The 72,089-nt window shown below is 41.3% G+C and overlaps 1 protein-coding gene and 1 long non-coding RNA gene across 3 annotated transcripts in view; one reads left to right on the forward strand and one right to left on the reverse strand.

Annotated features, from left to right (window-relative positions):
- Positions 1-27,430: 27,430 nt before the first annotated feature.
- Positions 27,431-55,442, reverse strand: ugt8 (UDP glycosyltransferase 8). 2 transcript variants are annotated; one of them, XM_033624568.2, is made up of 6 exons: positions 55,229-55,442; positions 47,180-48,012; positions 41,488-41,630; positions 34,148-34,224; positions 31,933-32,152; positions 27,431-31,675 (listed from the first exon to the last, which is right to left on the reverse strand). In XM_033624568.2, exons 2-6 carry the CDS (start codon positions 48,008-48,010, stop codon positions 31,294-31,296), a joined length of 1,653 nt encoding a protein of 550 aa, XP_033480459.1. In that variant the 5' UTR covers positions 48,011-48,012; positions 55,229-55,442; the 3' UTR covers positions 27,431-31,293. The 2 variants fall into 2 exon arrangements, with proteins under 2 accessions (XP_033480459.1, XP_078022405.1); XM_078166279.1 differs by lacking the exon at positions 55,229-55,442 and adding an exon at positions 52,917-53,269.
- Positions 55,443-67,773: 12,331 nt separating this feature from the next.
- Positions 67,774-72,089, forward strand: part of LOC144462477 (uncharacterized) — an 8,786-nt gene continuing 4,470 nt past the window's right edge. The window contains exon 1 of the long non-coding RNA XR_013490768.1: positions 67,774-68,019. This is a non-coding gene — a long non-coding RNA (uncharacterized LOC144462477). The remainder of the gene's footprint in view (positions 68,020-72,089) is intronic.

A 72,089-nucleotide genomic window follows, 5' to 3' on the forward strand; every position in this document is an offset into this window, starting at 1 on the left:
CAGGTGGCAACCCTGTGGCTTGTCCTCCACATTTCTTCCGTCCTCCTGCGTGCTGATGTGGGACGTATCCCGCCTCTCACTGGCTGATGCTCTTTGTCAGTCGTGTCAGACTTCTCCAGTTTTCTAGCATGCCAGATATCCAGTCCCAGTGGCAGACGAGAGGGCGACTTGCTCGTAGGCTTGTTCACACATGAGGACTTGTGGTGGCAGACTATCTGCCGACTCACCTCTGACCCAAGGTGGCTCTCAAGATCCTCTGCAACGCCGAAATCGTGGTGAAAATCGTGTAATGTGAACTAGGCTTTAGCTACACTACGAGTGCCCTGGTATTCACACAGAGGCACACATCTGAATTTTGGGGAGCTTTGCAATTACCAATTTAATTGGGTGTAACGGAAAAGTAATATACAGCAACGAGTAGTGATAAGTAATATTATCACATCTGAAAAGTGTAACATTTGATGAGTAATATATATTTTAGTGTAGTGAGCCCAAAACTGTGACGAAAATCCACTGTGACTCTCACCCTTATGTTTTTGCCTCAAAGGCAGGGAAAATGTCTTTCCAACGTTTTAATGAAACAAGTCAATTTGTTTACCTATATATAGCTTTGACAGAATGACCTCTTATTTGAAAGAATAAATAAACCTGCCTCTGCAGCCAAGCAAACAACTTTTCAAGCTGATTTGCCCAGTCAGTTTGTTTACTCCAGGGCTCTATGTTCTCCTCCAAATGTCTGCAGAGGATGTGTCAAGTTGGCCCCAGGCAGGCTGCCAGCTTACCTGCAGAAAGTGTCTTCTTTTCCATAGAAATAGAAATAAATAGCCACGGTGTCCACGGAAATGTATTGGTTCCTGTGATGGATATCTCCCTCTCTCTACTCTGTTGACCTTCCTACTTAACCTTCCCTTCCTCTGCCGTTTAGCATCCCAGCAAGAGAACCGTCCCGCGCTCAGCCATGCATGCGCGGCAACATTACTAACATACACTCGCAGGGTGCACACACCTGCATGCACAAACAGACACGCAAAAGACACAAACAAACGAAGCCATGCATAACAGATGTGTTATGACAGGTCTGATTTGACTTCACTTTTTAGGACACGAGGCACTATATGGCACTGAAAGAAAAGAAACAGATATACAAATGTATTTAATAAGTTACGCAACCTCGTCTAACAACCTCGCAGCTGAGGGGAGGCAAAGAGGAACCACAGCCACTGAATATTTCACAATGAAAAAGTGTGAAAGTCCAGACAGATAAAGATAAGCAGGTAAGATTGGCATGACAGAGGAATCTTGTATTTTAGAAATAGGAGAGGCAAAATAGAGACAGAAAATGAGAGACGGAGAGAGCGTGCAGCATTTGGTGAAACAAAAGTCCACTTTTCAGCCCGACGACAGGTAATCGATGAGAAGAACAGGAGAAAATATGATAACATGACAGAACACAAAGAGAGCACATGCTGCGGCTGGACACAGAGGTAATGACACACAAAAACACCAGCAGCACCAATGCACACACACACGCACACACAGGCAAACACACACACAGATTTTTAAAGGTCATCAGCAAGTCTGACTACCCAGAAGACAGCTGACAATCAATAGAAGAAAGAAAAAGATGGAACAATAAGCAAGGAGGCTGTTATTTGGGTACTTGGAGTATTTTGTTCCCTTAGAGATGAAAACACTTGGTTGTTGTTTCAGCTGACCTTCAAATGGCATCAGCAGTCCAAATAACATCGGAGGACATTTCATTACTTTTTTGCTCTGTGCTGACATCAAAGTATTGTCAAAATGAGACTGAAAATATATAAATAATAAGTACAATAAGTACAAACCCCTAATTTCTTGCTCTGGGTTTGACATTTTTTTCCACACGTTGTCAGAAATTGTATTTGGCTTGACCTCTCTCTGTCTTTTGTCTGATGCAAGATTTTATCCTGACTCATGCAGCGGCTAGGAGTTCTGAGAGACAGACCTGGAAACGTTATGGAATTTAAAAATCCGCAATTTCCTGGCTTGGAGTTTTGGAAAAATAAATAAACGCAGAAAGTTCGGCAAAAGTCATTGAAATTTGCTTCACAAATACCTGTATAATCGACAGTCCCTCCAGGGTCTTGACATGTTACAATTGCAACAAATTCAGCCAATCCCTATGCATTCTGTGTGACACTGGAAAGTTGTCCAATCACTGCAACTCTACCGCAAATTTGACTCTGCAAAAGTGGTAAAATCTCATTTCATTGCACAAGTATGTGCAGCATAATGATTAACTCAACCCTTTTTTGCCCCCTTCTTTCTCATTCCCTGCTACTGCTCTGTGCCTGGGACAAAGCATACACACACACACACACACACACACACACACACACACAGTGACAGGGCTAACTGTTAGCATCACACAGCTAATGTTACCCAACAGTTATTACCAGGCTTAATGTCAGACATGAGCCATTTCGGTGTCAGTCTCAGATTAACAGCTCAGCGTCGGATGTTAACCACTGCTGCAGGGCTTCGGCTCAAGGAGTAAAACATGAGAAGAGATGAGATCACATTGTGCTGTGTTAGCTCGTGCTTCCTGGGCAGAGGTAGCAGTGGGAGAGCATGTCACATAGACGGTCCTTCAGTGCAGCTTCAAACCCTGTGGACGCCCCTAGCATCACAAATAGATTCAAATTCTGTGGGAAACACTCAATGCTCATAATAATAAGCTTTTTTTTTTGCAATTTTCACTTGCCCCCACAATTTTGCTGCGGAAAAAAACCCAAAACAAATACCAACCAAAATACGGGCAGCGCTACTCTGCTAACGTTAGGGATCCACAGCAGGGTCTGGACAGCACCCCACCAACACACCAGTCCTTATTCACCTCAAAACACACTCCTCTCTTTCTCTCACTCTTTCTGCTCTGACAGATTGGCATGTAGAAAAACAGTCACCTGGTTGACCATCCAGGATTTTGCCAAGTTTCGCTGAATCAAAGGATGATACAGTTCCTGAATGTCCAAGTGGAAACTGTTGCGGCAAGAGATCATTTAGTTTATTAACCTGTACATTGGCTATTAGGATGCTAGTTCAGATGGGGCCCATCTTCTTCATCTTGTCCTCAATCATAAGTGCTATATCGTAGGCAACTGGACTCGCTTGCGTTTCTTGAAGACGTTTCGCCTCTCATCCAAGAAGCTTCTTCAGTTCTAAATGACTGGTACGAAGTTGCAGGCTATAAACCCTTAATGTTGTGACCTTAACAACTCTGAAACTAAGAGCTCACGTGACCCCTACGACTCTGCAAGGGTTCCCACCCACACAGGCTTTATAGCCTGCAACTTCGTACCAGTCATTTAGAACTAAAGAAGCTTCTTGGATGAGAGGCGAAACGTCTTTAAGAAACGCAAGCAAGTCCAGTTGCCTACAATATAGCACTTATGATTACCGTGACCTGGATGACTGAGAATCTTCACCAACAACTTGTAATCAATGTTTACTGGTGTTTACATTTTAAAACCTTGACCTGGCTGGATATCAGCTAGCTAGCTTGAAGTTGGCAGGAGGAGAGTTTACAGACTGGTAAACTGATTTCCTCATCCCAATAAGTGACTCGCAGCCACATGCCGCCATTGTCAAAAGCCAACCACAGAAATCACCACCAACACTTGCAAAACAGACGCAAGAGTCTGCATTTAGGACAAATTTAGCAGAGCTAAGAGAGAGGCGACTGGAAACATCAAGGCCTGCGTCATGCAATCAGTCACATCACTTGACATGTTGTTCTCTCTGCGGGTAATGTCAGACTCTGACTTGAGATGCAGCTTCGACATAGTGGAGATGTAAATTTGCATAATTTCAGGAAAATGCAGATTTGTCTTATGTCTGGCTTCATTCGGACAAGTATAAAGGCCAAAATATATTTGTGGCATGGCTGCCTCAGCAGAGCACGTCCATTATAATGAACTGAAGCGGCTACACTGACCACAGTAGCCGTGCTTGCCCACGTGAGCAACACACTGCTGGACATTGATTTTGCACAACTGGTCAATTTATTTTTCTCTGCATGCAGCTCTCCAACAGGTAAGAATTACATTTAATTGTGTAAAGAATAATTACAATCTGCTTATAAATGATAAAAATTAATACTTCATTGTTCCAGGGGCAACGCGAAGCAGCAGAGCAACCGTGTGCAACCGTGCTTTTTACATTACATATTAAAATAAATAAATCAAATCAATGCATCCTGTTGTTAAAATGATCCAGTTAATTAATTCAGCACTAGGTAATACTGTCTATATGCTTCCAAACACCAACTGCAACATAACCAACTGCATTTTCACCTGGCAAATCTCAGCACACACACACAGTGAAGCTGGCAACAACCACATGCTACATAGACAGAGTCTGTGCACCACGCCCGTGCCCCATGTATTTTGGCTGTTAGGCATGGCTTGAGACAGACTGTGCATGGAAAATGCAGCGCTAGCTAGCCATGCTAAAGGAGCTAGAGTTAAGAACCCCACTGCCAGTTGTGGTACTTTCATCTGACCCACCATCAAACAAGAGACCATTTCGGGTGCTGTGTCCAGACACAAAGCACTAACTTTGGAAGTACTATGGGCGCTAATGGTGGCTAATTCTCACAGATGTTGTTCCTACAAGTCATCTGAGGACATAAGCCAGTTTTTTCAGGGTTTCCTGAACAGCCAGACTCCCAGATTTGCATATGATGAACGCAAGTGCAAGTACAGCATATGTGCTTTTGGACTGGCTCCTTATTCTCAGACACTGACTGGTAAATTTCGACATGGGTATTCATTCTTAATTTTCATGATGTGTTATACACAGACGTTCTGGAGAATGCATGGGAACAAAATTTGTCTCAAAGGCATGGAGAAGTCATTGAAATTTATTGGTGAAAATCTGTAGCCCCAGTAATCTGTCTCTCTCCTCACCCCACTGTCAGACCGAGGAATATTTATATGAGGGCTTTTGCACGTGTGTGTCTGTCTCCACGTTAAAGAGACATTCATATCAAGTCTGTGGCAGTACTCCGTGAAATGAGAGCTCTCATCCATTTTGAGTGATACTTAATGAAAGTAAAATGGGTTTACACAAGTGTGTGTTTCCTTGTGAGAGCGTGTCAGTACGGGATTATGCGTAGCAAGGATCAGTCGGAGTTTGTTATTGTCACTAAACCATTCACGTTATATTGTTCCCGCCGAATTAATGTGATCTGCAGTTTGTAGCCTTTGATGTGGTAATTTTGTTCGGCTGAATACACCTGAAACGCTTCCAAGATACAAAGAGGCCAGGAGGTATCCTGGGGAGTCGTGCAAGGACATGTTTCAAGGAAGCAGGGGAGAAATATTAGTATGTAGCTGATATTTCACCCTGAGCGGCGAGGATAATATAGGTATCTCTGAGGGATTAAAGCCTTCTGCTGCAGCTGGTGGCAAACTCTTTTCTACCTCCGGGCGTGTAGAAGAAGCCTGTACAGGTGCTGTTAAAGTCTTGTTTGTTTGGGAAATAAATGTGGAGTACGCCAGCGAGCATAGTCTCAGCTAATTATGCTCACACAATGTATACACACACACACACACACACACACACACACAGAGTGTAATAAATGAGTGTGCTTAACCTCTGTGTCTCCAGAAACACACCCTCACCCTCCTTATCGGGGGCAGGTGACACAAACGATGGTGGCTCTAGTAGTCAAGCAGAAAATCACGCAGTTATTGGGGTATTTACTACAACACACACACACACACATAGGGAGAAAGAAACCAGGCATTCTCGAGGGACAGTCACGTCTCTCTGCTTGATAATCTATCTCCATTAGGCACAAGTGATAGGTTCTGATTAATAGGGGCACAGGCAATAAACACACATACACAAACACTCAGAAATACTGACATAAACTCTTATTAGCCCAGCACCACCATCAACAACACAATCACAATGATTTATTATTACTGTGTCGGTCACAAATAAAAATACAATTTATACAATTAAGGTATGCACTTATTCTATTTTTTTGTCCATGTAATGTTTCGGTTGAGTGAAAAGCAAAGTGAATAAATTAGAAAACATTCTTGATGGCAGCCCAGATGTTCTTTCATTCCTTAATTCGTCCATTTCTTAAAAGCTCCATCCAGACAAGTTTTGAAATATGTAAAAAGTACTCTGCTATGATTAATGTTTTGTTTAACATGGTTTTCCCACATTGGGATTGTTTTTTCTTCCCCCATTTGTGATGCCCTCAACATCTGCTGCGATGTGTGTTCAGATTGGTGCGGTTTACATCTGGAAACTGCACACTCTATTATGTTTGATATCAAAACTTTAACAATGGTAACGCAAACTGCTCAGCACTGGAAGTTTCTGGTTTCCCCCCTTGAGTAGAAAATGTGAAAACTCAGACATTTTAGGGGACATTAACATAAAGCGAGATTTAGGCTATACATCTGCATCAATTCGACAATGTACTTTCAGCATAACATAGAGATCCTACACCGTACCCTACACTGCACCTGATGTGCACCTACCCAGAAATGTAACTCCACTTTGCAGCGACGCAGACCTCCTGTCTATTTTTGTAAGCTGAAAACATTTCCCTCAGTGGAAACAAAGCTTTTATTTACTTTAATTTCACAGATAGAAACAAAAAAATGTGAATAAAGCCCCTTAAAAATTCATTTTAAGTCTTGTGTGTGATTTATCCTGGCTTCATGTGAGTAGAGGAAATCTCAGCTATTCACTAGGCTAATTTATACAATATACAATGTCATAGGCTTGTGCTAATAATGTTAGCATGTTGTATTTGTTTGGAAAACGTGTTTAGTTCAGTTCTTTTGTTGGTGAACCTTGTGAGTTGTAATGGAACAACATTTTGTAATGTTACCTTTGTTAAATGTTGCTGTTGTCCCTGGCTTCATATGAGTAGAGGAAAAGTCCGCTAGCCACTAGGCTAATTTATACAATGTAAAATGCCATAGGCTTGTGCTAAAAATGTTAGCATGTGATATTTGTGGGGAAAATGTGTCCGGCAAAAGACAAGTGCTTTCTCTGTGAATGCTGCGAGTTATAGTGAAGCTGATTTGTGTTCTTGAATTTGAAATTGTCTATATTAAGCCATGTTTAATGTGTGTTAATGTGTGTTTTGAATCAACTAAACTGTACAGCACTTCACAGGAACCCAGATGCCAACTAGTGTTTTGGAGGTGCAACTGCAGAGTGACACAGACACACTATATTGCACAAGTATAAATGCTCACAACAGCACAGGCCACGTGCATAGGCTATGGCATAGGCTCTGCACAGAGCTGATGCAGAAGTATAAATTCTGCATAAGAAAAACACATTTTCAAGTTGAGGGATGAATCAATAATTTCAGGATTTCTAAATCTTAAATATGTAACATGTATACATATTTTGTTACAAACATTTTGTATTCAGTAATGCATTTGTCTACAAATATAACTCCTCTTATGAAGCATTCATAACTAATGTATACAGTTAATAATAAATGACTGATAAGACTGAACAATGTAGTAATCAAATCATTCACCCATTTATACATGTGTTCAAAACTCATGAAAACTTAAGTCACTGTCAAACTGCTTGTGGCAATGTTGTAGTGAGCTTTTAATGTTTATGAGATGAAATAGCACAGTTTAAACAACATGTTTAGAGCTGGTGACACTTGGTGCAGGTGAAGTCATAACTGTAGAAAATTATCTAAATTTTCATATTTGGCATCTGGTATACTGTAACATACAGGGCTATGTGTCACTCGTTCCCTATCCCCTGTGTAATAAACACTCTGAAATCTCAAGTTATTGCTCACTAAAAAGTAAGTCACTGGCACTCAAAGTATAAATAATCAGCATTATGTGTCATCACTCACAGGTGTTGTGTCAGAAACTTCTAATCAACACATCTATGAAAAGCCAAGCATTGGCATGTGATGTCAAGCGTTAACGTGATGCACAGACAAATGGTCCAACTATCCAGAGGTTGCAAGCACGAAACGCACCCACCATATGTGTGTGTGACAGGTCAGCCGCTAACTGACCTCAAATCTCACCTGGAACGCCAGACTCTTTTCCACCAGAGCCATCCCCTTTTCTTAAAATCTTTTGTTTGTGTATTCAAGGAAAGTGCAAAATGTAGTTTTCTTGTAAACAAACAAATTCTTCTTGTTGCTTGCCTTTGCTGGCGCATTTCCACATACCATGCATTACCGCTACCAACTGTCAATCAGCAGAATAGCATGAAGTTACAAGAATGCGTCCTTGTGTGTGTGTGCATGATACAAACAAAATGGGGACACACCAGATTTCGTCTTTAAATCCTACACTGTGATATTTAAGCAATCTTATAAGTTTAGTATGGCTACACTGTGTGACATGGATCTAATAAACTTGGGAACGCCGTCAGACTGTACAATGACGGCGCCCACTGAATCACAGGCTACAACGTACAATGCAACAGCTTCCCATACCGAGCGCGCAAGGATGCTGCACGAGTTATTGCTTCTCCAACTGTGAAGCAACACAGAGGGTCACATTATTAAATAACCTAAGGTTTTGTAAGCACTATATACTAGGGTGACCATATTTTGATTTCCAAAAAAGAGGACACTCGGCCGGCCACGACATAGCCTACTTAAATGATACTCACAGTTTACTCAAAGATGACTTATCATTTTAATATATTTAAAATTTATATGTATGGATAGAAAATTCAGTTATATTACAAAATAATATCTCTCAAAGACAGAAATTCAGATAGGCCCCAATAGGGGACACATACCTCTCTCTACCTCTCTCCTCTCTGGAAGTCTCGGACCTCCAGCCGCCCGCCTCCACCTTGATCAAACACTAAAAATAAAATAAAAGCGGGAGACACGTTTTTCCTATTTTATCTTATTTTGTTTTATTTCTCCCTCTCCTCTGGCTAGAAGCGTCGGACCTCCCGCCTCCCGCCTCAAACACGGAGGTCTCCCTCTCCGCAGCTGAGCACCCACGGTGCACGCCCGGCCTGTTAAATAGCCTGTAACCACTGTGTGGGTCGGGTTCGGACAGAAATATGCTGCCTGTGCCGCACTCTAACACACACAAACACACGGAAAACCGGACATTATCATCAGTTTATAAAAACCCCCCGGACGCCCCGGACGGGACGTGAAAAGTGGACATGTCCGGGCAAAAGAGGACGTTTGGTCAGCCTACTATATACTGAAGTGTGTCTGTGAGGTTGCTCACCTGGCAGCTGCAACTCTGCCACTATTTCATTCCATACTACGGCCTTTACAAGATCATGGTAAGAGCCAGAGGAGACATCAAACAGGCAAGGCTTCAGCTGCCACAGCTCGACAAGGTTTTCCACTTTGCTTGAGTCCCACACATTTCTTTTACGTGTTTTGCCTCCATGGCGAGCTGCTATCCATCTGTTTGTTCGGGTTTAGCACTAGTCATTTCATGCTGCAATTCTATTGGTCGGTTAGTAGATGGAAAATTCCTGATGCTGTCAGAATTTTGTCCCAGGCTGTCTTTGATCGCAAGACTGTGACAAAGGCCGTTCTTGAACCTGTCACTGTGCAACATAGGACCACCATTACGACCAAAGATATCGTCACGTCTCTTTGACACTGGTCATCTTTGATCTGGGACAGCCCAAAATTGCACAGTGTATTGGGTTTTATATGAAAATGTTTATTACTTTGTTAGTCATTTTTATTGTCATAGTTTATTTTTAATCCACAACAACTCATCATATTTTAGTTGATGAAAAGTCATTGCTTTAAGTCACAATTTCCTCTCTGAACTAATTCAATTAGGGTGGCACGGTGGTGTGGTGGTTAGCACTGTTGCCTCACAGCAAGAGGGTTCCTGGTTCGATCCCGGGTGTGGGAGCCCTTCTGTGCGGAGTTTGCATGTTCTCCCCGTGTCAGCGTGGGTTCTCTCCGGACACTCCGGCTTCCTCCCACAGTCCAAAGACATGCAGATTGGGGACTAGGTTAATTGATGACTCTAAATTGACCGTAGGTGTGAATGTGAGCGTGTGGTTGTCTGTCTCTATGTGTCAGCCCTGCAATAGTCTGGTGACCTGTCCAGGGTGTACCTGCCTCTCGCCCGATGTTAGCTGGGATAGGCTCCAGCCCCCCCCGCGACCCTCAAGAGGATGAAGCGGTTAGAAGATGAATGAATGAATGAACTAATTCAATTAGGCTAATACTGATGTCAGATATTGGTGATAGGTTGTATCAACTGTTGATATTTTATTTTAACAAAAAAAAAAATTACACCTACAAATTTCTTTCTGACAGGATTAAATCATAATTTACAAGCTCACTCTTACTGATCGTCACTTGAAAAACTCAAACTCTGAAACTTTGAGGCCATGAGTATTTAATTTGAGGCAACTAGACAACCTATTTGTACCCACATTCACACCCTGCTTCACACTCTCTGAAAGCCAAACACCTTTTTAATGAAGACTGTGGTGAACACAAATGTCACATATACGTGTCGTAGATAGTGTTAATTTTGACAGCTAATTTAGTTTTAGCCTTGAGATGAAAATGCTTATTAGTTTTAGTCACATTTTAGTAATGCTTATCCTTCATAGTTTTAGTCTAATTTTAGTCCAAAAAAATCCAAAATGTTTTAGTCGACAAAAATTCATGACATTTTAGTCAACTTTTAGTCATTATGTTTTTATGGGGGGGTTTTGTTTGTTTTCTTAACCCTTAAACTAATCCAGTTAGGCTAATTCATGTTTTAGAAATTAGAATCACGCTGACAGGTTGTATACAATATGCATTAAGACATTTTTTTCTACAAATACAAATAATTTCTGAAAACTTACAAATTTGCATTTCACCTGCAGTTTCTTACAGGTTTAAGGGGTTATCTTTTGAAAAGCTCAATATCTCTCTATATATTGTCTCAAACACTAAGCTGAGACAGCTAGGATTTATACCCAGGTTCATTGTAAACTCTGACTTATCGATCTCACTGAAAAATAACTTAATTAAAGCCCAAATTCATTCTTCACCTGCAACATGATAGTCTGGAGCTTTAAACTCATGTCTTACGGAGCTGGTGATTAAAACTAAACTTTCATCTCTGTCATAGAAAACTGATCTGAGTTCAGACTGTTAACTTCCAGCACAGCTACACTCACAGATAACTGAGCCTCCTACCTGCCTGTCAAACAGCATCAACCCATGAACCTTCTACAGACTGTTCAGACTGAGTGGAGTCCTGCGGGGATCAGATGTGAAGTCTGGCGGCCGGTGGCTGCTTGCTCCGCTGCCGTTCAGCAGCTACCAGCCACTGCGGCAACTAAGAAACTCCATAAATCCATTAAGCACCGCCACCATCCACAGTCAGACACACACAACTGCTTATTTACTGCTACTGCTATTTACTACCAATAGCTGACGCTGCTCCAGTGTTATGCTGCATTCACATGGAATCAGGCAGACAGCAGGCAGCAGACGGGAGACATCTTCTGGACGGAACAGGAGAAATAAACAAGCAGTGCGACGGAACGGCACCACGGCAAAATGAGACACACGTGACTCGTGACATGTGATTGTTGCTATGGCGATGTTTTTGGGCTACAGAGAGCTAACGTTAGCCAGATAGCTCACTAAGCTAATAAAGCAATTCATAACGTTACGTTTCATATTACGTACCTGGTATTCCACCCATTCCTCCCATATGTACGCCTTCTTGGAAGCATCACGGTAGGGTTCTAAAGTTTGGTCATATAATTCTGGGTGCTGCTGCACCAAAAGCACTAGCTTTTCGTTGTGGAGTTCAGCCATGTTTTCTTTTCTGTTTTGGAACTACGTCACATCCAGTTGAGTATTCCGTGGCCAGTGAATGGTAAAAGTTAAAATAATTTATCTTTGGACAGCATTGTCGTCTACCATTGCCATGGACGGAATCTCTGCCGGCCTCGCCCAAGTTTTATGGTCCTTCTCTCGTCCACTAACATGACATCTGGTTTGCCATCTGCCGTTTGCCTGATTCCATGTGAATGCAGCATTAGTGTTTTTGCTGGCTAGCAAAACATCCTGGCGCAGGGTCGTCGGTGGCTTAGTGGTAGAGCAGGCACCCCATGTACAAGGCTGTTGCCGCAGCGGCCCGGGTTCGACTCCAGCCTGTGGCCCTTTGCTGCATGTCACTCCCTCTCTCTCTCCCTCTTTCACACTTGACTGTCCTATCAAATAAAGGCTAAAAATGCCCTTAAAAATATCTTAAAAAAAAAATATATATATATATGTATATATATCCTGGCGCAGACTATTTACTGGGGTTTGCCAGCCGGTCACTTATGCAGCATTTGAAGATAATTACAAGCACAATTTCGTCACATCTTGTCTCGACAACGAAAATGAAGCATAGATTTTGTCTAGGCTTTTATTACCAAGATCCATTTTTAGCTCGTCATTGTCTCGTTTTAGTCGTGGAAAAAAGGTCTTGGACACTAAATTTTCATCAGTTTTCATCAATGAACTTAACACTGATCACAGACAGACAGTAGACAGGAAAATATAGATAGTTTAAGGTCATGCCCTCAGTGCATCAGATAATTGAGCTTACAGTGTCAACCACTTAGACACTTAATGTGATGCACTGTGCTGCTACATCCTACAATGGGCCAATTAGACAGGAAATCTATAACAGCATTAGGACCTTTATTGTCTATACTATCATCTATCCATCCATCTATCTATCTATCTATCTATCTATCTATCTATCTATCTATCTATCTATCTACATGATGCCTGTTCTCACTGTCTCCTTCCACCTCTCTCTCCCATCACTTTCTTGGCTTTGTACTCACCAACAGATCCAGCTAAGCCCTTCGCAGTCCACCTTTCATTATATAACCAGAAATAGATTTGAGTCAAGAGTTTTTCACACAGAGAGCCCGCAATACAAGCTTCTCCACTCTCTGTGACACAGGCTCCAGACGCAGCAATTTCATTTCTGCCCATGTCCACTTCCATTCAATCCATATCTGTTCTCCCAGTTGACATGAGTGCACGGTCATGTATGTGTCATGCGTGCACACACACATATATAGACACAGATACATGGACACACATGGACAAGCACATGCAGTTCACCTACATGAGACAACATTGTATTATTTCCCCCGTGACTTTGAATGGCAGGGTTGAGTAGGAACATTGAACCAGATGCTCTTTAATCCTGTAATGAGAAAACCAGCCAACCACACATGCAGGCGGTCTCTCACACACGCACACACACACGGATCCAATAATCTGTTAGACACAACGCTGGTCTTTTAATCCCGATCCCTCTCTCCCTCATAATGATGACACTAAGACTCCCTCTCCTCTATTGCAACTAATCATTTATCTGTTTATCTCACTACGCACACTGAGAAACACAGATTGCCTTTGTGTTGCCGTCTGTTTCATTCTCTCAGGCCTGAGAGGAGGACCGACAAGCTGGTGAGCAGAGAGACAGACAGATGTGCAGACAGACAGATGCACGCTGATCTGGGGTCAGATTGCGCCAGTCAGACAGTCCGTCGTATTTAGCAGTCGGGATTAAGTTTGTTAGTAAATGGGGCATGTTTTACATTATACATACCTTCTGAAAATGAAAAATGTTATTATGTGCATGTTATGTGCATGCATATTTATGGGTGTGGTTATTTGTGTGTGTGTGCGCGGGATTGTGTGCATGCAAACTGCAACCAAACAAACAGACTCCTGTAACCAGGCAACTGATTCACTCCTAAATCTTTTAAAACCTCAGATACTATTGCCATTGTTTTAGAAAGTGCACACAGGCACAAACACACATGTGGCTGCGCACAAACACACAAAATCCCAATGTGGAAAGTGTGGTATACTTAGAATATAAACGCACCATTTCTAACCTGCAAAAAATCTGAAACATACTCTCTCCCAGACGTGCTGGCATCCAGAAATAGACGACAGCGAGAGCACATCACACGCTTTGTTTAGGCCTAACGATTGAGACGGGTGAGATGTTGGACGGATAGATAGATACTGCATGTATGCTAAGTGAAAGGGTGAGGGGAGGGAGACGGAGAGAGAGGTGGGTGAGAAAGGGAGGTAATCACAGTTCCACCCAAACAGATCTTTCTCTAGCATGGCTGGGCTAAAAATCGATAGCACTTCTCCTTCTCCCCCGCTCTGTCACCAGCGCTGCCCAGAACAAACTTCAACACACACACACACACACACAAATTGTTGACAGAGGGAGATAAAGCACGCACACACGTAGACGAATGCGCACGTGCATACGCAGCAGATGATGCACAGATCACTTTAACACGCTCACACACGGAGTCACGCCCGTGGGCCATCTAACTGCCACCAGATATGAGGGTTTGATCAATACAGTAATATCAGTGTTTACACCAGCCACAGTCTCTCCTCTGCTCCTGCCTTTCTTTTATTTTCACCATCTTTTTCCAAACAAGCAAAAAAAAAAACATACACCCACATTTATCATAAATGTGCGAAGCTGTCACAGACACGTAGTTAGCCTGTTTGCATGGGAACACTTCACACACACGCAGACGCAGCGGAGAGAGTCAGTGTGAATAGGAATGACTTGGTTTCTGCTCCGCCACTTGCATACAATCATGCACATTAACACACATATTTTATTATACATTTACCAAGCCTTTGTGCATCTCTGTCTTTGCATTTATACATACCCCGGTGTGTGTGTGTGTGTGTCAGGATAATGGCTTGTTTGTTTATTTGCCGTTTGACACCGGTCCGCCCTCTCCTATTGATTAGTGCTCCTGCCTCTCTCTTTAGATCTCCTCCCAGTTGGCTGGTTATGAAAACACTATTGTTGGAGAGACAAGTACTTTGCCTAAAGGCTTCAAATGCTCTGCGCTGTGATTTCACAGGTGGTTATAGCGAGGCATATCCAATATCCATGGGTGGAATCGACCACCAAACACCAGTTGTGGTTTCACTGAACCAGTACTTAAAGGTTCAGTGTGCAGGGTGTAGGGGGATATATTGGCAGAAATGGAATACAATATGTGTGTTTTCTTTAGTTTATAATCACTTGAAAACAAGAATGAGATGTTTATGTCTACAAAGGGAGCAAGTACTCATCTCACAGATCACTATGTTGCACCGCTGTGTTTAGTACAGTAGCCCAGAACGGTAAAACCAAACACTGGCTCACGATAGGGCCATTTGCGCTTTCGCATTTACACATAGGCCACTGTACTTAGTAGCCCTTCCAAGATGAGAGCGTCAGAAAAACACCAATTTTTTTGACGTGAATATGCTTTTTTCAGTGTATTTACCTGCTTAAATCAAAGGTCATTTATAACCTCTGCGGATAATTAAGCTCCTGGTAGAAACCTCCTGAAAATCTGAATGTTAAAGCCCCGTTTCCACCAAGCAGTATGGTACAGTTCAGTTCGGTGCGCTTTTTTCCGTTTCCACTGTGAAAAGTTGTGGATGGTACCAATGGAACCGTTCCGCACTGTCCCCATTTTTGGTCTCCCCTCTGTTGGGGTACCTAGCACACAGATCTGGTACTAAAAGGTGGAACTGTGAACACTGCAGTCTGTTGATTGGTCAATAGAGGATGGTCTCTCTGCTCAGGGCTGTGCTGTGGCTGGTTTTGAAGCTTGTGTAACCACTGTTCATACCGTGGAGAGTTTTACATATAGTAAACTGTAACTATAAAATGAATAGATGATTTGCTGCCTCTTGAAGCAGCTGTAATCTGAGAAAAAAATAATTCAATTCACTGGGCTGGTGGAACTTGGTATGTTACTCAATGTATGAGCTGACGACGTAAATCCATCAGCACATCTTAAATTTCATTGTGATAACTGTGACCATTACTTTTGCTTTTATTGTCTCTCTTGGATGTTGTACACTTTTAGTAATGAGTGGATCTTCAAGCTTTTATGTATATCATGTGAATTGCACATATTATAATCCTCACTTGGAGGGGAAAAAAAGCATGGTGGAGCACCGCTCCTGTGGGCTCCGGCAACACTAAACCCCTGCGCTTGCCTGAGAAGGACTAAATGCACAAATCTGCTATTTTTAAATATCCCATGGAGAGAGACTCTCACTGCAGCCTGTTGTATTTTGTACTGAAAATATCAGCATGCAACCTCTTCTGTGGACGATAAACAAGGTGCAGACTGATAAAGGAGGAAATACAGAGAGTGCTAGATGGAGCAGTGAGTGACAACAACCCCGCCCACATGAAAGAGTACTGTTTGCAGTGGAAATGCTAGGGTCTAGGTACCATGTCTGAAGGGTGAAGAGTGGAAAGGTGATCACACATTGGCAGGTGCTAGGTTAGCAGCCCATCTCTGACGTGCCAAGCACTGTATTTGTATGTAAACTGTCCTGAACAATGAACACTGAAAGAATTCTAACCAGAAGTCACTAAATACCCCTTCATTTTACACACTGCAGCTTTAAGGCCTCTCTGTCACTCACATTAGCTAACACTTTGTTGTTTTTCTACCGCTCTGTTTTTCCTCATTTCCATTCCTCTCCTGCACACATTCCAATGTACATCCTGACAGCCATTCAGACAGATCTGGTGTTAAGTCTGATGTCTGTAGGCTGGTTGAGTAGGTGACATATTGCGACTTGTCTCATGAGTCTAAAACAAAGTACCCCCGGTGCTGCCAATAAATCTATGGAAACCATTAGCTGGTGGCTTGGGACTCAACCTCATCATTTGGAGACACACACACACGTACACTCTCACTCACACACTATCCAGCCCTGCACAATCCAAATTCTGCAGACTTCCATTGTGCTTGTGCATGATGTTATTCAAAGCCCCCTGCTTTCAGCGATAGATTATGGCTAATCTCTTTACAGCCTTAAATCTGTTTCATCTATACCTGCCATCTAAACCCAGGTATTCACCCTGTGGCCCACAATGCAACTGAAACACTAAGCTTTGCGAAAGGATTGTTGTGATCAGAGAGATATTTATCCGCCCTGTGTGTTATATGCCCAATTTATTCGGGTGAAAATTTAAATGTATACAAATCACAGCTGCTGGAAAAAAACAAGTCTTCCCTATCTTATCTATCCTAAATATTTCCCCACTCCTATCAAAGGAATAAACACCTCTCCTCCATTTTCTCCCTCCCCCCCCCACTCCATAGTCTCTCCTCACCACTCACTCCTATCTCCATCCCTCTATCTTTCCATTTCCTCACCGTGCTTACCTCTCTATCCCCTCAGCCTCCCTCCATCCCTTGAGGAGGGAGATACTATCTGTTCACCCCTCCCTTCCCCCCCTCTGCACCCCTGTCCTCTTGACCCACGAGAAGGACGAAGCAGCCCAAGCCAGCAAACTTAGCCGCGGCCTAAACGCTTAAGAAGAATCTCCTTTTGTTCTTTGTCCTTCCTTGAAACATGCCTGCGCTGGACAATTTTTCCTGTCGCCCAAACTCTTTGTGCACCTCTAGGGCCTCATTTTTGCGAGTCATTAGCATGTATTACTGTCTCCTTTGCCTCTAGCTTCAAGTCAAACTCATCTCCAGAACTCCATATCTATCTATCACAGCTCCATAAAAAAAAAAAAAACCTCAGCGTCGTCAAGCGCTCTGCAGAGGGTCATGTTAAGATAAATTGAAAAAAAGGGTGAAAAATCAATCCAATGCCCCACTAATTTGCGAGGGAGGAATGAGAACGAAGTTGAGAGAGGACAATCGCGAAGCCCGAGAACTCAGCCAGCAGTGAAACCCGATGTGATGGTTTACTAACTGCCACAAAACGAGGAGACGAGAGGAGACTGTGAATATTCAAGCTGATGAGAGACAACCTGGGGGCTTATGAATCTTTCAGGGAACAAGTTAGGAAAGGAGACGAGGAGGCGATTAGAGGAGCGTTTTAATTGAACTTCGCAAAGGTACATTTAGTTAATGCAAACAGAAATTCATCAATCCTTTACAGTCATCGCGACGAGCATTAATTCGACTGTTTACGTGCCATGTCTCTGTTCTAATACTCTGTCTGCCGGATCCAAGAGCATACTAAGATTTGCACAAACTACTCGCTCCTCGGTGCCAAATTAAATTCATCTGGAGGCAGCACAAACACAAACAGATTTAAAAGCATGCAGGTTGTTTTGGCAAAAGAGTGCTGTGCATAGGAGCTAGGCTGCAACTCTGTCAGCTGACTATCTAACAATCTGTGGGCAATGTAGTTGTTTAAAGAATAAACACATCACTGGCGGGATGGCCTCGGTACAAGTCCCTCTCATTCATACATGCATATCTCGAGGAACAGATGAGTATTTGTCGCAGACTCACAAAGCCACAGGGTGAGACACGTTCCTGCGCACAGAGAAACACTTTTCCCCAAAGAGAGAAAAAGAAAAAGCATCCCCGTGAAAAGTGGTGATGCCACCGCAATCCATCGAACGGAACAGCAGAACCACTGTACCTCACCTCTGACTACAGTAGGTCAACTGCATCTTTATTCCAGAAATCAGCCCTATTAATAATTCATACAACGCCATCAATATTTTAGTCATAAGCAGTCATATTTCTGTCCTGCCTGTAAGACTAAATCATTAATGGCCAACGGAACTCTTAAAAACAACACAGCAGAGAGTTGATGCGTCTGTGTGTCCGTCCACACACGTGAGCAGCTGACCCCGAACATGTCAGCGCCCTCGTCACTTATACCCCCCGCCCCTCGCCTACATCCTCAAATCACTTCTGCAACAGTGATTTAACACTCTGGGCGGTGCAGTCTATGCTGCTGATTAAAAGGAAATTAGTCTTTATTTTTAAACCGCATCATCAGTTGAGACTTATCTCCAGGCCCTCACTGGGAAGTACCATGATTTCATGCTGAAATTGCTTTTTTTTTTTTTTTTTTTTTTTTTTTTTTGTGCAGCTATCAAGTTTTCAAAGCAATTTACTGGAAGTGTAATGGCTTTCACATTGTTGTGTAGTTCATAAAGAATGTCAGGCCTGACTTAAAGGCTGCAGTGACCAGGCAGCTTCGGAGCAATAAACAACCACTACTATATTCCAGCCGCCACCAGGATGAGAAGTCAGAGAGAATTGTTCTCCTCGCATTCCGGCCGACACTTTTCTGCTAAAGCAATTAACTCGCATAAAGATTTAAAATGACTGCAGAGTTTAACAAAGACCAACAAAGAAAAAGGACGAAGATGCATATAATTTAAAATAACTCTCTCTTTTAGAGGTGAATGGGGCAGGACTGCCAAGACATGAAAGCCATACCAGCGTCACTAACACGAGGGCTTGCAAAATTTCTTCACAGCTCCCTGGTTTCATTGTCATCAGTATTCACTGACCAGAATGGATGAGAGTAATAGCTGGTAAAATGGTCTGACTGTCACAGAGCAAATTACTTTCATTTTAACGCAGCGCCATCAAGCAGTGAAAGCCACTGACATGTAAATAGGAGACCAAAAAAAAAAAAAAAGAGAGAGAAAGGCACTTACACAGAAGTCATTGACATGTAAATACCAACGGAGGGAGATGAGAGATGAAGGAGAGAGGAGCGAGAGTGAAAACAGACAGAGAGAGAGAGGGAGACAGAGTCAAAGCGACAGAAGGCTGTTGAGTTTTGAAGTGCTGTAATGGTCCTCATTCTCATTCAGGTGTAATTTAAATGAATAGGTGGGCAATTTGATTGATAGAATCTTGGATGAGGCTTTCGGCTCTGAATATAACCCATGAAGAATGGAAATAACACTCTGCTCTTTATGAGTATCCCTCTCCCCTCGCACTATCTCTCCTCTCCAGCCAAGTGCAGCGCCACCCATGTGAGACAGAGTTGTACATGAGTCACATAATATCCTCTCTTTGCACCGAAATGGCTTCCTCAGCGCGTCAAGCTCTGTGCTCCATTGGCTGTCTCTGTTGCATCTCAGGCCTATGCTGTATGAGTGATGACAGGGAGCAACTGGCTTCCATTGGGATCTAATCAAATGTGAGGGCCCATGCGGCTGCAGCCTGATAGAGAGGCGCTTTAACAGAGCTGCTCAAGGGAGACTCATCCATCAACCTGCAACCAACCAAAGAGCACCGGGCTACCGCTGGCAATGATGGAGAGCTCGCTGACTGACTCAATGGAGGTGTGTGCGAGCGTCTCTCTGCACATGCGCGCGCATGCATGAATACGTCGGTGCAACAGATATACAGTACGAGGGAAGATAACCATGTTATCCCCTGCTTTAACCCAGACTTTAAAATGAGTTATGTTTGACGGTACGGATATCTGATATCTGACAAGGCTGCTAACACAGTTACTTGACATCAGATGAGGCCTTCAGGAACTCGGCAGCAGCAAAAAAAGCATGGCTCATGAAATTCAGTGTCAGTATCACTGTCTTATCGCAAACTGAAAGTTATCAGACATCACTTAAACAGAGATACATGTCCATTCTTGTGCCTGCTCAGATTCACCATGCTCTTAGGATCATGGGTGGATTATGAGACAATGGGCCCCTGGGCACAAATATGCAAAGGGCCCCACCATCTCTCCTACACAGGAGGAAGACACACGGATTTTGTGGTGGTTGTGGGTCTCTTTGTGGTTGTTTTGCGTCCTTTTGACATCCTTTTATCTCTGTTTTTGTTGACTGGTTCTCTTTGTAATCATTTTGTATGTCCTTTGTGTAATGTGTGCTGTTTTTTGTAGATGTCTGGGTCTCTTGGAGGCAATTTTGTGTCTTTTTTTCTTTGGTCATTTTGTGTCTTCTGTGGTTGTGTCATGTCTCTTCGTAGTTGTTTTGTGGCTCTCTGTGGTTGTTTAGCCTGTTTTTAAGTTTAAGTTTTATGTGTGCAGTTTCTTTGCATCCTTTTGTGGTCTTTTGTGTGTCTTTGTGGTCATTTTGTGTGTCCTTTAGTTGTGTATGTGTGGTTTTTTTTAGATGTCTGAGTGTCTTTAACGCAATTTTGTGTGTTAATAACATCATTTTGTGCTTTTTTGAGGTAATTTTGAGTGCTTTTTGGTCATTTTGTGTCGCTTTGTATATCAGAAAGAAAGGACTCAGTCACAGGACTCAAAAACACAAGGACTTTAACGAAGGACAGTGCACAGAAAAACAGCCCAAAAATAACAACTAAGTTCCCAAAAGCTTGGGGCTTATGTAGAATGCAAAAAGTGCAAGATAACTGATTAAAAAACTAGGAACAAACAGCAAGAACATGTGTTCCAAACTACTGAGACGAACTGGCACAGACAAAAGGCAGCAGGTGGACTAAATACACAAGGGAGGAGGGGTAATGAGGGACATGTGAAAGCAATCAGGGCGGGGCAGGTAATCACTCAGGAGGGAAACACACAGGGGCAGGAAGTAAAGTGCCTGAATGGAGTGACAAGGGTAAGTGTCAAAATAAAACAGGAAATACTAACAAAACTGAAAACAAGGAAACATGACCTTGATGGGGACCTCAGGATGTAACATTGTAATAACTTGTGTGTCTATTGTGGTAGCTGTATGTGTCTTTGTAGTTGTTTTGTGTCTCTTTGTAATTGTATTTTGTCTTTTGTGGTTGTTAAGTCTGCAGGTTTTATGTCTGTGCAATTTCTTTGCATCCTTTTATGGGTTTTTTTGTGTCTTTTTGTGGTCGTTTTGAGTCCCCTGTGCTTGTTTTGTATCTTTTTGAGGTGATTATGTGTCTCTCTTTTGCTGTTTTGTGTCTTTTTGTAGTTGTTTTGGTCTCTATGAGGTAATTTTGTGTCTTTTTTGGTCATTTTGTGTCTCTTTGTAGTCATTTTGTGTCCATTTGTGGTTTGACTTTTTGGGCTTTTTCAGGTAATTTTGTGTCACAATGAGGTCATTTGTGTCTTTTATGGTTGTGTTGCATCCTTTTGCAGTCTCTTCTGTCTCTTTGTGGATATTCTGTTCCTGGTCGCTACATGTTAATTTGGCATTTTAAGTTTTGCGAGTGAAGGCCAGGGGTCCCTGTGGCACTCTGGGCCCCTGAGCCTGTGCCCTGTAGGCCCGTTCGGTAATCCATCCAAGCTCAGGACGCCACCCATCATTGATTTTTTCATTCCGTGTCTTAATAGGTGAATCAGCAAAATGACATCAGCAAAAGATGTATTTGACTAGTGAAGCCTGGAAAACTCCAGATACAGCGAGTTTACCTTGTTTGAACTTAGTTTTTAACTTAAAGAAAACATTTTCAGCGGAGCGAGGAAAATGAAAGAGACTGCGTGAACAATAGATTCTGAGAACAGATCATGACAAGATTATCTCTTTCCTTAGCTTTTGGGGGGAACAGACAGAAATATGAAAAGCGAGAAAACCCAGAGCAAAAGAGACAAGAGAGAAATGAAATGAATGAACATCTGATAAGGATCAAATGATTTACTGAGTTCAAAATAAGGGATAGGGGAGAGGGTGTGTGTGTGTGTGTGTCTTCCTGTTCCTTTATCAGTGCAGACAGCAGGCCTATGAGGTCAGTACCTAATCACAGTAGAGGTTAGATTTCTATCTTACTATCTTCCAAGCCCCCCCTCCTTCTCTATCTTTCCATCTCACTACTGGCCTCTCTCTCGGCTACTGTCTGAGAGCCGCCGTGGGGCAAAGGATTCAGATAATATTAGTGATATGTTTCAAGGTGTTAACGCACAAATACACACAGTGTGGAGAGCGGAGACTGTTTGGATGTTGTTGGCCAAAGTAAGTAAGCATGGGAGGTTTAGCAAGGGCAGCAGTGGGCGTTATGTTTCTAATCAAGCATGGCATTGACTTTATGTTTATTTAGTGGTTATTTATTGTTTACTTAGTCACATTACCTCTCCGCTGTGTCCCTGCAGCGACACAGCTATAATTCACTCCCATAATTAAATATCTGGCTGAAAACTCAAAAGCCTGATTTTCTGCAATTGAATTCCCAATTCCTCACAGATACGCTGCATCAGCTTACAGACTCACTGAGGCCCTGGGTTGGACGATGTTTGGAGGCAGAGTGAATATTGAGAGTGAGAGAGAGAGAGAGAGAGAGAGAGAGAGAGAGAGGGAGAGAGGGTGGAAGAGGAAGTGGGAAGAAATTGCAGGAGGAGAGGAGAGGGGAAAGAAAAAAAGAGATGAGAGGAGGAATAGGAATTCAGAGTAGATACAGAGAAGAGCAGAAAGTAAATTAGACGGAGAGAATTAGATCAGGGAGAAGCTGAAAGATGTAGATTTTTGTGCCAGGACAACATTTGGCCATCTCTCTCCTTCTGGATGTTGTCCAGGCACTTAGAGATGGGTGACACACACTGGCATCTGTCTCTTTGTGTGTCAGTGCATCATGTGTACGACTGTGTGTGTGTTTGTGTGTGTGTGTGCGTGTGTGGGAGTTTTTACGTGTGGTCACTGGAGTTTAGAGATTACCGTGAGAGGTGAGGCCAATCTGACAGATGCTGACATACAAACCGCATGACACTGATTTATTTTTGATTCCGGCTTAATACCCTTTCCTAACCCCTTAACTTACACACATACGCAGTTATAAGTCAGTATGATTGATATAAAAGCTGTCATTCTCTCTCCCTCGCTGTCAGGCTTCTCTTATCTCCATGGTGACACAGTGACAGGGCTCCATCTATCCCAAACACCCTGACACACACACACTCACACCTACGTGCAAATGGGCGCAAACACACACACACACACACACACACACACACACGTGCATATAAACACACATGTCGAGGCCCCGCATGCACAAATATAGCACATGCCAGTTATATTTGCTTGTTGCAATTATTCATTACCTCCATTCGTGTCTTTTTTGGGCCTTCGTCTTATCTTGGAGGCCGCCGAAGGGACTCCGCTCCTCTGCACGGATCATTTAACTTTCATTCGAAATCTTACTCATACACACACTCACACACACACATGACACTTGAAGGGCCTCTGATGTTTGAGCTGAATTCTAGCAAGGCTTCCACCGGGGCACATCTGTCATGCAGAGTGTGGGACCAGAGATTTTGAGGGAGATTTAATAGGAGTTACAGCTGGATATATACTGGGCCAGAATGACAACAGCAGCCCACCTCCACACTAGAAACTACAGGAAGTCTCTCACACTCACACACTCACACACACACTAGATATTGCAAGATCTTTGCATCAGAGCTCAGAGCTCCTTAAAGTTGAAACTTTAGTCAACAGGTCCGTCAGCTGTTGGTGGAGAAAAATAGGATAGAAAGACAGACTGAAAAAAAAAGGGGGAAGCTTGAGGTGACCACAGCAGTTCAGTATGGATTACTACTACCCTCTACTGGACACAAGAGTAACCTGCAGCCTCATTTCGGCCCACTTTCCCTTTCTTCTTCGCACTCATACACCCATCTCATGGTACTAGTTACACTGACCATTTTCTTTTTATCAAGCAGAAGCTGCCCTTCAGTTGTATCGATCCTCACCCTTCAGAACATGAAACACTCCACTGATCCTGCTCTCTACCTCTCACTGGACTATAAAAAAAGGGCAAAGAAAGTCAATGAAAGACAAAGCATGAAAGAGGACCAAAGAAAAGCCTTTTGCAGAGTCTTTTCACAGGCCTTTTTTAAAGAGAAGATGAGTCCTGTCATTAAATGCGCCGAGACTGTATACTTGTTCCCGTGGTCCTTATCTTGAGGGGTGACGAGGTAATGCGCAGCTCTGTGCTGTCGGAAGAAAAGCAAATATTTTTAGCTTGAAGAGCAAAGTACATGCTGCACACACTGCGGCACCTCGCTCTGCCGTAATAAGACCAGCCAAATCCCAAAATACATGTTAGGTTTTGGGCTATTTTTGTTCAAGGGAACAAGGCTGTTTTTCACATGGTTTCACAGTAACACAAAAGTGAAAATGTGAAAAAGAATGCGAGGACAATCGAACAAACAGGTCAGTCTCACTTGAGAGGAAGACAAGACTCTTGTTCACTCTGCAACAGCATGACTGAACTGCCATTGGAATTAACTGATCTTCCTCTGTACACATAAGGTCAAGCAGTGGTGGGCGGGCTTTTCCTAGGGCACTGTCCAGCACTGCAGTCAAGGTCAGTTTAGCTCTGGGTTGACGCAGAGGTAGGAAAGTCTTTCAACTCTCTGCAAAAGAATACGAGGTGCCTTTGGGCAGATCTGTAGGTAGAGCTCTTGGTATATATGTGCTGAGATGACAGAGATGAATAAACACTGAAAGAAGGCCATCGCTCATTTAAGCTCATACAAGCTAAGTCAACAATTTCCAAACTGGCACACACCCTCAGGTGTCTCGCTCACACACACACACAACCACGCACAAGCTAGGTCCAACATCCGTGGTGAGGCGCACACTTGCAATCCCTGCTATATCCCTCCAGTCTTACACTCACATGAAGACTGTGGATGTCAGTGTGCAGAAGATTAGCGCGCACCCTGATGTCAAACTATCGGCAAATCCATCACTTAGATCTCGTGCAAAGAGGGAGGGACTCTTACTCCATACAGTAAGTCCACTTAGTCCGACACAAAGTGGTTAATTGCTCCTGATGATTGTCCGTTGAGGTGGAGGGGAAAGGTAGATAATAGGCACTTACAAGTTCTGAGGAAGGAAGGGGAGGGGGGTGGCTGAGGATGAATGGAGGATGCCATGAATGATGCCCACTGTGCTTTCTGTGATATCAGATTCCTCATCAGCAGAGGCCTGCCCTCCGTCTCTTCCCCCCTTCCTGTCTCAGTTAACAGAACAGTGCCCGATTTGGCCACCAGCGACAACATAAGAAAACAACTTCAAGTACGTAAATTAAACATACCTGCAGATGCTTTTGACTCTGTGTGTGTGTGTGTGTGTGTGTGTGTGTGTGTGTGAGAGAGAGAGCGAGAGAGGTCTGCGGGCCCCTGCAGGCGGTGTGAATAATTAAGAGGGCCAGTGAGCGAGGCAGGGTACCAGGCTGGGTGTTTTGTTACCCCAGCCTCACTCAGCACGAGCATACAGCATTAGATAACCCTATCTATCCGCCCCGGCTTGTGTGCATGCGTCTGTGCAGTTGGCTACTTTAGATGATTCTACCATTTGATACCTACAAAACCTCTTTGCTGCCTGGTAACAATTCCCGACAGAAAGCCTATACATCCCCTATCAAACTGAGACTGGCAGCATCAGCTGCTGTAATCAACATCCACCCTGTCAGCTCTCAAAAACATGAACAGTATGCGTTTGTCTGGTCGATATTACAGAGGCGTAATGCATTCACTGGAGGAAATATTCTGTTTTTCTGAATTAACAATAAAAATGTCATTAATTCAGAAAAATAACTTTATTTATATAGTAAGTTTCATATAAAAATGCAGTCCAAAGTGCCTCACACAGCAAAAGTGAAACAACATGGATGAAAAAAAGAATAAAAACAATAGTTTTACACTGGAAAATTTAAATAATAAAATATTAAAAATTAATCAATTAAAGTTTATTGAATAAAATAACCGCCACTGATAACAAAAAACAATGATTAAAATAAAAATTTATGGGCAAGAAGGGTAAAAAAAAAAATTTCATGAAAACATTTCTCAGAATTCTAAAAAAAAAAAAAAAAAAAATCTTGTTACCGTTAAACTTCAATTAACAGCCTAGTCCCAATTAAACAGCCAGTCCCTTTTACTCGCCTGGTGTAGCTACACATTTTGACAAATGAAGGCCCGTCTCAATAAGATGCCTGGTCAGTTCATTTTTACTGAAGTTCTTTGGATGTATATAACCGGACTGTTGAGTAATTAGTCAGCTGTTTGGTTTACACACACAAATATAAGTGTTGAAACTTTTGTCAGTATAGATGCTACACATCGTTAGCTCGGTTCATTTAATTTTACCAAAACGATGAGCACCAGAGAAGACTGAAAGTCACTCAGATTTGCCTGCATGATGAAAAACAAGTGGTGACTCTCTCCCTCTGGAGCTGGCATAAAGTCAGAATATTCGTCTATTTCTTGAGAACCCGGTGAGTATTTATATACCTTTAGTCCGTAAGGGTCCACAGTGTGTAAAAATTAATAGTATTGTTTTAACAGGATATAGCGCTGTTGTGTGTGTGCCGGGATTTAAAGGCCTGTCCCTTATATAAGCCTGTTGCGTTTAGTGATTTAAGCAAATAATAACCCAGGCTACTAATTGAAGTTTTATGGTAATTCAGAAAAAACTGGGCTTTTTTTTTTCCTCAAGTGAATGCATCATGCCACCACACAATATTACTGCTTAGTAGTTCTAATAACATGCAACAACCAATAACCAACAAGAAGAAGCAAAATATAATTAGACATAATTTACTAATGACAGTAAAACTTTTTCTCCACTTTCCTATCACTGTTTCATCGGTCTTCTTTAAGACAATTCAATAAACCAGAGCCACTTTATGAGGAAAAAAAAAAAAGTTTCAATCATCTCTGCAAACAAAATATGTCATTTTTATTCAGCATTAGTATTTTGTTTACATTGTTCTATTTACAACATGGACACACATGACAGGAAAATTGAGGACTTTGTCATTTTAAAATCAAGGTAAAATAAAGGTTAAAAAAAAGCGAGTGAGTGGAAACGTCTAATATTTAAGGAGGGAGAGGAGGAGGACGGAAACGACAAGAATTCAACGACAGCAGGAAGTCAAGAGTGAGACAAAGAGGCGGACAAATGGAACAAGCGAGTGCACTACTGAAGACGGAACAAAGGAAAAACTTCAAGCTGATGAAATGCAAACGTCACGAGAACACGTCAGACTGCGGAGCAAGTACAGAAACATTAGAGAGTAGTAAAGGATGGGCATGGGTAGACATTTAACTATGTGGAGCTCTAACATTAATACTGAAAATAATCATTAAAAAAATGATGTATCTTCACAAATATATATATTTTTTTCTCTCCAGACTCTGTTCATAGCTTCTGTAGCACCTGCAGGCCCGTCTCCCATTACCAACAGCTGAATTTGTAATAGATGATAATAATGATGATGATTCAAGTATAATAGTCTGTTTTAGCGGGGCTGGGTCGGGCTGTGCAGGTATAAGTGTAGCTCACAGAGAAAGGAAGATCATGAAGCTTATTTCCTTTATCATACAGGATTTGTGAACATACATGGTTGGATGTTAAGTCCTCGACAACTTCTGACAGGTTAAGTGATAGCATTTCTGTTTCCTTTACATTGCTGTATTGTCCATGTGAGGCTTTAGTAAGTTGGTAAACAATCTCTTTGCTAGAAATGCCAATTGCAGTTGCAGCTTTACAAAGTAGACGTCTGGGCTGTGCTGCCGGAACAACGGAGGAAAATACAGTAAGTGTGGCCTGAGGCTTTGATGACCCATCCAGCTGGAAGTCTCATGTTCATGAGATTTTTATGTCCCATGTCCACGGAGCACCTGCCCTTCTGAAATGTCCATTAGCAAGATACCGAATCCCCACAAACTCCGAAGATACTCTTCCAGCTCGCCCTGTACTTTGATCTCCTCGACGGGGGTTCAAGAAAAGAGAATTTCACTGCGGGGATCAGTGTCACTTTGACACAGCGTTATCCATTGTAAAAGCAGAGAGGTTCACCTTTGTTGTCGGAACTAAGTCACTCTTTCACCCTCCTTACACCCTTCCTCCATCTGCATTAAGAATTAACAGACACGGTGGCGGAGAAACAAGAGTAACATAAAGCGGAGTGGATTGACACATAAGAGGATAAAAAAAAAAGCTACAGAAGGCAGCTTCGATCTTACGGAAAGAAAAGAACGTAAAGAATCCATTGCATGGGCGTACACTTAGTGTGATGGCTTCACACAATGGCAGAAAGGCCAGTGGTTGTTTTTACATGACTCTCAGTAGATTAAAACGTACGTCATAGTTTCATCCATACACTCAAGTCTAAAGCTGTACAGTGATCACAAGCATTGGAACAGCACACATACACATGTATTCAAGCATACTGCATACACAAATATTTGCATTATAAAAGGTCACATCCAGAATGTGAATCATTCACACTCAGAGTTAATACAATTATATAAGGTCTACCTAGTTTATACATGAACCTCAGTGTCAGAGGATTTTAACAGATTTTAACTTGCAGGAGAGAAGCGTTGGACAGATCTCGACCTGAACTGTCATTTAAAACTAGCATTTGCAACACTAGCTATGTCAGAAATCGGGACTCCTTAAAAACACAGGGTTTCGCCTGGAGGAGGTGCCTTGTGTACTGCGTCACATAGTGTTTTTTGCCCAATGCACGTTCTCATCGGCTTGCAATGGGTCGTCTCGTCACTTTTCGGACTATGAACAAAACTGTAACCTAAAAGGTAGTTTATTAATCTAATATCTGCCTTAAAACTCAAGCTTAGCTGTAATTACAAACAGAGATGATTTTTTTAGTCTTCTGTGATCATTAATTTACAAACATACTCTTCAGTTTTTGCTCCTTGTATTGCTAGCATGGCGGCAACCACGGCTAACATTAGACTTCCCTGCAGACTTTCAAGACTTTTACCCGACTGCTGATGAATTCGCAAACTGACTATCGTGATGTTATACTGGAAAATATGTACAACTAAATGGGCCCTTCTGTGCGGAGTTTGCATGTTCTCCCCGTGTCAGCGTGGGTTTTCTCTGGGTACTCCGGCTTCCTCCTACAGCCCAAAGACATGCAGGTTAACTGGTGGCTCTAAATCGGCCGTAGGTGTGAACAGCGTGAATGGTTGTCTGTCTCTATGTGTCAGCCCTGTGATAGTCTGGCGACCTGTCCAGGGTGTACCCCGCCTCTCGCCAAGTGTCAGCTGGGATAGGCTCCATCGTTGTGAAACATGCACAGAGCACACATGAGAGAAGTTTGTCTAGGGGGTTTTCCTCCAAAAAGCCCTTACTGGCAAGAATCTATCCATTGTAACCCCAACTACAACCAAGAAACCCCTTTCTGGAAGAAAGCCCACTAAGCAAACGTCTCCCGAAGGCTCACATATCTCGCCGAAGTCCCGCAAAACCACATCCATCCAGGTGAAACCTCGTGTTTTTAGGGAGTTCCATCAGAAATCATCAATCAAATGAATCATAGAGGAATGATGTACAAGTGTAGCACTAAACATGGCAATAAAGTGATGAATCCTAATTAATAAATAGATGAGGGATGCAGAATTAAGATATTAGACTGACGGAGCAAGTATTCGTAAATCGATAAAGCTCTGACTCATCCCTCATCACCTGACTGGATGAGTTCAAGGACACTAGTGATCTGGCTCTGCCTATCCATAGTATCCTCGGTAGCCACTGCCATGAAATCTCTTGATGATGACATGATCACCCCTTTTCACACTGATAAGCCAAACAGTTGAGTTACTCTCCACCTGAACAAACTGTCAGCCGAGAGACAATGGGTACGCCACACAGCTAAGTGCAGTCACAGGACTACCATGTGAAAAGGGAAAAATGTTGAAAATATTTTCAACACACTTGAAAACAAGACCACCATGAATACTGTGGATAATACAACTGCAGAGAGCACAGAGTTGTGCCGACTTGTAATAGCTGCAGCTGTCAGTCTTTGTTTTGTTTGCTTCACCAATATGTCAGACAATATGCCGTGCGAAGAGGAGGGAGTGTACATCTACCACCACACGACCCCACCACTGATTCATGAAATAAATTAAAAATAAGATAGGTTAAAAAGGTCCATCATTAAAATACATTTACACAGTAATAAATATATTTGTTGTCTATTTACAGTTTACCAGACACTTGTAGAAGCAGAGTTTGCAGTTAAAAACATTAAATCCTAACTATTTCAAAAGTTATTCGTTTGTTTTCTTGTTTTGTTCTGAGGATGAGGGGTTGGCGCTCAGAATTTCCCCTCTTCATCATCCTTCCACGGGTAAGGAAGGCAGGAAGACGACAGAGAACATGCAGGAGAGATGATGCACGTGATGAAACAATGTCCTCCCAACGTGTCTTTCCTGTGTTTCATCCTCAATAACTTTCCAATTTGGTGTTGTATTGCTGTAGCTGCTTTTTGTTAGAGTTTTTTCGTTAAATTCGCCTCAGTGCACACATACACATACACCCACACACACACACACAGATTTTGAGCACCCGATGCCATGCTCCGTCCCCACACGATGCATCGTGTATCCTCCTACAGCCTCTCGCTCGCTCTGAGTAGCAGTTGCCTCTCGACACAGACCTAAGAACAGCTTTCTCCTCGAAGCTTTTATAAAACCACTTAACCAAACCTAGAGCTGAGTCCTTGGGGCAACTTCTTCCTCGTCCCTCTTGGCCATTCGAAACATTAATTCATCTTCTTTTCAGGTTTCAAGGAGCCATTGCGTTTGTGTTTCCCGTTGGCCACACTCTCGCTATGGCAATGTCCATTGGCCATGTTACCATCATCCCTAGTGTCGCCAACTCCTCTGCTCTGCTCCCCGGACTTTCCCCTCAGCAATCGTACCAACCGTCGCAGGACAAAGATGGTCAGAGCTACGGCAGCCCCTACAGTGAAAATCACATCCAGCAGGAAGTACTGGTAGGGGGACACCTCGTATACGGCGGAGCGCAGGTGGTTGGCACCTTGATGACGTAGGATGTAGCTGATCCAGTAGACGGCCCTGGTCACAGGATGGCCCGGCTGGTCTTTGTGAATGTTGGAGAGGATATGTGCTTGCTGGCGATACCTAGGTAGGGAGAGACAGAGGTTGGAAACAAGAATATAAGGAGGCAAATATGCACACAGCAGACTTTATGGGTTATCTCTTAGCCTATAAAAGGGCACGAACTCATGAGGGTACAACCATAAGAAAGAGAAATAAAGATGGTGAACATTCACAGAGTGTTGGTTCCATATATGGTCACCAGATGGCACTGATGAACAATTACGCTCATATACAAAGCACTACTGTGTGACTGTGCACCCTCAGCTTAGAATTCTAACCTGCTGTCTTTGATGACACTGGTCAGCGCTGTGTAGAGGTCTTCTTCGGTCATGTACTTCCAGTGCAGCATGATGCCCATGCCTTTGGCCGCCACACGAGTCATGGTGTCATAGTGATCTCCAAAGAGAGGAACACCTACCACCGGCACCCCGTGATACATGGCCTCGTAGATGCTGTTCAGGCCACCGTGGCTCAGGAAGGCCCTTGTGTTGGCGTGGCCTGGATGACAGGAGGGATGACGGATGTTATTTTGCATGTTGGGTGTTATGTTCATTAGTCATTTTTGACAGGGTGCTTATTTTGCTGGGCTGGTTTTTCTCGATTATTTACAGTTTATACAGTAGAGCCCACAAACTGCTGCACATTCAGCAGTATTTCGTGGCTGCTCCCCACTTCATGAGGGCAGGGGGATGGTTTACAGTTGGAGGAAGACAAAACATCTGTGGCAGTGTGTAGGTATGTATCACCTTAACAGTATAATTAACAAAATACCTTAGTCAGTGTTTTTATGAAGAGGGAAATTTCAGTGTAAGGGCTTTACTTTCTCTATAACCATTTTAAAAAAGGTTTAATTCTCGTAAAACACAGCTTAAATTTCAAGTTCTAAGTCTGTTTTTGGCACTCAAAATGGCAAAAAATAAAATCTCAGCAGCATCATTCCTATTCAAACAGAACAGCAAAGTTAAAGGGGTAGTGTTGGGATGTTTTTTAAGTGGGTTTGTATGAGGTACTCACTAATACACAGTAGATTACCTACATTAGCTTTAGGTCGGCACACCCCCAGTTTGGAGAAACACGGAGTACCACTGACATTGAAACTAAGCAATGCGCTGCTTAGGAAAGGGTCAGCAACATTACTAACTATCTAAAAAAGGCCTACCTGCAAAAGGCCAATATCAGTTTCAGTGCATGCTGTATTTAGAATATTTTAACCTCTTTACCTTGCCATCAGACAGTAATTTGCAATAGGAAAATTAAGCTATTTATTGCCCTTTTCAATGCCAGACTCCATTGAGAAAAAGATAAATTTAACACAGCTAAACACATAAGGTGCTGGTCTACTGTTGTGTAGTTTGTTTGTGTTATTGTGTGACTTTGTCATTTATAAGGGTCCGTTTGGATTCTCCAAAGTCACACAATAACACACACAAACAAACTGTTTGAGGCAGTGGTAGACCAGGAGCTTGTGTGTTCAGTGAGCTAAAATGACTGTTTTTCTCAATGGAGTCTGGTGGCTTTGACAAGAGCACAGATAGGGAACCAAAGTGTCAACGGCTTCCCTGACAAAAGGGCTGTCTGCGGCAAAGTAAAGCAGTAAAAATATTCTCAATATAATGAACATTTAAACTGATACTATTCTTTTTAGAAAGAACTATTTTAGGTGGCGTTAAGCTGGTGCCCCCATCCACAGCAGTACATTGCTTAGCTTCTGTGTCAGTACTCCTGTCTGCTTCTCCAAACTCAGGGCATGCCGGCCACCATTGACTGAAGGAAATACACTGACTATGGATAAGTACCTCATACAACCGCACTTCAAAAGATCCAAACTATCCCTTTAATCACAGAAACATGAAGACTTCAGTTACAACAGATACAAACAGTTGGAGTCATACATTAGTTGAAACTAGCCCACTAATACCATTATATTTAGAAGAAGATGGTGATGCTGTTTTTATTAAACTGAATAAAAAGTGAACTGGTATTTTGGCCATCAACATTTAATGCCAGTGGGTCCACTTAGGTGCAACAGAGTAAAAGGAAAGTTTCGTTTTATTGTTTTGTGGTGAACTGTCCCTTTAAAACGCCTCTTACTGACCGACCAGAGAGTCAGACAGGCATAACGTCTCAGTATTTGCAGGCTTGGGTAACCACGGTGCTATTACACCAATGCAGAAAACAATGCTGGCTGTCAATATCTGAGTGTTGTTGTACATTCTTCATCCCTGACAGGCACAAACTGGCTTACACGTTCACATTCTATCCACCGCTGTGGTTAATAAGTAGGTATGGGAGGAACCCACCCACACAAAACCTGGTCCGCCATGCCATCAACTTGTATAAAAACACAAAGGATCAGCTATGTGTCAAAACATGTCTCGAGCCATGGCAACTACATTTCAGTTTATATGGTGCGGTAAGCCATGTGGCTGGTGATAAGAGAACAAGAGGATGAAGTACACATTACAGTATGTGACGTCCTCTCAATGCACTCACCTAATAAGTCATTCTGAGGCATCCAATCAACAAGCTTGGTGTTGTTGCCAAGGTTACTGGGTGGAACTCCAGAGAATCTAGGGGAGAAAAAAGGGAAATAATGATGAGATAGTTTAGCTCAACTTTAAGCAGTTTGCGTTGTCATCACAGTGCATGAACACCAAGAAAATCCCAGAGTAACTGTTGACACAGTGTTTCATATTTATTTCATATTTGTCAGATCTTTGATCAACAAATACTGACTCTCTAAGTCTAATATTAACTCCCTAAATATCTTTGTTGGAGCATTATCTGTAAGAATTCCTTTATTTCAACTGTTTTATGACTGTTGATTTGCTTAAAGAAAACTTTGATATTTTGGATAATACACTTATTTGCTGTCTTGCAGAGACTTCAAAGAGAAGATCCGTACCACTCTCGTAGGGCTGGGTATTGACTGACAAATCACAATCACAAGTACCAACACCAGTATCCTTAAATGTGATACCGATATCAATAGAGTACTTTATCTGATACCTTTTTCCTACCTCATTTGATACCCATCATGTGAATGGAAGCACTCAGTTGCGTAAAATGCCACCAGACGCCACCGCCGTATAGTATAACCATACTCTTGAATGTTTTGGTGACATCTCGGCACGCTTAACTGCCAACTCTGTTAAACATACTGCGCTCGACTTTACCACACCACAGAATGTATGGGGTGTAGCTGCCGCGGTAGTGGGCCAACCACATGTCACATTAAATATAAGAACGCTTACAGTGATTGGCTGCTATACAAATAGTCATTTTTTTCATAGATCTATACACAAAAAGAATCAAATGAAGGTATTGTTTGACTCAAAAAGTTTTACTTCTACTTGTATTGGTATATTTCAGTTGATTATTGTCTGCATAGTATGAACAAAGCAACAGCTAGCAGTCGTTTAGCTTAGCCCATTGCACTCGGAGTGGAAGCAGGGAAAGAGCTAGCCTAGTTTCGTCAAAGGTAACAAAATCCACCTACCTGTACATGAAAAGCTTACTAATAGGGCCGTAACGGTACATGTATTTGTGTCGAACCGTTCAGTACGCGACTTTCGGTTTGGCACAACCCTGTACCGAATTATTGGGAGCAGGATATTATTTTATTTTGTTTTATTTTAATTCCGTTTTTGCGAGCCGAACCATTTAAAATATCTAGTTCCCCGACGGACATAATTGAGTGACGGACCGAGTCCGACCGTAAATGTCCGCTTTCACTTTGTGCAGCGCATTCTCGCATTTTGACAACATGGCAAGTGAGCCTGACAAACCTGAAGACCCACCCGCAAACCTTAAGTCCTCCGTTTGGGAACACTTTGGTTTCAGGGTAAAATACGAAGATGGAAATAAACAAGTTGACAAGACAAAAGCAGTGTGCCGACACTGCAGAACAGTGGTCGGGTATGTACTTGGAAACACGTCTAACATGCTAACGCATCTAAAGCGACACCACCCGAGTTTGAATGTTAACCGGCACAACTAGAAAAAGCAATGTGTTGCAAACTACGATATCGTCGTCATTTAAAAAGAAAGAGCGTTTCCCTGACCATCGCGGTAAAGAAATAATCAACGCCACTGGAGTTGAGTAAAATTGTTTAAGCTGCACTTTAGATATAAGCATGTTTTGTTTACTGCACTTTAACTAAGTGGGAAAGGTAAGTAAGTTCCTAGTAAAACTGAATCTGAGCAGGCTTTAAAGCTGAGCAGGCTTTAAAGCTGACCAGCTGCACAATACTTTTTATTTTAACTGAGTAAAACTGTTAAAGCAGAAATGTATATTTATATTTTTCATTCAAAAAATGTGTTAAAAAAACAGCAGGATTTTATTTTTCACTTTTATATTTCTATTTTCATTCAAACAATGTGAAAAAGCAAGATTATATATATATTTGTTTCATTCAAAAAATGTGTAAAAAGAGTTAACTGCTGTGGTGGTATGTTTTAATAAGGTTACCAATAAGTAAAAGATATTTAATAGTTGTCTATTTTTTTCATTACTGTACCGAAAAAAACAAAACAAACCGTGACTTGTGTACTGAGGTACGTACCGAACCGTGATTTTTGTGTTCCGTTACACCCCTACTTACTAATCAACATGTTAAATCCCAACTGTTTAATTTGTACAAAAACCAAAGTGTTATGGGGGATTATGTGCTGAACAATTCCTTGATCAGTCTCTGGCAACCTCATCGTCACCACAAAACTCTAGGAAGTTAAGAAAGTGAATTAGAGTGTAGATTCTCTGCCCGAGGCCAAACCCGACCGTAATTTCCTGACACTATCCTCGGTAGGGCTGACCTTCGACTTAATTTTTGAAAATCGAAGCTTCGGAGCTCAGATCGATTTTAAATTGAAGCCTTCGATGACCGGAGAGGTAATAACTTACAAATTATGGCGAAAAGGTAGTTTGTTGCAACCCTAGAATTAAGATAAAAAAATTCACAAACGAAAAAGTACTTCTGGTTGCTGATAAGTAGTGTTTAACTTCTGATTTAACACTAAAAATTAAAACCCTCAGCGCGCACTGCAACGCAAGCAGACAGATGCGCGACTCAGAGCAGCATGTGTCACTGAGACCAGACTCAGAGCACAGCGAACCATCAATACAATCTATTCTATCATTATTTTGAGTTACATTGTTGAAAGAATTTAGTTGTCTGTGTTCAAGCAGGATAATAGGTCTCCATTCATTGCACGTCGGGCTTTCTATTTCCTTGTTGGAGATGGTGTTGCGTTCAAGGTCCCCCAAAAAAACGGGAGGAAAAAAAAGGCCGAATATTCGAATTTTTTTTTTCACAATCGAAGCCCATGCCATTGAACGAAACTTTGAATTTTTTGGGTCAGCCCTAATCCTTGGGCTCCTCATAATAGACATAGACATCTTGGCATATCGGATATCAGCAAAAAATCCAATAACGTGCATCCCTCCATTTAATGTTAATCTTTCATTGGTGATTCTTCTGGCATGAGGTACAAGCATAGTGCGGACAGAGGATGTACAGTATGTATAGTGAGTGGAAGAAATACTGTATACCGAAGGCTAAATGAATTAATTGAGTCTTACATGTACATGATGCAGACAGTGAACAAAGGAGAATTCAATGTTGATCTCTCAAAAGCAAAAAGCTGAAGGGCTTCGCTTGTTCACCCAGACATTTAGGTTTCGACCCGTTGACTTCTACGGGCGGTGGTGAATGTGCGCAGTGTTGTGCGTATGCTTGTTGGTGTCTGCGGCTGTGCGTGCGGAAGCATTCTCCCAACAAATGCAGCACACAGTAATATGCATGCAACATTACGACCCCCATCTGTCCATCTCTGTCTCCTTCCCTCCCTTACCCAAAGTCTTTCATCTCTCTTTCTCTCCTCAACAAAGCACCGATTCACTGTCCTGCCAATCAAAGCCTACATTCATGCAGCCAATTATCAATGACACGATTCATTTGGCCTGGTCCCTGTCCCTCTCATCAGCCGTCTTCCTTTTTCCATTAGTTTGGAATGGCCACTGAAAGCCAGATTAACATTCAATGTCACATACACAGTCTTGGGGCTCCTGCCTCTAGCTACAAGTTTCACAACAGTCTCACTTCACCTGTAGACCTGGTCCAAGACCTACATGCAGAGCATCATTATCTGATATCTCACAGCAACAGATTAGTACTTGAGAGTTACCTTTGTCATTTTCCACAATAAAATGACAATTATCACACATCACCTCGCACACATGTTGCATGCCAAAACAAATCCAGCCACCCTCATTACAACACACAGTGCTTTTTGCCCACAGCCCTGGCAAGCTTTCTGACAACCACCTCATTCCAGACACTGCAACCACAGTCTGATTGCCTTAGATCACACCAGGGACTCTGCCCAGCTCCAGCCACTAAAATTCAATGTGTTTCCCAACCTCATAAATTCAGTCATACAGTGAGTGTTGTTGAACCTTGCTCCCAGCATGCAACAGTATGCTGCTTTTTCCACAGCTCTCAACAATACCTAATGCTTCGTGTTCTCTTTTCCATATGATATAGCTGCAAATATTGCACACACACACATACACATACTCATAGAGGTAAGGTACAGACAACTGAGGCAGATATGCAGTCAAATATTTAAACTACTCCTGTGTTGATGAAGGCATAGGGGGTCAAACATGTTACTACTTTGCTTGGTTGTGTAAAGGGGTCATGATCCACCTGAGCTTGACTTCGCTCTCCAGTAGTGCAGATTGATATTCCAGTTGCTCAAGTCGACAGAATCATTTCCACAGAGTAAATCTGCATCATCTACTTTTACAAGACATACTAAATTTCCTCCTCTACTCATCAACTTCATAGTATCGTCTAGTAATTTAATACATTTTCCTCTAATTCTCTCTCCTGCCTTATCACTCGTATCTCACATCCTCGCACTTAACGTGATCTTTACATTACATGATCACTCCTCTGACCTCTCTTTGAGGTCAGACATGTGATTTGTCTATAAATGGGTAACTTTTAACTTACTCCTTGCACTTCTGCTCTTGGTTATTTGTTATACAGGGGGTCTAGAAATATAATGTTATTAAGCTACTGCACTCATTACGGTAATATTCACTCTAGAGAGAAGTTTGACTTTGAACTCACATAATCTTGGTACTCACTCTCAGAATAAGTTGTTGCTTCCCATTCTTTCAAAGGGTCCAGTGTGTAGGATTTAGAGGGATGTAGTGGCAGAAATTTAATATAATATAAAGAGTATGTTTTCTTTGGTGTCTAATCACCTGAAAGAAAGACTTGTAGTGTTTTCGTTACTTAAGAATTAGCTGTTTATATCTACATAGGGAGCAGGTGCTCGTCTACAGAGATCGACATATCGCACTGCCCTGTTTCTACAGTAGTTAGCAGCCCCTCCGCGACGAGAGCTTTGGAAAAACGCACAATTTTTAAAACTGAAACCACTTTATCCTGTGTTTTTCTCTGCTTTTAGAGACCTTTGCGGATAATTCAGCTCCCGGTAAAAACCTCCTAAACAATGAACACTGAAGGAATTCTCACCAGCAGAAGTTTCAGCTGGTTGCAATCTGCACTCCTCACCACTAGATGCCAGTAAATACCCCTAAATCTCAAATGCTGGACCTTTCAAACAATTTATCAATTTTAAAGAAATCTGCCAATCAACTAATCTGTCAGTTATAAGTAATTTTGCATTTATAAATGTGGGTAATCAGTTAACAAATGCTCATGGGTTTCTACATTCTTATAAGCTTTTTATTCTGTGGCTTTCAATGTAATAAAAAAAAAAATCATGAATGGTTTTTAATCAATCAAGTCTCCTGGGCACAGATATGCAAAAGGAGGAAGAGACTTGTATAGATAATTCAGCTCCCAGTGATGAACACTGAAGGAATTCTAACCAGGAGAAGTTGTAATTTGCAACCTTCACTGCTAGATGCCACTAAATCTCACACACTGAATCATAAATCAGAACTGAACTAGGAAAATGCCATTCTCTAACAGTGCACTTTATACATGGAATAATCTGCAACAGACCTTAAACTTGGACTCTCTGCCACCACTACAGTTCAAATGCCTCATTTCAGATCTTAGATTTCAGATTTTAAATAATAATCTACTCTGTTTTATGTTTATTATCCTGTATTTGAACTTTTAGCTATTATTAACTGTTTTTTTTATCTTTCTCCATGTTTGGAATCACTGACAATAAATGTTTTCCTCCGTTGATTTTCTGAGCTAAATAAAGGTCTGAATGAATGATTGTTTTAGCTAAATTCTTTGTTTAATATCTGTAAATGGTTAAAAAGGCACATCTGCATGTCACACACAGTGCCAGAAGGAAATGTTATGGTTTATGGTCACAATGTCTTCACTGAAACAAAAATAAAAATGAGGAGCCCTTGCCAAAAACATTCAAAGTTCAGTATTCCATCACCACTGGGTCTAAAAAAACAAACACTTTGTGAATGTATAACTGCAAGTAGTAATGCCCAAAACTACAAAAAAAAAAAAAAAGGCTTAAAAACAAATGACAGCAAAACTGGAATTGAAACGTATGATCCAAATAAAAATGAAAACAACCTTTTAAAGCGGCACTTATCTGGCACAGACATACCTGATCAAAGGAAACTCGACCATGCTGCCAGTTATGACTTCATTGTAAATTGTGAGTTTGTACAATTGAAGACCTTCATCAACATCTGCAAACATGTGCATGTATAACCATTAACCCAGCCGCACCATATACCTATAGAAAAGTCAGGTTTTGGAGCCGTGTGTATATATGTGCAAGGACTGAAGCTTTGTTCCAGTAATGCACGACTTGGACATCCTAGAATAGATTAACCTCTATAAACAAACAGTTTCATAAGGATTACGCAACCTCAAACCGGTTTTGGTTGTCGAGCTATTCTTTAGTCATCTATGGGATAAAAATTACACAGCATGAGTTAATGTGGTCAATGACTCACACAGTTTTTAAATATACCGAGATAAGAGTTAATGATTTACAAGTTCACAGATGGAATTTTTTAAGCACTGGACAGAGGGAGTCACTTTTTTTTCCTCCTCTATCAGCACCACTTCTCTCCTCTTTATTTCTCATGTTTTCCTGCTCAGGTCAAAGTCAGTGAATCATTGCTGTGGGACTCTGCGTAAATGATTACAAGAAGATTAGATTCTAATCACACCTGTCTCTTTCACAAGGCAGGCACAAATATTTGAGACAATACTGTGAGGGATCTCTTGTTGTTAATTCATCCTGAGCACATAAACATCTGCATATACGGTGTATGACGCTGTGACGGACACATGCATGCCACACTGCCATGGTATTTGTCTGCACGTTTGTGACTGAGACACTAAACTGAGCAAATTCTCTGGATAAATCAAATGCAAAGGTCTTTCCACCACTAAAACGTGAAGCCATCATCACTAGTTTCCATCTTAAGTTTTCCTAAGAGGAGAACAAAGTCTTTTAAGGGTCAGAATCCACCAATCAATGCTGTTTGATCACCTGGGTGACCTCAGCTAACACCCTGAAGCAAACATGAGGTGGGAATATGGACTTTGGTCTCAGACAAAAACTGTCACAGAGGAAGAACATGGTGTATTTTTATTATTTTATGATGTATCATTACACAGAAGTAGTATACCTGATTATAGGGATCCATATAAAACCATAAATTAACTTTCTAGTATCTGACATCCAGAGCTCAGAGTGCTTACTGGAGGGAGGTCAGTAACTTGAAGCTCACTACAAAATCCTGCTCACATCTGTCACAGTGACAGCTGTGTCTTTTATGAGAGACAAAACAGATTTACCTCCAAACAACACGCTGGGGCAGCCTGGCGAGGGCTCCGGCCAGTTTGTGTGCAATGTCATGGGAAAGGTACTTGACCCCAGCTCCAAACGACACCACCACAAAGCCATGCTCCGCTGTGTCATTCACCCACGCCTCAAACTCCTGTGGGAATAGAAGAGAGAAACAATGAGAACTAAAATAGATTTTTAAAAAAACAGATTTACAATGATATAATGCAAACACTTCTTTTCTATGTGTTCTATTTTTAACCTCATCAGTCTCTTCTTTCATGGTCATTCATGTGTATTGCAAACATTCAGATGACCTACATTGAAGTATATGATCACTGCAATTAAACAGCTGAGCACCATCGCAGATAAATAGCTGACATCAATAAAACAGACCCTTTAAATTAACTTTTAACAGTTGCTGTTGTCTTTATGACTTTACAAGTGAGGTTGCTTTCACACCCATGCTCTGAATGATATATACGATTACAGATAAATGTGAGATGATGTCATAAAACTTTGCAGAATAATATCAATGAGCGCGTAGTTCACTGGGAAGATTTTATCGTTTAATTTGAAAAGCAACAGGCGGATAAGATGAGAGACTCCTAGATTATAAACCCCTTAAAAAGTGCAATCATATGGTTGTAAAAATATTTCCAAGTAGACTACATAAATTCAAATCCAGGGAATGTTTAAGAAATATCCACAGTAGAAGTTTATCACGCAAGACACAGAATGTCTAATGCATGAAGCTTGTAAATATTTAAGGTAATGTCTCAGAACTGCATGTAAGGATGTGCTGAGCTTGCATTTTGCAGTTCGGTTCAGAGTGTTACGTTATAATTTCATATTCCAACATTAATGAGCAATGTTGGAAGTCCACAAAGTGACTAATCTCAATGAACCAGTATCATTTTCCTTTTTATTTTACATCTAGAGGGCCTTATTTCATCACACAACAACTGCAAGGCACTAGTTTCCTGTTTCTGACACATACATTATAATAAGAGTAATATGTTGGCCAAATTTATTCCTCACTAAATATGACATCAATTTTAATCTCCTCTGAACTGCTGCCTGTTGCAGTTTGCTTCAAAATATACCTATAAACAAATTAGCAAGTAAAGCACTTGTTTGTACAAAATTAAAGCTGTGTGCACATTACCTTGGTACATTTAGTCATCTAAAAAAGGAAACCACAGAAATGTTGGCACGAGATGGTAAAGGCATTACAGTATACTTTATTGTATCTACGGGGAAACAGCTGCTCCTGATTATCAATAATTTACAAAACACCATAAAACTATGCATAAGTCAACACAGCAACAAGCCATCAGATACATACCAAATATCCTGCATGCCACATACACCCTTTAAGGAGCAGACAGCCACTTTTATGTGCCAAGTTTTGAGACATCTTAAGTTTCTGCTGCCAACAGTACAATACAGGTGAAATGAATTCTTTTCTGATTCTCAGAAGTCTCAGCAGTATCTTGTCTCTCTGGAGACAACATGCCAGTCACTTTGGGTAATCCACAGTCATCAGTGACTCATCATAACTGTTTTGTTCTTCCAACTATTTTCTGCAGAAGAAACAGCCCCCTATCTTATAGCTGAGTGGCACCAGTGGAGGTTTAAACTCATGCGCATTCACCAGGCAAAAATTAAATAAGAATATATTGACTTCAGTAAGTCTTTCAATGAGGACTGCATCTATAGTGCATTATGTGGGCCTTCATAGTGCATTTTGATGCATTTGTAATACTTCCTGACTACACTCATGCATACACAGAATGCTTTGTGATGCACTTTAGAAAATTTTAAAACATTATAGATGTGACTTAAAGGAATTACAAGTGCCAGAGTCTTGTGGAAGCTCTTGACTAGTTTTGAAGTAAAGGGTTGACTGATGGGGACCTAAAATACATTATGACTACCTACACTGGCTTTTAATGTAAAGTCTACCAAACCACAAGACTCTGAAAATACTTTTGAAAGAGTCTGATACCCTCTCACAACTTAAGACAATATGTCATGCTGTCACAGAGCAGAAGTTTTAGCAGAGACTGGGGATGTTGCAGTGTCTCTATTTGCAAGATTGCTAGCATCAAAGAGGTAAAACGTGGACAGAAATTGCTGCAGCTCTCCAGTGAGTATGCTATATGCTATAGCTAACATTAGCTAACCACTGTTCCAAATGGCTATTTGCAAGCTAACGTTAGCTACTGGAATGTTTGGTATTAACCTACGAGCTAACCGTGCATCTTAGCACAAGATTTCCAACTTCAATTATACATAAAGTATGGTTTATGAAGCTGGAAATCTTCCGTTAAGACGCAACGTTAGCGCGTAAGCTAATAGCTGGCAACCCAGTAACGTTAATCGACGTTAGCTTGCAAGTAGCTCCCTTCGGCTTAGTGGTTAGCTAGCTAGCTGGCTGGCTGGCTGTATGCTAATGCTACAGCCTGTAGCATTAGCATACTCACCCAGGGCTACAGTACATTTTTGTCCACCTTTTTTCCTCTCCACTTTTTCGTGGTACAAACGGCACGACAAGTCAAAGAAATGCGCTTGTGACTCTTGGCAACTCCACTACTCAACTGTTTCCTCCCATAAATCACTGTTATGTTTTCTTTCCGCCCTTATTCTTCTTCTTCTTCTCCTGTAAGCTTTCAATGGCAGACTAGGCGCGTTTGGCGCATTGCTGCCGCGCTCTGGTCACAGTGGTCATTACACCTGAGTCGGCACCTGCTGGCCTTGATCCTGTGATACACACAGGTCTGTTGTGTGTACAAAGTCAACTGTTCTAAATTAGTAAGTCTCCACTCCCAACTCGGCCACTTCCTCCCACAAGATCTTCCTTTCTCCTGTGTGCAGCCAGCACTGAAGCATCACATGCTGCACAGTCTCCATCTCTCCATATTCCATACATTTCCCACCTGGTGTTTCCCTATCAACACTAATCCAACACTAATCTCCTCCTTTTTTTACAGTCCAGGATAACTGTGACAGTTCCCTCTGTGAGTACTGTTCCTGTCCACCCAGTTTGTTATCTCCTGTTTGGTGCTAGAGAGAATGCAAGCATGCACACACGCACGCACACATGAAGGTGTGCGAAGGAGGGTTGTGATGGGTGTGACTGTTACAGTGGCAGCTTACAGTTGTGGATGGTTTGCTTTCATTGTATAGTGAAAATGAAGCTTGACAAAACATATTCAGTCTTTTACTTATTTTGCGTATGGGTTTTATACCAATGATAACTTATAATACTACATGGATTACTATAGCACACTATGAGTTCTTACAATTGATTGCTGAGACGTAGGTGAGTCTAGGAAGTCATTCAAGACAGGAAACTTGAACTTTTAATTCCTTATAAGTCATATTTATAAAGGTTTATGACTGGTGATACAGTACATCAGAAAGCATTACACACATTTATGAGTGTAGTTATAAAGCTTATGACTGCATAATAATACTCCACGAACGCCCCCATCTTGCACTATACGTGAGTTCTTCATAGAAACTTACCGACACAACTGTTCTATTATTTAGATCAGAACTCCCAGTCGTATGTACAACTTGGATGTCGATATGAACAGTGATTTCAAGTCTGATTGGTTAATACTGTAACATCGCTTTTCCTTAAGACAGTTCGGTACAGGGTTAAAGGGTTAGGAAAGAAAATTCCAACTATCTCACGATCATAATCTCATTGCCAACTATGCTATCTATTGGTATACTTTAGTGATGAAATGTTGCTGGAATTGTTCACAGTTCTATTTAGGAGGACTCAGCATCTCTCAGTAAAACAGCTTCTGGTAAGTAAAGATGTAAGGACTGACAGTGGGTGCTCTGGGAGCAGCCATGTTGGAGTGATAGAGGTGGAGGACAAGTAGAGGGAGGGAGGCTAATGGTCCAGCTGCGGCAACTAAGGCTGGCCCTGGCACGGAGCAACATCAGGGGCACACTGGGCTCTGTGTCCCAGCAGCGCAGCCCTACTGTCCCTACAACGCAGCCTCAGTGACCCCATAAAAGAGTCTCAGTGTCCCCAGAGCTCTGCCCAGAACAATGGCCTCGTTCTCCCTCCACTTCCATTATAACTCCCTCCACACAGCGCGGCACAATGCTCCCTATTGGCTGGAGTGGCATTCCAAAACCCCCCACAGTAGATACCGACGGCCTGCGCTCTCGGCGTTCGAACGCTGGACTAACCCCCCGTCACCACCCGCCTCTGCTCTCCATGGCTCCCCACCCTTTCTGCTCAAAGTCTACTGCGTCCATTCAACCCAAACCCATCCTCACCCCAGCATTGTCTATAAAGGATCGCTTTGTAGCGGGATTGATAACGTGGGGTAGCAACGATAAGGGAGACAATGGGGTCAGGCAAGGATAGATACAAAAAATACTGAAACTCAGTCAGACTGCTAAGACAGAGGAGGGGAGACAGTACGAAGAGTATGTATATTTTTTTATGTGAACTGACATTAAGCTTCATCACACACGCGAAGGCTTCACGAGTGGGAAAATCAGTGACTTGATCCCCGCATCAACATAATTATTCTCTTGCCAATATTTGTTTTTCAAGACAGCTTTTGAATATGTCACTGACATCAATCAATGACAAACAGTGAACAGGAAATTGATAAAGTCGTGCAAACCTATACAAAGGAAAGAACAGGCTCTTCTTGTTGCATTGCTATTTAATCTCTTGAAATCCTTTGTGCACACACAGGTCACACACATACGGAGGAAAGGCAGAGCCCGAAATGTCAATGTGTGTAAGTGGACAGTTGGTGGTTGATGGTTTTTCTTTATTTAATGCTCTGCCTATACGTATATAGGTCATCCAAAAAGGATTGACTTCTACCAAGTCTGAGTCAAGCAATATGGCTTGCCATCCTGTCCATAAAACCACTGTTTGCATAATGTCATAGTCAAACTCAGATAGCATGAATTAGCCATTGTATTGTAGTACTTTTGTCACCAACAGCAGACCTCAATTTAGGCTCCGGCATCAATTCGTGGTTCTAGAAATTAATAAAACCATCTCACAATATAAGTGAATGAGGACGTTGACTCTGCAGTAGGGCTGGGCAATATTACAATAAAAGTATTAGGTCACTGCGGGAAGTGTTTCATATCAATGAGCAGGGCTGATTTATGATGTTTAAATTATATGTTTAAATTAACATGATAAAGCATCTTGATGTGTCACGTATTTAATTAGCTAGATTACACTAATCCAATTCAGTCTCAGGGGGGGCTGGAGTCTATCCCAGCTGACACTGGGCGAGAGGCGGGGTACACCCTGCCCAGGTCGCCAGACTATCACAGGGCTGACACATAGATGGATAATCGTTCACACTAACATTCACACCTACGGGCAATTTAAAGTCACCAGTTAACCTGCATGTCTTTGGTCTGTGGGAGGAAGCTGGAGTACCCTGAGGAAAGCTACGCTAACACAGAGAGAACATGCAAACTCCACACAGCAGGATATAAATGTGATATAAAATGACATACACTGTAAAAGAGGATTTTATCTGTATCAGACACTCCTACTCTCAAAGGATTTCAACAAGGACACACAAGTTCTCCAAAGTGAAACACTGCCTAAGTCCTCTTGTACATGGGACCACACAAACTCTTTTCATCTAATTTTGAAAATCTCGCCAAGTGCTTTCTGTGAGTACTGACCTGTGGCAGTGGGTTCGGGGGCTTAGTGAGGATGCCTCCGATATACACCACATGTGGCAGCGTGGGCCTGGGGAACTCCAGAGCCATGTCAGTGCACAGCATCCACAGCCGGCTGCCCTGCACCAAGTCAGCCATGGCCACTTGAGGCTTCACTCCATGTTTCTTCATAATCCGGTCATACTTGGGTAGTGCAATATAATGGACTCCAAAGCGCTGCACCAGGTAAACAGCTGTGTTGGCGATCCTCTGGAACAAAGACATGTGGTCTGTCAGCAGCGAGTTGAATTCGGGTACATATGAAAGTGGGGCTGGGGCGCCCGCCTCTGCAGGGTACCACAGGCCTGTGCTGAACACAGCGTATTGCACACCCAGGATGTGAGCGATCACAAATCCACACATCTCATTAGGGTCCACCAGCAGCAAGTCAAACTTGGCCTCCTTGAGGCGGGTCATTACTTCAACACTGCCAACGACAGCATCACAGTTCTGGGAGTAGTGGTCAAGAATGTCAAACAGTTCCAGAAAGGTCAGGCGACCCGAGAAGATGTTGCTGACTTTGGACTGGAGGAAGTTGTCAGCTGTGGTGCTGTTAAAGATCCCTGGGTAGCGCTGTAAATGGTAATGAGGTGAGGGGGGCACCCCGCGACCCTCTGAAATTAGAAAATGGGTCTCATGGCCCTCCTGATGCAGAGCCGTGGCCAGCGTCTTGAAGATGTAGAGGTGGGATTCAAACATGATGGGTGGGACCACGATCACTTTAGCCGCCCATGATGCACTGGGACTCCAGGTGAGGAGGCCAAGGAGGAGTAGTAGTGACGAGGGTAGTAGCATGGCTGAAATGATAAAGAAATCACCAATGTTAACACCTGACATTGAAATAAAAACAGAGGATAGTCATCAAAAAGAAATGTCAGTTGCCTAACCATGACTCAGAGAAGGTAAAGAAATAACAGTTTATAGATCTGCCTGGTGTGTTTTAAACTTTTATTGTCTCTTTGCACCTTAAGACCTGGACACACCAAACCGACACTGTGGCAAAGAAGGCCAGTTGCTACGTTGCCTATGTCTTGGCCAAAAAGTTGCACCTGAACACACCGCAAAGGCTACAGCCAACGGCCAACTAGGATGTACGTTCTGCGCCCGCATGTGAGGAAATAGAAAAAGCCCGTCATGACGGATTCAAGATCGGGGTTTGAGAAAAAAATCGATACAACATAGTATTGTGATATTTTTATGTGGCATTATCGTATCGTCACACAGCACCAAGATTGGATCCTCTGGCGATTCCCACCCCTAATTCAAGGTACTCGACAGAACAAAGGATATTTAACATGCGTATATGATCAACAATACAAACAATTACGAACCATTTACTACCAAACAGCTCAGTGGCTTAAAACACGGTCTCGTCTCATATAACAGGTTAGTTTTGATCTGATTACCTTTGATTGTTTTCCTCACCAACCACCAATCAGAGGGATTTCAGTCACTGATAGGCTATGCCTTCTCCGCTGCTGATTCAACATGCTAAATCGGCCGAATAAAAGCCAACTGGGGCTGACTAGTGTCAACAGTTCATAACACACCCCAAAACATAGGGCGAAAGACACTCATCAATGGCCCAAAATTGACAAACAGCCAACTGTCGGCTTGGTGCTTCAAGGCCCTTACTCTGGCCAAGCATTTATCAGTCATTTATGATGCAAGTACTTCGCATAGAGAACATATCTTCCATTATATTCATCACACTTCAGCCTGTAGATAAATCCAATCTTATCATCATCATCCTCGAGTTTCACCCTGGGTTTCAGTTCTATTACACACACTGAGATGTAGTATCTAGAGAATACAACTTCTCACGATCTGTGTGGTTCCACCTTTCCTACTCAAACTTTGCCTTTCTTTCTCCTTCCTCCCTCTTTCGATTCCACCCCTTCATCCCTCCTCACTCTGCACACAGCCGTCACTGACATGGTGTGGGTAGCACCAACGTCATTCTAAACCTCCGGCCGCTCTATTCACAAACACAAACACAAAGAGCCATTCTCATGCCACCATGTCATAGCCTGTGGCCTATATGCCTACACTCTCCCTCTCATTTGGATTAATCATCAACACTGGAAACCTCTTCATGGACAGCCATTTGTTAGCCAGGTTTTCCTAATCTGCAATGACTAACCCATGCTCTCTCCATTACCTTAAGGAATGCGCTAACCTTTGGAGGAAGATGTCTAAATGACACTTCATGAGCAATTGTGACTTCGGACCTAGAGATACAAGAGCCAAGAAAGCAGTGAAAGCCACAGCCAAAAGAGGGGCTTTGAGTAGCATAACGAGCAGTTCAAATATTAAATTATAAATAAGACAATGTGGCAACAGATTAATAATTTTTTGACCTATTTAGCCAACCACCCCCTTTCAGATCTCTCCTTTTGGAGCACTTGAGATGGAATACAGTTATTTAAGTATCTGTCCCAGATTATGAGTTCAGATGAGGCCAAAAAGAATCTAGGGGCTTGAAAGGTCAAATCTTGTTCAATTGTTACTCATGCGTTGGCATAGTGTGTAATCAGCCGTAAAATGCGCTACACCTAGTTAACCAAATAAATGAAAGTCCTTGGCTTCAACCCAGCCTGGGCCAGTGGGTGTTCCCTGTTGAGAGTTGAAATGGTCTAGTGTTTGCATGGATTTCATCCCACAGTCTAAAGATTTGGGGAACAGGTAATTGTAAAACGCCTGTAGGTGTGGATGTGATTCTGCGGCCGTATGCGTCAGACTGGCAGCCTGTCCAGGGCGTACCCTGCCTCTAGTTCAATGTGTTCACTGATACAGTACAAGCGGTCCTCCTGTCAGCCCCACAAGATATCTCTTACATCACGTTTTATCGTCAGCGTAATATCTCTTTACATTACATCTAAATCTATATCAAATGGCACAGCCCATACCGTCTCAGCTGACCATCTCCTGATAGTATCTTGACAGGATTACATAGTGTATCAGCCACCTGTTTGTCCACAATATGAAGTTTCTCTCCGCAAACAGCTGGGGCCTGGTAGGGAGAGGACTCAAGGTGGCCACCATTTTGTTTAGCATCCTGGGGATATCGTTACAAACACTTCTCAGCCCAGACTGTTGATGGTAACTATAGAAACCAGCCACTGTCTACTGAGGACTGTGATGCGTCATGACTTAAATTACTAACAATGGAGTCTGGTTACCCTGCGCACAGGGAGAGCTGAGGAAATTATCTGGATTAAGAGAATTGAAGGATACAAAATGACAGAGTGATCAGGGTGACGACAAAGTGGAGATGAATAGGGCACAAATTGAAAACAGTAGAGAAAGACATTTTAAAGTTTGCCAGGAAGCTTTGTATAAGGCATAATATGTTGTGGTAAGTACATAGAGGCTATATCAATATGATATTGTGACACAAGCCACATTTATTATCAAGTGAAACAAATGTCTGAACCTACAGCTGAGTGAAATCTGTAATCATTACCTCTACCTGCATGCCCATTATATTTAAATTACATACATTATGTGGGATTAATATTATGCTTGAGTCTATTAATTAAAAAAAATATATTGTGTAGGAGCAAAAGTCCCTGCAGAATACACTTATACTTTCCTTAAATTTTACCCAATACTCTGCATCCACTAAATTTTCTCTGTTTTCTCTTCAACAATTATAGATGTATGAAAAATAATTACCTATTTGCTCACTGGCATTCAAAGAGTCATATTGTGATGATATGATCAAATTGTGAGATTGGACTTAAATATTATTACCAGCAAACTCTGAATAAAAATAAGTTAGAGATAGTTTTGTTTTACATGTATGGGGAATTACTTCTGGCATAATGTATTACCATAGTAACCAAGTCATTGCATTGAACATCAACTTGAATATTTGACATCATTATGCAAACATATTGTGATATAGGTCACATACTGGCCTGCTTTATTTAACAGCTCAAACTCAAAAAGATTTGTAAAAACGGCCTTAAAGATGACTTAAACTGTGCAAAACCAACCACCGCATAAGCCTCAACAGACAAAACGTTGTAAATAATTAGAAACTCCGAACATATCTCCGCTATCGGCTCAAATTAATTGCCTTGTACTGCAGCTTTCAGATGTCTGTTATTAAAAATCAAACCAATTACAGCTCTCACATAATGCTATTTTCATCTATTAAGAGTGACACAAGAAGGTAATTATACAGTGATTGTCACTCTCTAATATGATAATCTTGACTAACATTTTCTTGATTTAGCACAGCGGGAGCAGCAGCCCTGCTGCTTCCACAGTGGGGGTTCATTAGTTCAGTGCACCCTGCTGAGAGGGGAGATGTGACTTCCAAGAACTGATACTAAGTCGAACAGAAGTCATTGCGAGCTGTTTATTTTGGCCACATGTCTTTTAAATGGAGCATGATTAACTGAGCTTGGGTTAGTTTGCTGTAAAATAATCCAAATGGGTTCCCTTAAAGGCTGCAGACTTAGTTAGTAAGGCTTTGATAATAAAAAGAAAAACAGTGTATGCTACAGAGCCTGCCTGGGGGCAATTAGGAAAATAAATAACTACATAAATAGTGTGGCCATGACTTTCTTTAAACGTGGAAAGATTATTAAGTCGGGCTGCCCTTAATAATAAGCAAAGTTAAATCATTGTGCGTGGCTATGAGAGAACTACTGATCTCCATGGAGACAACTGTTGATCACTGACTAACTGGCAGGTGTATCATCAGTAGTTTTAGCTGCCTGCAAACATGGCAAAGTCTGAATTGATTTCATTTATTTTTAAACTAGAAATTACAGTGACACGCTGGAATCACTTGCGGTTTGGCCTGGAGTCACTCTTAGCAGAAGACACTTCATTCTCAGCTGCTCAAAACACACCGGTTCCTATGTAAACAAGACGCTAACCTCGGGGCAGTTAGAGATTTCATCATGCGACAGCCAGAAGGACGTGGAAGTCTGAGTGGGCCAACTGGATGTTAGGGCTGGGCTATAGATTGATGTTATATCAACATTATGACATGTGATGTCATCTTTGATTTTGGATATCGTTATAAGTGTTGTTTTAATCAGAAATAGATGTGATTTTCTGAACTTACCAGACTGTTCTAGGTGGTCTATTATTTGCATTTACCCACTTAGTCATTACATCCATGTTACTGATCATCACTTTATGAAAGTACCAATAGTCAACCCTACCATATCCCCGCAATATAGACATTGAGGTATCTGGCAAATAATAAAAGGCATTAATGCAAAGACATGCATTGCTCCAGACAAGTGTAACCAGCACTTTGCACTAGGACCTGACATATTATCTGGCATGTAGGTTCTTACGACAAGTTAAAGCCATAATTTAATCTGTGACAATGGTTTACCAACAGATTGCTTTTATGCATAAAGTCATGTGATTTAAAGCCACACACAAGATGTGAGACACTGAATGAATTTACAATAAAATCTTTTCCTTTTTCAAAAATCAGTGTCACTCATATGTACGTATTTTTGAGATTTGGACCGTCTCTAATGATGTGACCATAATTCTGTTTATGGCAGCCTATTCTGGCAAGTTTACTTTTACTCACTACATAATAAAATAGCATCACTCCAAAAGAGACAACCAATCCACCTCATCTGGAACTTAAATTATCTTGTTCCTACAGCTTATTAGAGGTGCAATGTGTAAGATATAGATACGTCCTGTCTTGTAATACCTCATGAGGCACAGGTAGTGAGTCACCGTAGCATCCAGTCTGCCCTCAGTCCAACATGAGAGGATGAAGAAGTCATCTGGTTGTTGTTCTCAGATACCTGCTATCTTTTCCGACATAAAGGTCAGCAATCTTTCAATGTCCTCCATTCCCTCTTCCATAATTGATAATCCGACAGTCAGACAATCTAAAGTCCGAAATCCACGATACCAGTGTGGTTAGGTCAGCCACTTCAGGTTGGTATACAGCCAAACTACGATAGCTAGACTAAACTAGTTTGCAGGCTCACAGTCCATCAGTTATTCAACTCCATAAATCCACGTGTTGGTCGAATCGAAAACATGTTCAAAGACAGATAATTCAAGGTTCAAACCCCAGAATATAAAATCTGTCGTTCTAAGGCAAAGGCTGTCAAATTGTCAAATGTATTAGCACGCTTCATTTCAATGTCTTCAACAAGCAGTGCATGCATGTGTGAAAAGGCACATGAGCGCAAAGTCACCAGAAGGTTAAGGATATTACCATATTTGTAAATTAGCAACTTTGTCCTCTTAAATCTATCACGAACTGCGGAGCCCAGACTACTCTGAAGATAGGTTACTCTTGGCCAAGAGCCTTTAGAGCCTGAATTTTGGTGAAAACAAAATGAAAGTGGGAAAAAAAACACTTGACTTTCCCATGCTGAGACACATGATGAGCTGTTTGTAATGGCAACAAGGTCTCCCAGCAGGCCCTCATATCTTTCAGCTTCATCAGCATTTTATAGAAAGTGGATATTAGATATACATAAAGCCTACTTATAGAGATCCTCAGGGAAGATTACTCCTCATACAGATAGACTATGGAATTATCGCAAAATGTCCTCCTTGGGGTAATCGAGTTCCTCAGCGTGAGGAACCCAATTACCCACATTAGCTCTGTCAGTCCAATGCTGTATTCAGTGTAACCCTATAGACCGACGGACAGACGTTCAGTGTCTCATTCAACCACATTCTTTCCTCACCCTAAAAAATGTTTCCAACATGCCACTGCTGCCACTCTCTATCACAGTTCATCTCACCTCATACCTCCATGACACCACAATCATTGACACATAGGAACATGTCCGACAGGCTCTGTGTTACCGACAATTATACACAAATGTAGCAGGGGACTGGGACAAAGCAGTGACCGCTAATTATCATTAACATAATGCAAAGACAGGTTGCAAACAAACATGTGGAGGTAAAGTGGTAAAATAACCTTACACAATACATTCAGCCCACAGCTGTAATCCCTAGGATGACATTTATGAAATTAGGATTGACAACCTTATTTCTCAAGCATGGCAGCCCCGTCTCAGTCCATATGGGTTTATCCTGTTATCCCTTATAATAAGCTGTGGGTAAAGTCACACCTCGTGACACACACACACACACACACACACACAGTTTAAGTGTTTAGGCAACACTTCAGAGTTTTGCAAGGAGATGCCAATCTCAATCAGCATCCAAGATGCTGGCATCCTGTGACTTGTAGTTTTTCTTTAAAACATCAGGTGACTGTTTTGGGTTGGTGCAACAGGCCAAGCAGGTGACCTGGCTTTGGATGTAAAAGAGAAACACTGCCTGTAGGCCAAACAGCCTTTGGGGTGTGGTGTACATGTAGTTTTTAGGTCATATAGGGTTAGCCAACTGCACATCAGGGGTTTGAGATGATTTAACCTTCTGGGGGCAATTTTAATACATAAATAAAACTCTGATATTCTGAGAACTGGTAAAACCTCATGGCAGTACAATTTGACAGACTGGCTTTGTTTAATGACAGTGTTTGCTTTTGTGTAGCTTAATTTGCAACTAAAAATATCTCTGTGTTGTGCCATGGGTGCAAAAGCTCACCAGGGACTGACACAGAAACCTGAAGTCTAATAATCGTGAGGGCAAAAGTACAATTCAAGTAAGGCTGTGCAGACATATTAAAATAAAACTAAGAATTTAATGAGTCTGATGCGACGGCAGATACACAATAATACCAAATAATACACAACAGCAATTAAGTAATCGCTCACAGTGATATGTGTTTCGTTGGAGATGATTCGCAGAGGAATTGAACGCAACGCAGCACAGATACACCTAGGTCTCAGGAGGATTCGCCGCACCTGAGCTTTCAGTAAAACCAGTTAAACAACACGACAGAGTTCACACTTGCAATCTTTACAACAATATCCTCCTCCTCTTTGTAACTATGCTGAGAAACAATTAAAACAGTTTCGCTGAGTGAGAGGAGCAGAGCGCACCTGTTGCGTTACGCACGGAGCTCGCCTGTCTGTTTCTTACCTTGTGGCTTGAATGTTGCTCGGGGAGAGGTGGAGGTGGTGGTGGGGGGGGTGATTTTCTTGGACGCAGTTTAAAATGACGGGGAGGTAAAACACAAAAAAATAGTGAGGAAAAAATGGCTGTAAAGTAAAATGTGTCCCCGGGTATCGACTACGCGCAGAGGCAACATTAAACTCCCAGTCCGTGTCACAGGGGCGGTGATAGGCGGGACCAGCCCGGTTGCATGGAGGAGAGGAAGGGAGCGGCAGAGGGGGCAAAAAACCGTGGTTGGCTGGAGGACAATAAGGGTGGGGAGTTTCGGCCCATGCAGGTGCTTTGCCTGTTACAGGTGAGTCCACCTGTGTTGGAACAGTCAACAGTTTGGGGCCAATGCTTGGAGCAAAGGTTGGTTTTGAAGGAGGCAAACAGCTGGACACAAAATTAATGATTAATTGGGATTTGATTATTTTTATTTATTTATTCAACCTTTATTCAACCAATAAAACCTCAAGATAAAGCGTGCCCTGGTGAAGACAGGAAGCAACATAAGTCACAGACAACATAGAACAATAATACAGAATAAAAATGCACAGCTCTAAAACAAGCGATATAAAACACAAAATAAGATAGCTACAAAGAAAAGCCCAAAAGAATGTCAATATATACTAGAAATAAACCGTAAAAATACAAAACCTGCAACCACACATGATTACAAATGCAGCTAAGACACACTGTGATATTGGCATACAGAGGATTGTGTACAAAAATCCTGCAGCAGTGCTTTGAAACAACTGAGAGAAGCCAAAGAGTGCAACTTTAAGGCACCTTTTATGAATGGTTTTTAAATTGTACAGCTGCAATAAACAGTTTTATTTATGGGTTAGAAGTCGGCAACCTTTATTATCATAAGAGCCATTTTGACCCAAAATAATAATTTAAAAAATCTGTGTGGAGCCGCAAAACGTGTTTGAATGTCTAAATTAGCCTTTATAAACTAGGCACTCCAACACCCATACTACCATACTATATAGTATGTCAGAAAAAGATTTTGTATGTCCCAATGCATAGTATGTCAAAGGCAGTATGCCAAAAATACCAGGATGTTCAACTACATCAGGTGTGATTTTGCAGTGTGCTTTGCTGGCTATTCTGACCCACAATCCTTTGCGCAGTGGACGATTTGTCACATTGACTGAGCTGCAAACAGATGTCAGCTTAACAGCTCATTGACAGATGTCTTTAATTGTTTAAGTGAACAAAATAATCATAAATATTACAACCAACAATGGGACATAACTATAAAAATAACAATCATTTCACTGTCACAAATTTAATATGTTAGAATCTACAATCTGTGCAGTTATAACTTTAAAGTTAAACGACACACATTGCAAAGTAACAACAGCAGAGCTCTCCAGGTTGATCTCCATTTCTGGTGAACTCGGTAAGTGGCATTTGTTTTATCTCCAAGGTAACAGATATGAAAGTCAGAGGGTCAAAGTTCAGGGCGTAATGTTATGAGACAGTAGTATGTCCCAGTTGTGTGCATACTGCAAGCAGCAGTACGTACTTTTTAAAGGCTGCTGCAGTGCAAACTGAAAGTAAAAAGATTATTTGGAATGCACCCAAATAGTTAAACTGAGCATATATTAACCCGTTGAAACCTGAGCAAATTGGCTTGATTTCTTTCAAAAACATGAAGAAGAAATAACCCGAAAATATGCAAGAAATTAGCTACAAGAGAAAATTAAAAACAAGAAAATTAGCTTAAAAAATAAAGTTAAAAACAAACAAAGGAAGGAATTGACTTGGAAAAAGGTGCTTAAAAATTATAAATATAATTTTCCCTAGCTTTTTCTTTTTTCCCTATTTCTTAAAATAATTTTCTAAATCTGTTAAGTTTCTGCAATTTGTGGGACATTCCTTACCAAGTTGCTCATTGCCTTTTTCCCCCCATGTCTTTGAAAGAAAGGCAGTACATGTTTCATGCACATTTTAGGCTATAGGCTTCACATTTTTGCAATTGAAGAATGTAAGATTTTTGGGGGGCCTACAACATTTGTAAATGAAAATTAAAATGTTAAAAATAAATAAACAACTGTTAGTTATTTGCATATAACTGTTTTGTCAAAGCCACAGGGAGCCGCTGGAAAGGGGCTTTAGAGCCACATGTGGCTCCGGAACCACAGGTTGCCTTCCCCTGGGGTTTTTTTTTCCACAATGAATTGATCAAGTTGTTTGTAAATTAAAAAAATGTTATAACACTGAGGAAATTTTAGAGGCAGGAACCTGAGAATATCTGCCATTTTTGTTTGATAAATAACTTAAAGGTCCAGCATGTAAGATTAGGGGGGGGATATACTGGCAGAAATGGAATATGATATAAGTATCTTTTCTTTAGTGTGTCACTGGAAATTAAGAATTGTAGCGTTTTAGTTAACCTAAAATAAGTTGTTTACATCTACTACATAGGCAGCTGGTCCTCATCTACAGAGATCGCTATGTTTCTACAGAAGCTCAGAATGAACAAGCGAAACACTGGCTCTAGATAGGGCCCTTTGCAATTTAACATCTGCCACCACTAAATGTCACACGCTGGACCTTTAAAACAATTTATTAGTTTTTTTTCTTGTTAGTCATGTTGTATGCCTTTGTAGTCATTTTGTTTCACTTTGTGGTTGTTTTGGGTCTCTGGTTATTTTGTAACTCTTTGGGGTTGTTTTGCCTGTTTTAGTTGTTATTTTGTGTCTTTCTTTAGTTGTTTTGGGTCTCCCTGTCATCATTTTGTGTCTCCTTGTGGTTATTTTGAGTCTTTTTTCTGGTTATTTCATGTCTCTTTGCAGTTCCTTTGCATTGCTTTGTGTTTGTTTATGTCTCTGTGGTCATTTAGAGTCTAATCCTGACGCCTATACTATAAAGCCAATTCAAATTATCCAGCATATCTTTTTGTTATCTGGCTTGACTAACCCAAACATTGGCTGACTGGATAACCGCTAACACGAGGCTGGTTATCACCTATCACCAGTTTTCCTATCCAGCCACGAGTGTCTTCACATAAATGAGGCAGGGGTGTTAATTATGTGCAACATGAATGAAGTGGGCTGCTTCATATCATATGCGATGAAATGGTACCAAATTTTCTTTTTAACAGAAGATGTTGAAACTTCAAAAATACTATTCAAAAATTCGTCATCGACTTATATTATCACTCGGCTGTATGTGACATGGAGTACTTGTTGCTATTTAGTTGGATGATGATGAATATGTCACATAAAAGACTTTAAAGTAACGGCAGACTGTTCCTGCTACTGAAATAAAGAGCAGGAAAGCAGCCTAGTTAATGACTAATGAGGTCTATCTTGCAGTAATGTTGCATTTATAATAACAGAATAACAGTGTTTGGATTATTTTTCAGATACAATATTATCTTTTTTCCCCTAGTTCTCACCACACGGGTGAATCAGAGTGTAAAATAGCAACACTATCACTGCCGGCTAAAATGAGCTTTGCATAAATTAAGATACTGCTAAAATCATGTGTTTAGTGTGTAAACGATCTCTGCGTTTGTTAGAAGCTCTGTTTTAAAACCAGTGGAAATCGAGTCCTGGAACAATGAAATCAATTCAACTGACCTATAACAATATATAAGCTACTCTTTTTTTTTTACCTGAGACTCTAAAATTTGCCACATGGATATTTTTTTCTTCAGCGATTTGATTGGTCAGAGGTCGCGGTATTGACAGGTGATTTATCCCGGTAAAAAGTGAACCAGCTTCATAGTACTGAAAAACCTAGAGTTGACCCTGAAGTTACCTCGCTACCTCCAAATCCTGCTTCGTAGCACAGGCCTTCCCCAGACACTCTGGGGCCCTGCATGGGCCTTTGCCAATAGGCCGGTCCAGTAATCCATCCATGGTTGTTCAAGGTCAAATGGTCGAGCCATTCCACGGGATGTTTTTACAACCTGGCAACCTGGAGGTCATTCTTTTTTTTAAGGCTTGTAGCTGCTCTATGAGTAAATAATCTGTTAACCATGAGCAAAGCCTCTAGTTACAACTTACGAGCCTTTTATGAATAGTACCTTACACACAATATATGCCCTCTCCATGGATGGATTGCTGAGCAGGCTTACTAGGCACAGATCTCAGGGCCTAAAGTGTCAGGGCCCCCTTAGCCTTCATCTGCAAAATGTCACGGACCAGGAAGAGACTGAAATTAGATGCAAAACGACCAAAAACAACAAAAAAAAAGAGGCTTAACAATCACAATGTCTGTCTCGCTCTGGTGTAGGAAAGGTGGTGGGCCCTTTTGCATACCTGTACTGGGGGGCCATATTTGCATAATCTGCCCATGACCCCTTCCCTCTTAGTAAACGAGAAGAGCAGATTTGCATTCAACAGAAACTGAGGTAAGGCTCATAGTAATAAAAGATTAGAAGAAATCGACAGACTTGATATTATGCTAAGATGATTCCATGTCCTTGAGGCATGTCAGACACTATGTTATTTACTAACATAACGCTATATATCTATTTCACCCACTCACCTCTTACGTGTGTGTGTGTGTGTGTGTGTGTGCTTCTGAAAGATTGATGACGGAGGGCTGCAAGATAAAGTTCCTGCTGCTGCTTGAATCCAACGCTCTCTTCTACTAAAACCATATTGGCAAAATGCTTTGTAATATATCTTTATAATCAGCAAGATAATTAGCTATCTGCAGCAAACTGTTGTGCTGAGCCACATTATTATACCATCTGTACCACTCCTTCCTCTGTGTGTGTGTGTGTGTGTGTGTGTGTGTGTGTGTGGTATTTTCTTGGTCAACAAAAATGCCATTAATTGTTCAAACACCACCAACTGATGGTTGTAAACACTGTGTTATAGTTAGCTCCATCTTGATTCATCCAACAACCCATTTATTTTCATTTAACACAGCACACACAAACACACAAACACACACCCCAAACTGAAGGTATGAAGCTTATTGTGCTATCACAGTTCACCTGAGGGAGGGTCCAGTGTAGGGGCTTGGGGGTTAACTCCCCACCCGCAAACAGTCATGAGAGGACAGATGCTTATCAGGCAGAAAAGAGGGCGGCGATAAAGAATTGAAGTCCATTGTAATTGTGCTGACACAGGGCCTTGACTGTCACACAAAGAGGTAGGTCTGTTGACACGGTAAACACACACATGCACAACCGAAGCAACTGAAGGGAATGCACATTTGCATAATTTGGAGGGATGGGAGTCGGAGAGCGGAGCCGTGATGTGTGTAGTTAAAGACAAATGGATGTTTCTTCTCCAACAGTGATCCATTTGTTTAAGCACCAGCCCCTCATACACACACACACACACACACACACACACACACACACTGTTCATCTCTTTCGATACATTCACTGCCCTCAGCATCCCATTTCCTCAGCTATGCCCTGAGTCATCACAATATGCCACTCTGCTATTGGCTAGCGGGCCTGAGCATCCACTCGGCCCTCCAATCCAAGACGGGCCTGTATGTAGATTTGGAGTACGCGACCGCTGCTTACTCGCCGTTTGTCTGTACGCTGCTCCTGCCTTTACTCTCCCTCACCGTGTGTCTGTTTCCCACTTTGCCCATGTACACAATTTCTCTCTGTTTCACTCTCTCTTTCCCCTCCTCCTCCGTCTTCTCTCTATCTCCCTGCCCCCTCCCTTCCTTTCTCCCTACCCCCCGACCCCCCAAGATATCAGGTGTGTCACCTGAGCTCCATATCAATAGTTAATCACCCTGGGACACCCAATCTACAGAGCATGACAGAACTCTCCCATGGAGAGTTGTGGTGGTCACGGCGTGTGTGTCAGTGTGTGTGTGACAAAGACAGAGAAGTGGGATAGAGAAAAGGAGAGAGTTAATGTGTTAAGAATATGCAGTGAGTTTAAACAATGTTCACAATGTCCACATATGTCCCCTATTTTAGTCCCAGATGTTATTTTAAAGTTTTTATTTGTGCAAAATTGCCAACATGTAGTGGTGGAGTCTCGGGCTAGCTGTACGTCAGTGTACAGTTTGTCTGCTACACTGGACAAAAATATGAATTGCAGATTTAAAATCCTTCACAGCAAAGGTCAGGTGCTGGCTATAAGCAAACTAGAGCTGTACCCACTCTGAGCTAAATGTTCTCATACTTTGAAGGCATATTAGTAGAAGTGTTTTGATGTATTGTGGTATCTGTACTTTAGTATATGTGTTGTGGTTGTATGATGTTTTAAACTGTACATTTTTTTAATAACATTTTAGGTGTACATTTAAAAGCCCAACTAGGGAGTTGAAAATCAGCAATAGGTACAAAGTCTCTGTGCAACACATCAGTCCCATTCTCTGTACTGGAACTATGTAAAATTGCATCGTCCATATAAGTTAAATTAAAATTTAAATTAAATTAAGTTAAATTGAATTAAATTAAATTAGATTCAATTCAATTCAATACAGTACATTTCAATTAATAAATACAACACTTTGTTTTTGCTACCATTTTTATGAGTTGAAATAAAGGATCTAACAAGTTACTTTTTCTGTAAACGGCTTAGTTTTGTTTTTGCTCACAATTTTTTTTTTTTTATAGATTTTTTTTGGGCATTTTTACCTTTAATTGATAGGACAGCTGAACATGAAGGAAGGGAGAGAGAGGGAGGGAATGACATGCAGCTAAGAGCCACAGGCTGGAGTCGAACCTCGGGCTGCTGCGGCAACAGCCTCATACGTGGGGCGCCTGCTCTATCCACTAAGCCACCGACGCCCCTTTGCCCACAAATTTGTTTAAATCTGTGTCAGAGAGCACTTCTTCATTTGCAGGATAATCCATCCAGCTGACAGTTGGGGCATAAACAGCATCATTATCACACAGGTGTGTCTTGGGATGGTCACAGTAAAAGCCAACTCTAAACTGTGGGGTTAGATCACACAACACCACAGATGTTGCAAGTTCTGGGGAATATCCACCAGAGCTGCCTGTGAATTCAGTGTGTCGTTTAACCCACCTCACAAATGCAGACCATGTGCGACCACGCCAGCTCAGGACGTCCACATCCAGCTTCATCACCTGCACGATCGTCTGACACCAGCCACGCAGACAAGTTGATGCAACAGCTGGTTTGCACAACTTACACCAACTGTCAAAAACCATCTCAGGGTAGCTTATCTCAGTGGCTGGTCTCACACAACCTTACACTTTAAGAAGCCAGATGTAGAGGTCCTAGACTTAGGTCCTGGACTGTCCCTCTAGACTGATTGGATGTGCTGCCAAATTCTTGGAAATGACATTGGAGATGGCAAACAGCCTGAGACAGCACTTCATAGCTCAGCAAAAAAAAAACCATATAAAACCAGCGCAACACACTGTAATGTTACATAAACACTAATCAGCAGCACACTTTGAACACTGGCTGCACCTGTCAGCTTCTGCCAAGGTCATGGGTGTGGAGATGAGGATCTTTAGGAGAGTGACAGTCTCTGAAAACTGCAATATTATTCCCCATAAACAACTGGATAAGTCCACAGTAGCACCACGACAGGCTTCAGCCTACTTTCATTGAGCGAGGTAGACCTTCAAGGTGTTACTCAGTCAATCTTTTCCTGTTATAACTTGTCCCCCCTGCAGAAAGGTGGCACTGTGAATGAGTGGTGTGGTGTGACCCAGTATAGTATCACAGACCTATAACAGTAATAAAAAAAAAATGTAGTAATGACAAAATGCCCATGTCACCTGGATGCTACCAAAAATGATTTTTACTACCACTGTTACATTCTATGGTGTCATAAAAAGACGGGGGACATTTTAGTAAGCTCCAAGATCATTTGCAGAGCCTTTGCTGCCATCTGCTGGACAAAATATGTACATGTCAGTACTGAAGATAATTGAGGCAAAGAGTCCTGAAGTTGCAGTTGCTTGGACTTAAATTCCCTCGGTTGATCATACATGTGACATAAGTGTTGTAGGGTTGGCTGGCCCGTCTTAACTGTCAGTCCACCTTAAGTGAACCTGACCAGATTCCAAAAGGCACCAGCTCATCGATGCTCCTCTAGCTATACATAAACCATGCAAACCCCTCAGGCTGCAAAGACCCTGCCTCTCATTCCTGTGGTGAGAACTGCACACTGGTGGGTTGGTGATTGAGGACAAAGAGGTGAATGCCTGTTTCTGTACCTGTGATAGTTTTTAAAAGGGTATTTTCTTAATATTTGCCAACCTCTTGTTTGCCGATCCTTCTTTTTCTGTGTTCTTGACCGGAGCCTGACCCAGGAAGTCAGGGTTGGGGCCTGTTCAAGCTGGGGCCGAGCTCGCCAGTAGCCAGTGTGTGCTGTGTCTGCACCTTGCGCTTATCTTTAGTTTTGTGTGTCTGTGTTTGCATGTAACTTTATCACCCTCTTTGAAGCAGAGTGGGTCTTTCCCTAAATTTCCTGGGCTTGGTAGACAGCGACCCTCCCCCCAACAAGTAGTTCTTACATTACACGCTGTCTCTTTTGTTCAGCTGTACTGTAGCTTTCACATGAATTTTATGGGTGCCAACAACTATACTTTGTTTTGAGACATATTTAATTGGTCTTACTTTGGAAACCTTGTCTCTGCGGTACCTTTGTGTTGTATTGGCTGGTTAAAATGACTGTCAGAGGTCATCTTCATCAAATATGTGAGGGAAATTCCCCTTTTAGGTTTTAGAGTGATGAACTGTCTGAGATTTGTGATGCTCAGTAGCTCTGAGTAACTCGTGCTAAGAAACCAACCTGATTTCTAAAGGAGGCTTCATTTTACAACACAATACAAACAGCTAACTAGATGCTTATCAGTTAAATTTTCCATATAGAAAATGAAATTCAGGCAACAGAAAATTTAAAAAATTTTAAGATTTTAAAATTGTATTTTTTTGCCTCTCAGGTCACTGTATGATTAAGAGTTTGGAGTGTGTGATTTTAAAAGTTTCTATTTGTGTAAACTGGGATTAAAAAAAAGAGGAAATTTAAGAAAAGGGGGAGCTGTTAATATTGTTGGCCATGCCGCTTGACACATTTGCATTCAGGGGTAACTCATTTTGGGTCAATATCAAATTCACTCATGTAAATGGAAAATCATACACCCTCATTAACTTGGTTTACAAATAAATTAAAGACATATTTTTCTTCTTTACAAATATCAATAGATCCACAAATGCAAAAAGTCTCAAACTATGTCACAGTATCTGGTATTGTGAGCAAAGTGGAGGGTGTGTTGTGTTTTATGTAGCCTATTTATTGGGTTAGCTCTGCCACCATATGGGTTTATTGCGTGAATTGCCAAAGAGATATCATGGTATATTGCCTTAAAACACATTTATTTTCACCGTGTACATGTATTTTTGTTTTTTTCCTTCATTTTTAATGTATATATGCATCTATATTTCATTTATTGTAAATATAGTATTGCCATTTTGATTTTGTTCTTAATTTGTTTTGAGTCTTTTTATAATGTGTGGAAGAAGTTTATATCTTCCAATGAGAATTTGTAATGTATTGTTGCAGATAACGTTTGAGGGGGAGAAAGAAAATGGACATGACCATTGAGAGTAATCATTTGTTCAGGTTCAAGCTCATCACTTAGTCATTCAGACTGCAGACCAGACATTTCGATGGCGATACAACAAACAATATGCAGAATTCAAATGATGAGTCTTACAGTAGGGATAGTATCGCATATTGGTGTCAAAGGAAATGAAAGGCACATAATGTTGCAAAAGAAGGCCACAAAAAATAACTGCATTGATATGACAGTTAGTTCCAGCATAACACATCACGTGTAAGTGTTATCAAACAGAGACTAAAGGAAAGGTGGCAAAAGCAATGTGAGGAAGAGAGGAAAGGACAGAGGTTTTTCAGAATTCAAAAAGAGAAATGAGATGTAGCCTACACAAAGGTGAAAAAGAGAGGAAACAATAAAATCAAGACCTAAACAGTCCACAGTTCAAAATAGGCAAACATACAGGAAGATGTGAGCTCTAGGGGGAAGATGAAATAGTAAAGCATGTCATATTATATCGCCAGAAATTCTAATCCTTAAAAAGATAAAAGTACAGTTTGATCTAATAATCATTTTACAGAAGAACTCAGAGGATTTGATATTGATTACTATTTCATTATTTAAAATAAATTAATTAATACGAGAAATGTATTTATTTATTGTAAATAGGCCTATTAGACATTCTAGCTCCCACATCACACCAGCTGGTGGCGGTAATGCGCCATAATGTTTGCCAGCCGCCAATAAACCTCGTAGAAGAAGAAGAAAAATCACGGCTCATCCGGTCATGGCTGCGCACAGAACCTGTTGATGCTGTAGGTGACTTTCGTCGGTTATTCCCTTTAAATTCCTGTTATTATTTTACCAGAGGCGCCAACTTGTGGGGAAGCCTCAGTGTTTATGTAAATATAAAGCATATAAGAGAGACATATATGATGATTTTCCCGCTTTGCGCAGGAGGAAAAGCTAATTCTGCTAGCCTGTGTAGCTAGCGTTAGCCTTGCAATGCGGTTACAGTTACTAATCAAATCTGTGGATGAAAAATGCAGCTTTAGTGTCAGAATGTTGGTAAGATGTGTGGCTTGTGGAAAATGAACCCAATATTTACTTTAGTGACTACTGGGCGAAAGAATTGACCATAAATTGTGATCACGTTCATTTTCCTCATTGACGACAATACATTCAGAGCTGCCGCAAGTCTCCTACGGGGGCGTGGCGCTGACGTCACTGAATCAGGAAGTGAGCTGAGTTGGGTATCTCGCTTCATCCAGTATCTCTGGGAATGCCTTCTTTTTGTATGATCTACTTCCGCTTACTTTTCAGCTTTATTTTCCATTTTAAAACATCGGTTAGAAAATGGAAAATAAAGCTGAAAAGTAAGCGGAAGTCACAGTTTAGTGATGGAGGCTCTTTTCTCTTTCATGTCCTGTAGTGATGCTGTGGTCAAACGGCTCCCTGGCTATGCAGCTCATAGACATATATACATAGACGCCGCATCGACTGCCTGAGCGCGTCCTCGCCGGCCGCCATCTTGGATGGGTCTCGCTTCGCCTCCACAGTGCATTCACTTCTATTGAGGAAGGAGCTGTATGCACAAGTAAAATAGAATAACTCACTGAATTTTCAACTGATTTTCACGCGGTTTGGTTTGTTACAAACGGCACACATATAGTTATGATACAGGATGCTTTCGTACATTACAAATGCGGGATTTCATGCTTTAATACTTTCTGCAGATAGCAACAGCATGTTATTTAGATCACAACACAGTTATTTTATTCACCTCAACCCCAGAGTGAGATGGATATATATATATATATATGTATATATATATATATATAGCCTATAGGCTATAGATAGATATACACACACATATATATACACTGTATAAACACAATATACACAATACAAAACATAGTATAGCATATTAATAAATTTATTAATATATTTTAATAAAGAAAAAGCTCTATTGTTGATTGAGTTTATTTCTCACGCACACACACTCTCTTTTATACCCACAGCCATCAGACTTAATAATTCTTTGTTAAATAGATGATCTTACAGACTTCTTTGAAATTTTCTTTTCGGGGATTAGTAAAGTTATTCTTATTACACTGACTGCTGTGATCCCTCAAAAGTAGTAAAAAACATTTTCAGTATTTACATAAACACTGAAATTAATTTTGGTATTGGTATTATAACTATGAAAATGGGACTGTGGTCAAGATAATTTGAAAAAAGATACAGAAGGATGAGCAGCAGGGGATATTTGCAGCACAGCTGGTGGAAAAGTGAATATGTGCACAAAGGTGTGCTAGGCAAGGCAAGGCAAGTTTATTTGTATAGCACAATTCAACACAAGGTAATTCAAAGTGCTTTACAGAGACATTAAAAGCAACAAGACACAATTTAAAACAATAAAAACAGTCGATTGAAAAGGGAAATAGAAATTGAGAATGATAGTGATAATAATAAAATACAGTAACATAAAATAAAAACAGGCTCAATACATTGAACCGTCAGGATAAGAAAAGAAGTAAAATAATAAAAGGCATAAATCAGCAGTGTGTAGTCAAAAAGTACGGGCAGCAGAATACAGCAGGTAAGTATTTAATCTAAGAGTACGCTTCAGTAAACAATAGTGTTTTTAGCCCTGATTTAAAGGAGCTGACAGTTTGAGCAAACCTCAGATCTACATATTATGCTATACATAATATGCTATACTGTGTTTTGTATTGTGTATATGGTGTTTATACAGTATGTTTATACAGTATATAAATACTGTGTATATATATATATATATATATATATATATATATATATGTATGTATGTATATATATATATATCCCATTCTGGGGTTGAGGTGAATAAAAGAACTGTGTTGTGATCTAAATAACATGCTGTTGCTATCTGCAGAAAGTATTAAAGCATGAAATCCCGCATTTTTAATGTACGAAAGCATCCTGTATCATAACTACATGTGTGCCGTTTGTAACAAACCAAAACGCGTGAAAATCAGTTGAAAATTCAGTGAGTTATTCTATTTTACTTGTGCATACAGCTCCTTCCTCAATAGAAGTGAATGCACTGTGGAGGCGAAGCGAGACCCATCCAAGATGGCGGCCGGCGAGGACGTCGGCTCCAATAGGCAGCGGCAGTCAATGCGGCGTCTATGTATATATGTCTATGGTGCAGCTGCTCCCTGCAGACCTCAGGATCTTCCTTCAGCACAAACACTCAGCATTCCAACTGTCTTTCATTACAAGTTTGTTCATTGTTTAGTCGGTAAGCAACAGTTGCAAAAGTGACCCATCCTTTGGCTTTTATGCATGTTTTAACAATGAGTAAATTACTAAAACAGTTGCTACAGCCTCTGTAGGACACATCAGTTATTAGATTTGTCAGCGTTTCCTCAGGTAAAACTAGTGATCTCATGCCTTGTCTTTGTCTGATCCTGTTCTGAGCTTATTCAAAATCCACACTGTAACAGGCTTAATTAAATATTAATATAAATTAAAAAATAATTAAATATTATTAAGAGTGGTTGTATTTCCTAAAAGCATCTCAAAGCTGAGACAGTCTTTGATCCATTGTAACTCCATGGACTAAGATCATTTCAGCCTGAAGATGATCTCTGGAGGTGAATCAGAGTCTAGCAAGGATTAATGTTTCAATATATATAAATTTGTTTCACACACAAAGGGCATGTCTTGTAATAAGGGCTGCAACGATTAGTACTATAAAAGTACTATAAAAGTACCCAAAAATACTCGTTGCAGCTTCTTACGCTCAAATATTGGCAGCTTTACACGCTCTCCCATGACGGTGAACTAAAACCCTTTGCTGTGAGTAGGAAACAAGACATTAGATGACATAATTTTGGGGTTTGGGCGAGACAGACCAGCATTTTTCAACATTTTAACACATTTTTTGATTAAATGATTAGTCGACTAATCGAAGAAATAATCGACAGATTAGCCGACAATGAAAATAATCGTTAGTTGCAGCCCTACTTGTAATGAAGTTGTTTCGGATAATTCTGATCATATGCTTCCACACAGTATAGTCAACTGTAAGTTCCACAGCATATACAAGCAATGGACAAAAGAGTGATTCAGCAGTGAACACGGTGACAAAAAAGAGCTTAACATTTTTCATTATTAAATCCATTGAGTAAATGTTAATAATGTGAATCTCAAAAAGAAAAATACATTGGATAATAAAATCTGACACTTTTCTTTGATGGATCACAATCTCATTTTTTCAGTTTCACTGCTGAATGTTTCAGTCCAGTCCATCTGAATAAACAACAAGAGATATGTTTTAAATTTGCTCTTTTGAAGCGGGACGTTTCATCTTGTGTTTGGGTTTAATGTGTTGCTTAGCATGATTTGTGACATCACTGTGAGATTACAAGAGTTAACTGACAAGTAAAATCAATAAAGATCGTCACCCATCGCACTTGTCTTTGAGATTATTGTCACAAATTAATGATGTATAAAATTCAACCTATTGTGCCTTTTATTCAACTGTATTTACTTGACAGTTGCCCTCCTTCCAGTGTTTAGTATCTTAAACACTGGAAGGAGGGCATAGCTTCTTCATCAGCTTCACAGAGTATTGAGAGGAGTCAAGGTCAGGTGAATGATGGATTGATCGGTAACTGTTTCATTTTCTATGTACATGCTCACACAATTACAGCAAAGTGAAAGCTGCGATATTAAGTTTTTGGATATAATTAGTTCATCAACTTTTAATGCGTTGGTCAGAGTTTGAGCAAAGAGGCCGGCTATCACACGCTGATGTTTTAATTAGGGAACTGATGACAAATCACTTGATTGAAGCACTGATTCTTTCTCATTATGGCTGAAGTGTGAAACCAGCCTCCAGACAGCAGGTTATCAAGCAAATCTTTAATGCACAAGCTTAAAGTGGTAACATTTGTTCATAAATGTTGATGGCTACATTACACACAGAAGATAAAGTTTTCAAAATAATCTGATCTTAAGTAAACATTTCTGTATGAAAATATGGCGATATTCATTAGTGTTTTTCATTTCTCTGAGTTCCTAACAATGAGTCGTCATGACTACTGCCAAAGCCTTTGACACATCCTATACTCAGTGTACAAACAGAGTGATCACACTTTTATGGCTTCATTAGTGTGCATCCATTTTGATATCAAATTAATTCAATTAGGAAGATATCCTCATAGCCTGTTTTAACTTCACATCTGACATCTATGCAGTTTAATGCCACAGATCTTGCAAGTTTTAGGGGAGCGTGCCATTAGCATGCTGACTGCAGGAATGTCCACCAGATCTGTTGCCCAAGAACTGACTGTTCAATTCACTACCATGAGACGTCGTCAGGACCTCCACAAACTGTCTTCATCTGCAGAATCGTCTGAGAACAGCCATCTGAACAGCTGATTCAATAATTGGTTTGCACAACCAGAGAATTTCTGCACAAACCATCAGAAACCATCTCATCGTCCTCCCCAAGGTCTCGACCTGACAGCAGTTCATCATCGTTACCAACTTGAATAAGCAACTGCTCACTGTTGGTGGCGTCTGGTGCTTTGGAGCACTGTTCTCCTCACAGATGAATCCCAGTTTACACCATACCAGGCAGATGGCAGAGAGTGTGTGAGACGTCATGTGGGCAAGTGGTTTGCTAATATCCTATCTACGGTAATATCATGACAAGAACCTGAGATTCACTGTCATGCCAAACATTCCAGCTCTTGCATGGCCTGCATTCTCAGCAGACATGTTGTACGTCAGTGTGCTCCAACTCTTGCTGCCAAACTCCGGCAACAATCTTATCGACTCTGTGCAAAGGAGACATGTCGCACTGCATGAGGCAAATGCTGATTCTTTAGGGTATCTGTGACCAAGAATGCATTGCTCTAGCGCTAGTTGTGTGAGATCCTAGTAATTGTCTTTGTCAAGATAAAGCTGCACATTTAAGAGCAACCTTTTATAGCAACCAGCCCAAGGCACATCTGTGTAATCATGCTGCTTAATCAGCATCTTGATACGCCACAGCTGTCAGGTGGATGGATGATATTTGACACATTTTTTAACAAATTTGTGACCAAAATTCAAGAGAAATATATCTATTGAGTGTGTAAAAAAGTCTTAGGTCTTTAATTAAATCTATGAAAAACAGGAGCAAAAAAAAAGTGTTGTGTTTAACGTTTATATTATCAATATCAAATCAGCTGTCTTTTCCTGACCTCGTAAAGCTTATTCATGCTCATATTTTATGTGGGACAAATCGTAGGTCACATATCACCCCAATTCTCGCCTCCCTCCATTGGTTGCCAGTTAACCTTAGAAGTGAAGATTCTATTAATAACTTGTAAAGCTCAACACGGTTTAGCCCCCAGTTATATAGCTGAGCTTCTGACTACCTATGTTCCAAGTCGTGACCTGAGATCCTCAAGCCTACCCTCACTAGTCGTCCCTAGTCGTCCCTAGATCAAGGTTGGGAACTAAAGGTGAGCAGGCTTTTGCCATCAATGCCCCGAGGCTCTGGAATCTGCCTGAAGGGAGATTAAGCTGGCTGGCACATTACCTGTTTTTAAATCATTGCTTAAAACACATTTTTAAAGGAAAACTTTCCTTTTTAATTCCTGATTTGTACCTTTTGTGATTCATTTTCTTTTGTTCTATTTTTGCCTCTGTATACACACTATTTTCCTCAGCTCTTAACATTTTTTTTAAAAAAATGTATGCACTTTGTGAAGCACTTTGCAACCTCGATTAGATGCATGCTATACAAACAATTTATTATCTATTTAAAAAGTTTTGTTCGTTGTGGTGGAGTGGCAGTTTTTAGTAGCATAAAATGGAAATACTCAAGTAAAGTGCAGATCAAATGACACAAAGAAGCGCATCACTTGTTCATAAAAAGGCTGCTGACACACTGAACTGTGCTCAATTGAAAAACCAATACAATTTCAATTGCATCAATAGCTATAAAAAATATTTTATCAACCAAATATACATTTATGTCCAATCTGTGGAAGTGTACGTTGAATGTTATGGCAGCTGTGGCTGTATCCTCAGGCCAGATACTGACCCCACATTGCTTTCAATGGCTGTTCCATCGGTGTATGAGTGTGTTTAAACTGAGTAGTAGGTGGCACTGTGTGCGGTATCCTTGGTCACCAGTGTGTGTGTGTGTGTGTGTGTGTGTGTGAATGGGTGAATGTGACTGACATGTAAAAGCGCTTTGAACAGACTAGTAAGGTGAAATGGAAGATGCTAAATACTTAAATGTCATGCAACTGCTGCGAGAGTATTACACCCCCCCCCCCCCCCCCCCCATGTGTATCTGCTAACAAA

The sequence above is a fragment of the Epinephelus lanceolatus genome, chromosome 3 (genome assembly GCF_041903045.1).
Source record: "Epinephelus lanceolatus isolate andai-2023 chromosome 3, ASM4190304v1, whole genome shotgun sequence".
NCBI lineage: Eukaryota > Metazoa > Chordata > Actinopteri > Perciformes > Serranidae > Epinephelus > Epinephelus lanceolatus.

What these genes read in the sequence shown, in the direction of transcription:
- ugt8 (XM_033624568.2), bottom strand. Translation starts at nt 48,010, where the DNA reads ATGCTACTACCCTCGTCACTACTACTCCTCCTTGGCCTCCTCACCTGG. An exon ending in CCCCGAACCCACTGCCACAG is followed by an intron (nt 41,631 to 47,179) that starts GTCAGTACTCAC and finishes CTATTCCCACAG; the next exon opens with GAGTTTGAGGCGTGGGTGAA. An exon ending in GCCTCAGAATGACTTATTAG is followed by an intron (nt 32,153 to 34,147) that starts GTGAGTGCATTG and finishes CCTGTCATCCAG; the next exon opens with GCCACGCCAACACAAGGGCC.